The 70,701-nt window shown below is 45.1% G+C and overlaps 4 protein-coding genes across 6 annotated transcripts in view; all 4 read left to right on the forward strand.

The window, feature by feature from the left end:
• Positions 1–1,078: 1,078 nt before the first annotated feature.
• LOC146624833 (Na(+)/citrate cotransporter-like) lies at positions 1,079–33,636 on the forward strand. Of its 2 annotated transcripts, none has more exons than XM_085364759.1 (13): positions 1,079–1,341; positions 8,205–8,333; positions 8,499–8,635; positions 8,733–8,965; positions 9,577–9,744; positions 26,378–26,561; positions 26,648–26,770; positions 26,904–27,116; positions 30,448–30,551; positions 30,633–30,754; positions 31,181–31,342; positions 31,568–31,705; positions 31,796–33,636. In XM_085364759.1, exons 1-13 carry the CDS (start codon positions 1,096–1,098, stop codon positions 31,922–31,924), a joined length of 2,088 nt encoding a protein of 695 aa, XP_085220885.1. In that variant the 5' UTR covers positions 1,079–1,095; the 3' UTR covers positions 31,925–33,636. The 2 variants fall into 2 exon arrangements, with proteins under 2 accessions (XP_085220885.1, XP_085220884.1); XM_085364758.1 differs by lacking the exons at positions 26,378–26,561; positions 26,648–26,770; positions 26,904–27,116; ... (3 more) ...; positions 31,568–31,705; positions 31,796–33,636 and adding exons at positions 12,091–12,274; positions 12,361–12,483; positions 12,608–12,820; ... (3 more) ...; positions 17,272–17,409; positions 17,509–19,348 and having other exon boundaries at positions 1,080–1,341.
• Positions 33,637–40,639: 7,003 nt separating this feature from the next.
• LOC146624834 (Na(+)/citrate cotransporter-like) lies at positions 40,640–47,915 on the forward strand. The gene is made up of 8 exons (XM_085364760.1): positions 40,640–40,849; positions 40,936–41,058; positions 41,183–41,395; positions 44,727–44,830; positions 44,912–45,033; positions 45,460–45,621; positions 45,847–45,984; positions 46,075–47,915. Exons 1-8 carry the CDS (start codon positions 40,698–40,700, stop codon positions 46,201–46,203), a joined length of 1,143 nt encoding a protein of 380 aa, XP_085220886.1. The 5' UTR covers positions 40,640–40,697; the 3' UTR covers positions 46,204–47,915.
• Positions 47,916–61,426: 13,511 nt separating this feature from the next.
• med31 (mediator complex subunit 31) lies at positions 61,427–63,376 on the forward strand. The gene is made up of 4 exons (XM_085364169.1): positions 61,427–61,580; positions 62,391–62,465; positions 62,544–62,640; positions 62,756–63,376. Exons 1-4 carry the CDS (start codon positions 61,571–61,573, stop codon positions 62,970–62,972), a joined length of 399 nt encoding a protein of 132 aa, XP_085220295.1. The 5' UTR covers positions 61,427–61,570; the 3' UTR covers positions 62,973–63,376.
• Positions 63,377–64,610: 1,234 nt separating this feature from the next.
• Positions 64,611–70,701, forward strand: part of LOC146624836 (uncharacterized) — a 9,911-nt gene continuing 3,820 nt past the window's right edge. Inside the window, exons 1-7 of one of the 2 annotated variants that reach the window (XM_085364780.1) lie at positions 64,611–64,778; positions 65,537–65,767; positions 66,043–66,181; positions 67,508–67,653; positions 68,217–68,269; positions 69,674–69,798; positions 70,181–70,288. In XM_085364780.1, the coding sequence (XP_085220906.1) occupies positions 65,565–65,767; positions 66,043–66,181; positions 67,508–67,653; positions 68,217–68,269; positions 69,674–69,798; positions 70,181–70,288 (774 nt within the window). In that variant the 5' untranslated portion in view covers positions 64,611–64,778; positions 65,537–65,564. The remainder of the gene's footprint in view (positions 64,779–65,536; positions 65,768–66,042; positions 66,182–67,507; positions 67,654–68,216; positions 68,270–69,673; positions 69,799–70,180; positions 70,289–70,701) is intronic. The other variant, XM_085364781.1, reaches the window with a different exon arrangement.

Here is a 70,701-nt window from a genome sequence, read left to right on the forward strand (position 1 = left end):
CCTCTTGATCATTTTATTTTCCATCAAACGATGTGACGCCCTTTAGTGCCGAACACGTTGCCCAGTCCATTTCAGTAGAGAGATCCTGCCTGATTTTTCTCCCATTGAGATTTTTTGAGCAGTGTATATTTGCTTGGACTACACCCTACTGTCTATTGGGGGCTCAGTGCCATTTCTCTCAATGCCATTGGATGGGAGCATCAATAGGGCCGGAGTTTGACTGTAAGTACAATTTTAATGTCCTTGTGACATAATCAACAGTCAACGGGACAGAAAGCGTACACTACAGACAGGCAGAGCTAAACATAAAAAGCAACATCCAATGGTGGTTAGAAAGTAGTCCAAAGTCCAACAAGCAGATGTAAGAACATCAAGTCTGGGACAAAGGCTATGTAAGCACACAGGATGTCTGTAGTTTCTCACTCCTCCAGGTCATGGTAGTCTCAAGAGCTTGAACAAAGAAAGCAGACGGACGTCTTTAAGTTTGTGGAGATGTTTCATCTTTAGCCTAAGATGCTTCTTTGGTTCTAAAAAAAGAAAAGGTGGAGAGTCAACTTCTTTGTTTGTGTGTCTCTTGTCTTTGGATCTAGACATTTAAGGGTTCTTTCGTGGTTTGTCTGTGTTTATGTCTCAGTCTGATGTCTTTCCCCCTTAAATCTAATCCTTTTTTCTCATTTAAATCGAATTGGTTATGAAACATTAATGGATAAAAAAAAAATTGATCCTGGACAGTAGGCTACTTTACTTTAACTATATTTTTATTCTTCAACATGTCCTTTGTTTCATTTAAACATTTTAAAAATGTTGAACTTTTATCCAGCTCCGCTTTTCATGTGATCCATCCGAGTGCTGGCACAGTGAGGATGAAGAAGTGCTCGGATGTGTTGACCCCGAGCAGCAAGATAACAGGTGAGACTGACGCAAACGGATCTGATTTCCACTTCAGTGTTTGTTCTGCTGAGAGTTTAGATAAAGTGTGTGTGTGTGTGTGTGTGTGTGTGTGTGTGTGTGTGTGTGTGTGTGTGTGTGTGTGTGTGTGTGTGTGTGCTGTAACACACATAAAGTTAATATTTAGTGTTGTGAAATGCATCACAAATGTGCCAGAGACAGAGTGAGAGAGAAACCCGGGAGCAGCCTGCGAGCAGGACGCAGCTGCGAGGCACCGATTCGGCTTCATTCAGCACTGACTTTTTGTTTTCATCTTCATCTTCATCACCACCATCAGCCATGTCAGTTCTTCCTCTGCGGGTGAAAATGCTGCGGCAGGTCTGGAGGCTGAAGGGCGTCGTGATTCTCGTCTGCAGCCCGTTCCTCCTGCTGCCGCTCGCCGTCAGCACCACGGTGAGACGCTTCACTGACCAGTTTAACCCACCAGTTTACTGAGAGGTGACCAGTTCACTGAGCACTTTAACTAGTTTTCATGAACAATGACTGGTTAAAGTTACCAGTGAACCAATGTACAGGACAAACTCATTTTAACCTGTTAACTGACAAGTAACCAGTTATACTTCCAACTTTACTGAGTACTAGCTGTCCTGAATAACCATCTCACAGAGAAATGCTCGGGTTAGTACTAACTGGTGTAAATAACCAGTTTATGGCACAACAAAGAGTCAGTTTGGCAATGCAGCCTAAAAGTCCCAAACAGATCACCTCCAACCTACCAGTGTAACATAAGTGATCTAAATATCAAATTTGAAGAACGATGATTAAAATAATTTAATTACAAAATTATTATTTTCTGTTTTTTTTATTAAACTGAACACTAACCAGCTCTCCTCCATTCTTGCTACTGCTGTAGCTTCTGCCGACTTTGCTATTTGTGAACTAGTGCAGCATAGTTACAGGTTTAATGAGCACTTATTGGTCTAAATATTACCAAGAACAAACTTTCAACCAATCAGCACTCATCTAAGTAATCTGTTTAAATAATCAGTTTTCTGAAACAGTGACCAGTTCAAGTTATTGATTTACACTCCAGAGAACAAACCTGTTTAATGAAGCTGTTAATGAGAACCTGCCAGTTTAAACTGAGCAGCAACCAGTTTAAATAGCCAGTTTTCTGAGAAATTACCAACTCCAGTTAAGAGTTTACTGAGCAGTTTATTAACTAGTACATCCTAAAAGTTTCAGAGCGTGTTTGAGCAACCAGTTTAGTCTAAAGAGATCAAGTTTCCCGAACAATGACCAGTGAAAGTCACCAGTTTATCAGGACAGAGACGAAACTGGTTACATTCACCTGGTTTTGATCACTAACACATCAATAAGTGCTGTTTACAAGCGTTTGAGCACTAACCAGTATGAATGGCCAGTTTACTGAGACTGTAATGCAGCAGTGAACCAGCCTAACTGATGTCATACCCGTGTGTGTTTAAAATGACCAGTTTTCTGTATGATTAGTTAAAGTTAGCAGTTTAGTGAACACGTGAATAAATACCAACATAAACTCAGAGTGTGAAAGAACCTCTACGATCGGACAATCAGCCTTGTGTCGCTGTTTCATCATCGTTTTCTACTTTATTTTGATCTCAGTTTTACACAAGCATAGGTGTCAAACTCTGGCCCGCGGGCCAAATGTGGCCCGCAGCCTAATTACATTTGGCCCTCGAAGCCACACCAAATTACTATCAGAGCTGGCCTACTGCTATACAGCTAATATATATATTGTTTAGTATTAAGCTTTGCTTGTTCCATATTCAGTTTTCCAGCAAAACGTGTCCATAAGAAAAGATTCATTCTTATATCAGGAGGAAGATTTTGTTTTTCAGTAAATATTAATGTTAGCCCGCGACCTTGTTCCAGTTGTGAATTTTGGCCCACTGTGTATTTGAGTTTGACAGCCCTGCACTAAAGTGCCTTTTACTCTTTACTGGGTTTGATTTAGAAACCAAGGTCAAAATGAAGACACGGGAGGTAGCTAATATTTTGCTCTCCTCAGGTGTATTAGTTAACCTTAGTTAGTTAACCTTTGAACCTTTGTTCTGATTTGCGCTCAGCGTGAGCTGAAAAACAACAAACAGCAGATTTTCTGGAAACGCTGAAGTTTTGTAAAAGTGTTCACAGCAGAGGCGTTCCTAATAATCTGCTCTCAGATAAGAGATCATGAAAGTTTGGAATAACTGCAGCTGTGTGTGTAATAGAAACAGTGTCTTTGTTTTCCTGTCACTGGCCGTTGTGAGCTCGATGCTTCGGTGATGAATAACCTGAGCGCTGCGCTGATGTGCAGCCGCTGCGTGTTTGCACAGCAGCTTCTTTCACAGTTTCTTGTCACTGATTGACAAACAGACTGCAGACGGTCTGAAAGGTCACGGAGACGCTCTCTGAAAACACAGAGTGCATTTCTACAAACCTGAGAAGACTTTGGGGGGTTTATTTAAACTCATTTGAAAATGATTTCACACTGTCGTGTATTTCACACTCCAAACATCTCGTCCACTTTGCAGTTTTTAGGCGTTTTCGTGGATTCCTGGTAGTTTTTCGCAGCAGCTCTTCGTCACTCACACAGCAGTCAGTCCGGCCTTTGCACAGGGCAGCTGGACTGTTGGCAGGTCGAAGGCTGCTTGGTGCCCGATGTGATCAGGACTGATGCAATCAGATTATTAGAGATTAGGCCAACCAACAGCAGGGGAGCTGAGGGAGGTGAGAATAGAGCCAATGAGTTGAATCTGTTTTTCAATAGATTCGACACCACAGTGTCTGCTCCCACCCCCACAACCTCACCTGCAGTCAGCCTGGAATCCAGAGCCACACCACTGTGCCAGCCTCTCTCTTCACATGTTGCCTCCTGTGAGAGTCCTGACACCCCTCCCCCACCCATCACCTTCACTCAATACCAGGTTGAGATGCAAATGAGGAGACTTCACTCAGGCAAGTCTGCTGGACCAGACGGAGTGAGTCCCCTTGTCCTCAAGACCTGTGCCCCCCAGCTGTGTGGAGTCTTTCATAAACTGTTTATGCTGAGTCTGAGTCTGCAGAGGGTCCCGGTGATGTGGAAGACATCATGCCTCGTCCCTGTACCAAAGACGCCACGTCCCAGTGGCCCCCAGGATTACAGGCCCGTGGCACTGACCTCTCACATCATGAAGACCCTGGAAAGGCTCATCCTGGACCAGCTGCGACCCATAGTAAGACCACACCTGGATCCCCTTCAGTTCGCTTATCAGCCTCGTCTCGGAACAGAGGACGCCATCATCTACCTGCTCAATCGTGTCTACACCCATCTGGACCAGCCGGCGAGCACTGTGAGGGTCATGTTTGTTGACTTTTCCAGTGCTTTCAACACCATCAGGCCGACCCTCCTGGGTGATAAGTTAGCAGCGATGCAGGTGGATGCTTCTCTGGTGTCCTGGATTGTTGATTACCTGACAGGAAGACCACAATATGTACGTCTCCCACAGTGTGTGTCTGACAAGGTGATCAGCAACACAGGGGCACCACAGTGGACTGTCCTCTCCCCCTTCCTCTTCACCCTCTACACCACAGACTTCAGCCACTGCACAGAGACCTGCCATCTTCAGAAGTTTTCTGATGACTCTGCGGTGGTTGGATGCATCAGCAGGGATGATGAGACAGAGTACCGGGCTGTGGTCGGGGGGTCAGTGTTGACATTGTGGAGGACTATAAATACCTTGGAGTTCACATTGACAATAAACTGGACTGGGCTAAAAACACCACAGCACTTTACAGGAAGGGCCAGAGTCGTCTCTATTTTTTGAGGCGACTGAGGTCCTTCAACATCTGCCAGAAAATGCTGAGGATTTTCTATGAGTCTGTTGTGGCCAGTGCGATCCTCTATGCTGTTGCATGCTGGGGGAGCAGGCTGAGGGTCGCAGATGCCAACAGACTAAATAAACTGATCCGTAAGGCCAGCAATGTTGTGGGGATGGAGCTGGACTCCCTCAAGGTGGTGTCGGAGAGGCGGATGCTGTCCAAGATAAAGACAATGTTGGATAACACCTCCCACCCACTCCATGACACGCTGGTCAGTCACAGGAGCTCGTTCAGTGAGAGACTGAGATTACCCATGATGCACCACTGAACGACACAGGAAATCTTTCCTGCCTGTGCAACTCATCCACTTAACACACTGTATACTGCAACAGCTACACGTTTCTTTTCCAGCTATTTATTTATGAGTGACTTATGTATGTATGTGTATATATATCTATATATTGTACTATTCTTAGTTAGTGTATTGTCTGTCTTGTCTTAATGTTGGTTTATAATGGCGCACTGTAACAAAAAATAATTTCCCCCAGGGATCAATAAAGTATTCTGATTCTGATGATTCTGATTATAAAATCCCTCCAAAGATTGAATTAAATTGTATTTATATACTGCTAATGTACAACAATGATGTCACCAAACATGATATTATCAGATAAAGAAATATAAAGAAATTACAATATCTGAGAGACATCCTCTATCAGCAGTACGTGGCAAAGGTGAGGAAGAAGAACCCAGTTTTGACAGGAAGAGACGTCCAGCAGAGCCAAGGGGCAGGAGGGGCGGCCGTCTGCAGCTGGAAAGGAGAGAAAAGAGGAGAAAGGCTCAATGCATCATGGGAAGTTCCCAAACAGCTAATAACTGCCAGAGGTTTCTTCCTGTTAAAAGGGAGTTTTTCCTTCCCACTGTTGCCAAAGTGCTTGCTCATAGGGGGTCATATGATTGTTGGGCTGCACCTCCTCAGCACGCCAAAGATCCGGGTCACACGGCACCAAGTTGTTAAAATCTCCCAATTCTTTGAATCTTTGGGCTGAAGGAAGGACAATACTCGGTGTATAAATGCTCAATCAACAATTCTTTATTTCCATACAATTCAACAATCAGAGCATTACAGCGTCCGGACGGGAGAGATGCCTGCAGAGGGTCAACAGCATGTCTCAAAATGGTAGCAACTTTCACAGACTTTTATAGCTAGTAACAGCCCCCCTCCTTGTCCTAAAAGCTGCATCTTCACATGTTTTTCTAATTCTTAGCGAGCCTGGCTCCTGACCTTGCCTCCCTGTCTTTCTGTGTGAAGTAGGAAGGGGGGTAAGGAATGTGGTTTTATCTCTTCTCCCCAGACACCAAGTCCCCTGCTTACAACCTTCTTCATATGATTCAGCAATAAAACATTTCAAGAAAACAGTGTAAGACATTCACAGCCGATCAAGGATACAGAGTAATGCACACTTTATCTAATGAACTACAAAATGATTATGTTTCTTTTATTCAAGAGTATAATAAAGACTAAACTACATACATAGCACACCATCAGAACTAAAGGATAATATATGGCCTACAGCTGTTAACCTAATTTACTACATTGACTACTGGTCATAAAATGGCATATGTTTAACTACTAGTCTCAACACTCTGTATCTATGAAGCGCCTTGAGGCGACTTATGTTGTGATTTGGCGCTATATAAATAAAATTGAATTGAATTGAACAGAATAAATAACGAAGTCACCTGATCACAGGACTAAAACCTTTATGAAAGTTTGGAGGGTGAATGAATGAATCAGTCCTCTGAAATACAACATCTGGATGTAAAGAAATAACATCTGGTGTGGGATGTAAAGCTGCTATTGGGGAAACAAACACAACGAGTTAATGAAAACACAACGAAGGAAATCCTTAACCAGTGACAGCAGGGTCCACGTCTGAGACTTTAGTCACGTTTCCCAGACTTGCTCACAGTGTTATTGCAGGTTTCATTGTCTTTCACTTTGTTTGGACTCAGTGGGTCCTGTCAGCAGACTCCCAGCAGCCTCTGGGGCTCTGCTCATAGAAAGAAATACAATCTTTCCCCTCATCGTCACGCACTCTTCCCCCGTCTCCTCAGAATTACAAGTTTCCACCAGCTCGATGTATGGAGGTGGGTACAGTACTAGTAAATCCTGACACGTGTTGGGTTCAGCACCTTAAGCCCTCTGAGTCCTGATCAACACATCTCCTCTTCTACAACAACAACTTCAACGTGTTTTTACAGTTTTGGGTATCGACAGGCTGGAAAGTGAAAAGAGCGTCACGGTTTAAACCTGACAGCTTAGAGGTGTGTGATCCTGCTCCAAGCCTCAGTTAGACAGAGTTTGGTTAGATTAATAGACTCGAATAGAATAGAATAGAATAGAATAGAATAGAATAGAATAGAATAGAATAGCCCTTTATTGTCATTGCCCATGTAACACAGTTGTGGGTGCTCCACACCAACTGTGCCAGATTAAACAATAAATAGTAAAACAGCAAGAATAAATAAAAAACTGAGAAATACATACAAATATATTTAATATTTAAATGTCATTCAGACACAAAAGCAAGAAGAGAGCCGAAACATTTCTATTTGATAATTAAGCCTTTGATTCATCTGCTGACTCTGTGCAGCAGTGTCAGAAACGACTACAGCAAAACCATAGATACTAATTTCCTGTGCGTTTGTTCCAAAAACAAGCAGAGGCTGGAAGTGAGGTCATGTCACAGCACACACTCTATTTTCCAAAATATTTCAGTGTAAAAAAAATAAAAAATTACTGTATTACAAACCATTCCTACCATTTTGTGGCTAAATGGACCTCAGTAAAGAATAGTAAGGTGCTCTGAGAGGTCCCGTGGGGTAGAAGAGCACGTTTACCTTTTAAGTCTGTGTGTTGGAGAGCCAGCCATCCACCCAGACCTCCTCCCTTGGGGGAGGGGGGTGTAAAGTAAGCTTACATAAATATCATCCTTGCTGAGCTCAACATGTGCAGTGAAACTGGACTGGATGTTTTCTGTTGGCAGCAAAGTGCTGGATGAATTTTCTTTTGTCACAACGAAAGACTCAAAAAATGCGAGTAACATTTTACTAATACACAGAGAAGAAAGCTAATTGCAAAAACGTGGTCTGAGCGCTAGCACGCTACTGCGTAACACGTTACACCTGTGAGATCAGTCACGGTTACACGTGTCCGTTTGAAGCATCTGTCTGAAAGTTTTGTCTGTTTGTTTGTTTGTTTGTTTGTTTGTTTGTTTGTTTGTTTGTTTGTTTGTTTGTTTGTTTAACCATCATTTATTCTGCAGAAGCTTAATAACAGCCACTGGAGCATTAGCGCCCTCTGCTGTATTATACGAACACTACGTTAGTGCATTGAAACACCCATTTGTTCACATCTTGTGGATGTTGTGTTAAAGCTGCAGGTTTCAGGTTACATTTTGACCTGGACGTGTTTTCTGATGTGTGCATAGGAGGCAGCCTGTGCTTATGTCATAGCCCTCATGGCGGTATATTGGTGCACGGAGGTGTTGCCGCTGGCGGTGACAGCGCTGCTGCCAACCATCCTGTTCCCAGTCCTGGGCATCATGGAGTCCAAAGAAGTAAGACCGTGCACATACACATCGTATACTACATCTGGTACTACAACTTTACATGTACATTTATACAAATAATGATACCGAATTATCAAACTGATTTTTTTTTTTGTCCTGCTGCATGCTAACTTTGTATTTCCATTATTTTGTCTCCTCCTTGTTTTTGTCCAGGTGTGTATGCAGTACCTGAAGGACACCAACATGCTGTTTGTCGGGGGCCTGATGGTCGCCGTAGCCGTCGAGCACTGGAACCTCCACAAACGCATCGCGCTCCGGGTGCTGCTGATAGTTGGAGTCCGACCTGCCCTGTGAGTCAGCTGAACCTAATCTGTCCCCACAGGGCTGCAGTGGAAGCCGATCACTTCCCCTGTTTCTCAGGCTTAATCCAATCCCTTCCCCTCACAGGTTGATGCTGGGGTTCATGGGAGTGACGGCCTTCCTGTCCATGTGGATCAGCAACACGGCAACCACCGCCATGATGGTTCCCATCGTCCAGGCCGTCCTGGATCAGCTCCACAGTAACGTAGACCCTGAGCATTCGGCCAAGAGTAAGAACAGGAGTGAGGCACTACCTCAGGAGCATCAGGAGAAAACCATCAGCATCCTTCAAGCTGTTAACCCAAACATGATGGAGATAGGTACGATGTAGGCTTCTGGCATATAGCTACTTTCTAACCACATGGAAGCGATGCCAGAAAAAGCATTCCTCTAAGGTACTGATAAAGTACTAAACGTACTGCATTACAAAGACAGTGGAGCACCTGTCAGGTTGGTCTATCACAGACTACATGCTAGCAGTTTTGTGAGACAGGTTTTAAAGTGGCCTTATTCTGCCTTTCCTTATTTTCTCTCATTTAACAGAACATTGAGGTAGTACAGGTGCTGCCCCTCAGCAGGCTTCCAAAAAGTGAGCTGTTAGAGAGGGTGGCCTTCAAGAGACGCTTATTTCAGACTTACCATAAATTGAGGGGGTGCATGAGTGGTCAGAATAATAACTGTGAATCACGAGGAAACTCTGGTCAAGACCCTGAATACAAAGTACAGAATAGGTCCTCGTTCAGGGAAACAGTCAGGCTGAGTCTGATAAAGTTTGCTTGAATGAAAGCATTAAAGAAAGGAAAGAGGAAGAAAAGTCACTTTGATGTTGATGTGAAAACCCTAAACATGTCGTCACTAACACTGCATGAGACAGCTCAAATATTCCTCTGTAGTCTGACCCCGAGGTATTAACTTATAGGTTTGTTTTCAGGTCTGAATCTATCAACCCAAACTCAAGGCAACTCAGAGAAAACCAGAGACCTACAAGACAACATGTTGCCTGAGCATAAAGTGGTGTCACTGGGTCAGATGGATACAAAGGAGATTGTCAAACCAGCACCACAAGACAAACCTCCATCAGACAGCAGCAGCAGTCCCGGTAAGTCCACAGAGGCAAGGAAACCTGACATCTATGGGAAACAGACAGATGAGCAGATACAGAAATCACCTTGAAGAAAAAGCTGTAATCAAACGTTTTTGTTTCTGAGTTAAGTGAGTCACAACCTTTGGACCAACTGTCCAAATGGCTGAAGTAGCCTGAGGGAGGAATGCTTGTTCTGTCACTGTTAAAGAAAAGAAGGTCATCGAAGGAATCGTAGGGCCTCTCAATATTTGCAACTTCAGAATGTTCCAAACAAAATGCTAAAGTTGTGCCGCTGTACAAAACCGGGGATAGACACCACTTCACAAATTACAGGCCTGTTTCTTTACTACCACAATTCTCCAAAATCCTAGAAAACCTGTTTAATAAACGATTAGACAAATTCTTAGATAAATATAAATTACTCTCTGACAGTCAATATGGATTCAGATCAAAAAGATCAACATCTCTGGCATTAATTGAATCAATTGACGAGATTACAAGTGCTATAGATCAGAAACAGTATGCAGCTGGAGTATCTGTGGATCTCAAGAAAGCATTCGACACAATCAATCATGACATATTAATTAATAAACTGGAATGGTATGGGATCAGGGGGGTTGTACTGCACTGGTGAAAAATTATTTATGTAACAGGAAACTATTTGTGAAGCTGGGTGTCCATTCCTCATCATGCTTGTGGTGTTCCACAAGGCTCTGTACTGGGTCCAAAGTTATTTATTATTTATATAAATGATATTTGTAAGGCATCTGATATATTAAAATTAGTATTATTTGCAGATGACACAAATATTTTCTGTTCTGGGGGGAAAATAAGGAGCTGCTGGATACAATTACATCAGAAATGTGCAAAACTGAAAAATGGTTTAACAGGAACAAACTATCGCTAAATCCATCCATCCATCCATCCATCCATCCATCCATCCATTCGCTACCTCTTATCCTTTTCAGGGTCGCGGGGGGCGCTGGAGCCAATCCCAGCTGTCTCGCTAAATCTAAGTAAAACTAAAATAATCTTATTTGGGAATTCCCTTAGAAAGGCACAAGTGCAGATTCATATAGATCAGGGGTCCCCAATCCCAGTCCACGAGGGCCGGTGTCCCTGTAGGTTTTAGATCTCACCCTGGGTCAACACACCTGAATCACATGATTAGTTCATTACCAGGCCTCTGGAGAACTTCAAGACATGTTTAGAAGGTAATTTATCCATTTAAATCAGCTGTGATGGATCAAGGACACATCTAAAACCTGCAGGGACACCGGCCCTCGTGGACTGGGATTGGGGACCCCTGATATAGATGGTGTGGAACTGAAAGAGTTCTTGAACATAAGTTTCTTGGTGTGATTATAGATGATAAATTAAACTGGAAGTCTCATATAAATCATATACATAACAAAATTTCAAGAAGTGTCTCAATCTTGAGTAAAGTAAAACACATTCTGGACCACAAATCACTCCACATTCTCTATTGTTCCCTGATTGCACCGTATTTGAATTACTGTGCAGAGGTTTGGGGCAATACTTACAAATGTTCGCTATCATCAATCTTTATATTACAAAAAAGGGCCATAAGGATAATCCATAAAACTGGTTACAGAGATCATACAAATCCACTATTCTTAAAATCAAAAATTCTAAAATGCACAGATCTGGTTCATTTTCTCACAGCACACATTATGTATAAAGCAATAAATAACCTGCTTCCTGACAATATTCTAAAAATGTTTTCTAGAAGGGAACGGGGACACAATTTGAGGGGGGAATTAAATTGAAAACATCCTCGTATCCGTACAACATTAAAAAGTTTCTGCATCTCTGTGTGTGGAGTGAAGCTGTGCAACAGACTAAGTAAAGATATGAAGCAAAGTCCGAGCATGGCGCAGTTTAAACAGCGGTTTAAGGATGTTGGTTTTTACAGCGTACAGGGAGGAGGTGGAGATCTGAGCGGCTGTTCTTGTCCAATACTTTCATGTATCATATCTGTAGGTTGTGTATCCTTTGAGGTGTTACTGGGGTTATTGAAAATGTGTATATAAATGTGTATGTATATATGTATATATGTATGGGATTATATGAGCTTATGCTTCTTCCTGCTCCTTTTTGAACATGAAAGTTATTTGTAGTTGTGGTTGCTCGTTTTCCTTTTGTTTTGCTTTGTTTCTATGTTGTTGTACTTTTTCAACATGTTCACAATAAAGATTTAATCAATCTATCTAAATGAGTCCAAATCAGAAATAAAGAGTCAAACATAACGTGGAGAATACATTCAGATAAATGTGAGTGTTCGCTCAGTAGCTGTTGTGGGTAATAGGTTCATTGGTTAACACTGTTAACTGTTTTCAGCGGTCGTGACCGTGGAGAGCAACTTCTGTCAGATGGAGCTGGAGGAGCTGAGTGACGTGGAGGAGGAGACGAGGAGGATGAGTAAAGGCCTCCTACTGTCGGTCTGCTACGCCGCCAGCATCGGAGGCATCGCTACCCTGACAGGAACCGGGCCAAACCTGGTCCTCATCGGACAGATGAACCAGTACGAACTCACAGCAACGGCACCCACATCATGTGACCACGTGTCCTGTGAGGCCTGACTCTCAACTTCCTGTTTCTTCCTCGCAGGCTCTTCCCTCAGAACGGTGACGTGATCAACTTTGCCTCCTGGTTTGCCTTTGCTTTCCCCACCATGGTGCTAACGCTGACCCTGGCCTGGTTCTGGCTGCAGTTCCTCTACGTGGGCTGCAAGTAAGTCATTCACCAAAACACAACCCCAACATTACTGTGACATCTCCCACAGCTCCCACAGCTCCCACAACTCAACTTTACAGTTACAACCATGATTGGGTTTTTTTGCTTTTGTGCACCACAGCCTGAGGAAGACGTGGGGTTGCGGTGCGGTCAAGTCGCAGAAGGAGCGGGCAGCATACCAGGTCATCAGGGACGAGCATTCCCGTCTGGGACCCATGAGCTACGGAGAGTTCAGCGTTCTGGCACTTTTCATCCTCATGGTGGCGCTGTGGTTCACACGAGACCCGCGCTTCATGGACGGCTGGGCGACGCACATGTTCAACTCCAAAGCTGAGTGAGTACCAGCGAAACCTTCATGAGTGCTCGCTGCTGAAGCTGTTTTAGTGTTTTGGGCGGTTCAGAGAGCGGCGCAGACCAAACCCAAATCAGTCACGTCCTCGTGCGTGGCTCCGCCCAGATCTCCACCGCCATCTCAGCCTTTTAATAAAGCAGACTAACTGAGACTCTGAGGGCCCAGCCTCCTCGGCCAACGAGCTGTGACCGGCAGGTCACTGACACCTGCTCATCCAGTGTTACCCGCTCGGCCGGGTCGGCGAGCTCTCGGCTTTAACAGCGCTCAGGGTCGGAGGGTCTGCTGCAAGCTTTCTGCCAGTGTTACTTTAGCAGCAGGAAGCTGTAACCAGGCGACGAACATCACCCAACAGAATAACATCTGAGTTTCACACAGGAGCCGCTCTATTGGTCAGATAGTGTCATTAAAAAAAGACCAGATTACTTCCTTTTTAAATTACGTCCTGTTTTATTTCCAAGGTGTGTTTTTTTTAAAATGCACTTTTCTTGTTCTGGTTCATGTTTTTAGATGAATCTGCCTCTCCACGTTATCGTAACAACTTTCTAAGCTTGTAGTTTATTCATTTGTTTATTGTGTTAAATGAAAATATAAGAATTTGGATTTAAGTCTCATTTTCAAACTGAAAGTAGATCTTTTGTGAAGCACTGGAATGATCCTTTAAAGGGGTGTTTTGAGTTTCTTTGAGCAGAAACTCTGAGGTCCAACTTTCACGTGTTCGTCTCTGTTCCTGCAGTAATGTGAGATGGAAAGAAAGGGCCTGCCTCGGGGCAAACTCCCAGAATAAACAGGACGTGTCCTGGGTACAAATGCTGGACTTTAGTGTCACAGCTGCAGCTTTGACCCGTGTTACACAAATGCAGGAGGCATGAACTGAGCTCACCTCCACACCGCACATCGGGCCTAGTTAGTCTGATTTTTCTTTCAATTAAATGTTATTATCTCAGCTTTTATTATTCAACCCTTTCAGCAGCATTTGCATGATTAGTTTTTGTGAATTAAATTTTAGTGTATCAGCTGGTGATACTGGACTCACTGGTTTCCAAATTAGGTTAACCATGTATTTAATCCATTAGATTATATTAATAGTTAGAAGCTTTTCCGTGTAGTCGGTTCTTTGCCCGCAGCTGCGACTCTCTGACGCCTGCACAGTGTTCGTGTTGTTGCACTTTGCAGAGTTTCTGCGTTTGAGAAAACGTCCAGAACAAAATCACAGAAACAAGCAGCAGCCTGAGGGTTGTCACGTTTATTTGCTTCGCTTCTGCAGTATCAGAAATCATATATGTCTGACTGTATGTGAGTATAGCACAAGCTCATAAATAAGGAAGCAGAGTCTGTCTGTCTGACTCATACAGGAAGATTTTTAATCTGTAAATGTATGTTTTGTAACTCTGAGACGTTAAAGTTGACTTTAAACCCCGACCAGCACCACCACAGCTAAACACACATGCGTATTTAACCATGTGGGAAATTGGCAACACATGACATGACTTTCCTGTTCATTCATAAACTCCCGGTGGGGTCACATGACCAGCGAGAGTAGCGCAGACGTCACGCATCGACCTGTTTGTTTCTGTCGTGTTGTTGTTAAGGCCGAGACGGGAAATAAAAAAATCCTCAGTTTCTGAGAAAAATGTGAGATTTAACACGTAAACAGAAACATTTAGAATATTCAAAAACATCAATAATCAGTTTAACTGAGAAATACAACAGCTTTGGGGGGTTTTTCTTGTCACTGAATTCACAGTTTAGTCCCATCAGAGCGTTTTTCTCTTTGGAGCATGAATGTGGAGACAAAGTCTTGAAGAAGCTTCCAGAAACCGTGAGCTCGTGTTCAGAGCTTTCATCATAAAACACGTTAAAATGAAGAAACAGCTGGATGGCAGATGTTTGCCCTCTGTGGACTGAAGCTTTAGGGTTTTGTTGGAAAGCTTTTTCAGACTTTTTCCGATTTTTCTCCGAGCGGTCGCAGTTCTGGATGTTACTGAGCATCAGTTTGCAGGTTGCTGATGAAGCGAAGGAGCATTAGCCTTCAACTTTTCAGCAAAGATGAAAAATATCAATATGCTCCCAAAGAAACCTGCGAGTCAGCAGGTCTGTGTCCACCGATGAAGGCTGCAGGAAAAGCTCATAATTATTTTTATTATTGTCATTATTTCTTAGACATGAGGACTTTTTAACTCCCTCTTCCGTCTTAAGTGAAAGCCCTTCAGCTGTCATTGACTCTGTTCACCTCCCGTCTAATATCGACCGCTGAGTTCGTGAGAAGGAGTTTCACCACAGCCGGAGGTTTGGTATTTGCACACACTCAGTGACCATGCAACCACTGGGTTTATGTTTCTACATCCACCTCCTGTGAGCTTTGTACTTTTTGACCTTTTAGGGGTTTCAGTTATTTGAAATACTGATTTGGAGACAGGAAGCAGGCCGTGCCCTGTGCCTGGTAACATCTGTGTGGAAGCAGTCAGCTGCAGGCAGACTCTGAGATCTGAATGTCTTGTTTTCACTGAAGGAAAATTCCTTTGTTGCTGCACAGTCATTGATGACGTAGTTCACTGTAGATATTTATTATAGTTATAGTTACTGAAAATAGTTGCTGCTCATGTTATTGTCAGGCTGTGACATCAGCTGAGGGCGACTGCACGTCGACTGTAAACCTGTGTAATCAGGAAACATTTCAAAATCCTCTGTTTGCACAAACCAAAGGTCCAAGGTAACCAAAACTAGACCCCTCCCCCTTCAACACCAGGTCAGGTGATTTGGCTCCTGTGTCTGACCCAGACCTGAGTTCAAAGTATTGGTTATTGTTTATAAGTCATTAAATGACCTGGACCCTGAACACACAGCTGGGATGTTTCATGAATACAACCCTGGGATCAGGCATTCACCTGCTATGCTGTCACATCTTCTCCTCGGCAGATTTTAAACAGAAGCTGAACAGTGTTCCTCTTTCAAAGCCCCGTGACCGACTGTAGTGTTTAGAAGGTGCTAGAACCTGTTGCTTCAGTCGCAGGAAGCAGCAGGAGGCTCCGAGTTTTGTTATTCCTGTTACAGAGAATCTTATTTGCACTTTGACCGTGACATCGCGTAATGAGTCAGTGAATAAGCATAACCATTTTGCAAAAGCTACCATGGTGATCTTGCCAGATTACAGCACAGCCATTAGAGTCCCAGATGTTCGACTCAACATAACTCTTTAAGGCTTTAATCTTCCCGAACCACCTGTGGTCTTTGGAAGTGACAGTATCTAGTTTGTTGTTTGATGCTGAGTGGATGAAAGTAGATCCTGCATTGAGCTCTCTCTCTGTGTCTGCAGGTTCGTCACAGATGCAACCGTTGCCTTGTTTGTTGCTGTTTTGTTGTTTGTTCTTCCCTCCGAGCCGCCGCGATACCTCTGCTTCTGGAGGCGCTCCGACACAGGTACCACAAACACACAACATGTGGATGGGACACAAAGGCAATTTATGTTCGTGATTTAAATTGTTCGTTTGATCCAATTAGAGTCTCAGGTCTCTCGAGGCCCCGCCCCTTCTCTGCTCACCTGGCAGGTGACTCAGAAGAAGATGCCCTGGAATATTGTCCTGCTGCTGGGAGGCGGCTTTGCTTTGGCCAAAGGCAGTGAGGTAAAACCTTTGAAGAGTAAACAAGGACCAATAAGACAAATCGCTCCACCAAGTGCACCACAAGGCTTTTTTACTACATCAGCCTTGATTTATAGTTGCTGACACTTCAAAGACATTTACAGATTCCGGCCTTCTGTTACATTCTTTTATGCAGCCTTAGTTTGTATATTTTTAGAAGGAATAAACTAAAAGTACATTTTGAATAGCCAAGAGAACAACACAACTAAGACTTTGTGAGTAAATGAAAATGACGCTTCTGCTCTGTATGGGCACAGTGCAGATGGTTTGATGAGATTAAGTAAATCTTATATATATTTTGGAAAAGTGAAGACACCAGATGGAGTTTTCATTCAAAGTAAAGACCACAGAGAAACCTTTGCTTTCAGACTCAGACTGAAGTCCGGCTTTTTCTTGTTGGTTTTTCAGGAGTCGGGTTTGTCGCGTTGGCTCGGTGATCAGATGACGCCGCTCCACTCAATCCCTCCATGGGCCATCGCCATCATCCTCTGCCTGCTCGTTGCCACCTTCACTGAATGTGCAAGCAACGTTGCAACAGCAACTCTCTTCCTGCCCATCCTGGCTTCCATGGTACCAAAAACACAGCCAGCACAGACTATATTTGTTATTTGCAGATGTTCCTACAGATGTTTCATATCATAAGGTGACAGAGAACAGAAGGAGCTTCACCCTTGAACCACTGACAGACTTTTATTATGATACATCTAAACAGGAAGTGTTGAAATGTAACAGGAAAAAAGCCATTGAAGCCAGTTTATGGGTAAAGTTGATGACTCTGTTGTTTTCCCAACCCAGTCCCAGTCCATCAGCTTGAACCCTCTGTACGTGATGATCCCCTGCACCCTCAGCGCCTCCTTCGCCTTCATGCTGCCAGTGGCCACTCCACCCAATGCCATTGTGTTTTCCTCCGGTTTCCTCAAAGTGTCCGACATGGTGAGTTCTTCATTTCTTCCAGTTGGAAAGAAATAATCATTCTGATTCATTATGTCATCATAGCCCCCCCCCCCCCCCCCCCCACTGTGCCCCCTACAGGCAAAAACAGGGGTGGTGATGAATATCATCGGCATCGGCTGCATTAGTCTGGCCATCAACAGCTGGGGTCGGGTCATGTTTTCTCTGGACACTTTCCCCTCGTGGGCCAACGTCACTGCACCCGTATAGGAGCAACATCCTCCCACATCTTTATTTATGCACATAAAGACCTTTTCAGATTTGATCTTTCAGCTCCAGCATCTGGCATTTCCCAGCCAGGAGTTTGTTTTTTATATTCGTGTTACACCCACAAGAAACATCATCTCGATTTTGTTGTTTGTGTCATTGTGCGTGTACACGTTCTAGTAAACTGTCTACAAAGTAGTAATAATGGCAATTAATGGACTTCCACACACAAGCAATGTAGTCGACGTTACCTTTGGTGGATTGAAAAACTAGATCTACCTTTATATGTTTGTACAGATGGTGTAAGAGAAATACACACAAACTGAGGTCACAGTATTCGTTCTTAGTGTCTTTAAAGCAATCTTAGGGCCAGACAACAGTGACAATAAGTCCCCAAGTTTTAAATAGATTCTCAAAATGTTTTCTGAGCTGGACTGTGGACTCTAACTACAAACATTTACATTCCTGTTGACCCTTTAATTTAAAAAAAGAACTCTTCAGTGATAATAATAATAATGGATTGCATTTATATAGCGCTTTTCGAGAACCTCAAAGCGCTTTACAATTCCACTATTCATTCACTCTCACATTCACACACTGGTGGAGGCAGCTACAGTTGTAGCCACAGCTGCCCTGGGCAGACTGACAGAAGCGAGGCTGCCATATCGCGCCATCTGGCCAACACCAGTAGGCAAGTAGGGTAAAGTGTCTTGCCCAAGGACACAACGACCCGGACAGAGAGCCCAGGGATCGAACCGGCGACCTTCCGGTTACAGATGCGATTCCCAACCCCCTGACCCACGGTCGCCCTAGCCACGATCTGTCAGTGCGCCCCAGGGCGGCTGTGGCTACAATGTAGCTGCCATCACCAGTGTGTGAATGTGTGTGACTGGGTGGATGACTGGATGTGTAAAGCGCTTTGGGGGCCTTGGGGACTAGTAAAGTGCTATACAAATACAGGCCATTTTTACCATTTTACCATATTGATGAAAATTTAACAGCTGAAAGAAACCTGAATTTCAACAAAAAAAAATCACCGGCTTTTAATTTGAAACATCTGCAGAAACCTGACTGTCAGTGGTGTAATATTATTTTGTTTAAAGGCAGTGAAACAGAAGAAGCTGTGAAGAATGAGAGGATGAAAGCACAGTGTGAGGAATGCGAGGAAACCACGGAAACATGGAAGAAGTTTAACAGAGGGTGAAAACAGGATGATTATAAAACACTTAGTGTTGTCTGTAAGAACCATGTCATTTAAAATTGTTCTTTTTGTTTGAAGTCCTGATATTTATTTGCTCATCATAAATGTGTGAAACTGCTTGTTAGCAGGCTGCCACCGGGCTCTGTTCCAGGTCTGCAGTTTATGTTAATGAGACTGATTCTTCTGCAGATGATGCTGTATTAAAACTTTCTTCCAGATTGCTGGTCTTTTATTTTCTTTGTGATTATTTCACTGTTGGAGGACTGACTCTAGCACAGCTGCAGCAGAACTGTACTGACTGGGAAAATTCCCAGTGAAGAAACTATTTTCCCTGTGAACTGGAATTATTTGAGCATAATTACTAAATATGTTTCGCATTTTTAAGGTTCATATTTAAACATAATAACACCATTTTTATGCGAGCTGATGAGTGTTCTGTACATACATGACGTTTCAGAGTTTTGTACCATCTTGTTGACAGTTTTATTTCATATTAATAAAAATTGATCTTTAAATGCAGCTTTTGTAAATTCTGCTGTTTTTTTTTTTAAACAAAAATCTTCCAAAATGAACTAAAGTTAGAACAGAAACAAACAGAAGCTTGGACTTGATGTCCAAAACGTCTGTTTTATATTAAAGTGATATCAGCTGAAGTTTAACTGATGCCAGTGTAGCTGTTGCTGTTCTGAGAGTCTATTGTGCAAGTGGTGTGATATGCCCATGTAGAAAGGACGGCACTGCAACGCTGGACTTGCCCTTACTCTGGGCTCCCTCTTTATTCTGGCAACTGGTACAAAGAAAACAGCACACAGTCTTCATTAACAATCTGCAAAGCAACTGCAACATTCAGTTCACCAGCTTGGGAGTTTTTTTCCTTTTTCCTTTTCCAAACATAACACTTAACAAATGACTAAGATATATTTATACAACACAACATCAACAAAATCTTTCTTTTAAAAGTTCTAGCTGAAACCAAACTTGTGATCGTATAGTAGCAATATTATTTATTTATTTTTCTCCTTTTTCCTAACCAACAACAACAATAACATATAAAAACAGCTTTTCTATTATAAAACAATCATCATTGTTCATCATTTTTTTTCCTATACAACAGCATCGATTAAAACTTATACTTAACAGCGCCTACCTGGTACAAAGAAAACAGCACACAGTCTTCATTAACAATCTGCAAAGCAACTGCAACATTCAGTTCTGTTAAAAAGAATTAGAACAATCACAATCTCATAGAGAAGCATTAGAGCTGAGTGCAAGTCAAAAAGCACCCGACTAGCTAACGAGTATTAGCTTAGCATGCTAACTAAAAATGCTACTCGTGAATAAAGTTACTACCCATGCATCAAAATGCCTGTAACTTTCGGGATACATGCTAGTACTGCTTACAATCAAAATACATGTTGACAATTACCACTATGAGGGTGTTTTCATTAATACAATTACAAAATTGACAACAGTATCGCTCACTAGCACCTACCACCAGCTTGGGAGTTTTTTTCCTTTGCTGAGGCATGCGCTGTGCAGCAATTTGGAACCTTAACAGTTGCAGTTGCTGTGTTTGTCCACCAGGTGGCTCCAACTATTCACAAAGCACATCAATTTTGAGGAAATTCATTAAGCTATTTTCTAACTCTGTTACATCCACCCCCGCAGAATTTCACTCAAAATTAAAGATGCACAACCCACAGCATCCACCAAAATCAACAAAACAAAAGAGAAACCCAAAAGAAAACAGACCCGACATGGTTATATAGACACACCAACTCAAAAAGTATCCCCAAAAGGATGAAGCAGAGTGAGCGGCGCCAACTCACTACCAGCTCCTGGATGCAGGATGCCGTCTACACCCAGAATGGAACAAAGAATACACCAAACTGGAAACCACAATGTAGAAAATAAAAAAAACTTACTGAAAAGCCTGACGTAATGACTTAGAGACTTTGCCAATCATCTGACTTGCATCATTAACAACCTCTTGAGTGGACATTACATGGAGCAACCGATTGACTGGTTTGACAATGCGTCCAAAACGAGATCTGACTGGTTGTACATCGCCAGGACCAGAGTGGGTGGAAGGCGTGAGTTGTCTGTTCCCTCCCTGAGTGATAGTCGAGGGGGCCGATAAGCAGTCTCGTTCAGAGGTCACTGAACCGGCTTGATGGTGCAAATCACTCACACTCTCAGGCTCATCAGCCATGCTCAAAACATGACCAGAGGGCTCAGCGCCCTCACAGCTGTCCGAACGTGCAGCCGACAATTTGTCAACCCATTGCCGAGTTCTGTTCACAGAATCCCCACTCTCTGAGAAAGACAGCAATCCCGTCGCATCCATGGCATCGCCAGATCCAGCTTCAGAAGAAGACTGAAAGGTGCGATCTGCGTGACTGTCCACGTCCACAGGCAAGAAGTTAACAAGCATCAACAGGTTACGGTGCACAACCCTCTCCTGTCCAGTGATAGGATTCTTGATCACATATGTGTGAGTAGCAGGTTTCACACCAACGACAGTGTATATGGTGGACTCCCACCTGTCTGCTGTTTTTCGCTTCCCTCTCTCACGTCTGTTGGAAACCAGGACTCTATCACCCGTAGCGATCAAGTTCCCCTTCACACGGCGGTTATAGAGCTCAGCCTGACGTCTCTGTTCTTTGTCAACATGTCCTTGAGCAATAGCCATTGCCTCTTGAAGATCCTTTGTCAGGGACACCACGTAGCTATCATAACAACCGATTTCAGGATCTTTCAGTATGTTTTTGAACAGCACATCAACTGGAAGACGGGGGACCCTACCAAACATGAGATAGAAAGGAGCGTAACCTGTTGTCTCATGCACAGTACAGTTATACATGAATGTCAGGGTCTGGAGGCGCCGGGGCCAGTCGTGTTTCGCATCAGGAGGGAGGGCACGAATCATGTTGCCCAGTGTCCTGTTAAAACGTTCCACACTACCGTTGCCCATTGGATGGTACGGCATCGTCCGAGACTTCTTCACACCAGCAACCCTGAGCAATTCGGCAACCAGCTGACTTTCGAATGATGCGCCCTGGTCAGAATGGACCCTCTCTGGGAATCCATAAATGCAGAAATACTTGTCCCAGAGTTGCTTCGCAACCTGTTTAGCAGACTGATCTCGGCAAGGGAAGGCCTGGGCCATCCTAGTAAAATGGTCTGTCACTACCAGCACATCAACAGGTTTCTTGTTAGAATCCTCCGCAGTCCAAAAATCAATGCACACAATTTCCAAAGGTGCAGATGTCTTGATACTCTCCAGGGGTGCCCTCCCCTCAGGATCAGCTGCCTTACCAATGACACACCGCTGGCATTGTCGCACATAATCCTTCACATCTCTGTCAATGTGCGGCCAAAAGAACCTCTGGCGGGCCAGACACAAGCTCCTAAACTGCCCCTGGTGGCCAGCATTGTCATGTGTGTCCTGGAGGACCTCGGGTTTAAGGGCATCAGGAACAACAAATTGGTATCTCTTCTTCTTGGAGACCTGATCCCTAGATACTCTGTAAAGGACACCATTACACATCGTCAGTTTGTCCCAGTGTTTAAGGTACCTAATGACCATGGCACACTCACTGGATCTTTCCCTCCGGGAAGGTCGACGGCCACGTTCCACAAAGTACAGCACTCTGGAGAGGACAGGATCCCTCAACTGCCCCTCACGAAGCTCACCCTCAGAGAACACAGGTTGAGCATCCGTTGCAGGGAGAAGTAGCTGTGGAAGCTGTTGGAGGATGTCAACAGCACGCGTTCTGGCACCCGACTCCCAAAGGGTATGTGTCTCAAAGATGGCAGAGACCTCTTCTTTAGTCAAGGACTGGTTCTTAGCATGCACCGACACATTAGGCTCCTCCTCGACCTGGCCATCGAAGAGATGTCGACTGGAGTTCGACTGTCGAAATGCCTCCTGTACTGAGCCAACAGAGATGGGAAGAGCTTCTCCAACTAGGTTGCTATAGGGACAGCAGAGCAACCTCTCTCCGACAGCCAACTTCACAAACGGTCGACGGCTTAGTGCATCTGCGACAATGTTCTTAGAACCAGGGACATATTTGATATCAAACTCGTAAGATGCCAGCTTCGCCACCCACCGCTGCTCACAGGCGTCCAGATGAGGTTTAGTCATAATGTGTGTAAGTGGATTATTATCAGTCCACACCGTGAAGGCATGTCCCTTGAGCCAGTGGCTGAACTTGTCACACACAGACCATTTCAACGCAAGGAATTCAAGGCGATGAGCAGGGTAATTACGCTGGGCACGGGAAAGGGATTTACTGGCAAATGCAACTGGTCTAGCCACAAAATCACCTTCCTGAACTTGTGAAAGAACTGCTCCCAGCCCATCCAAGGAGGCGTCGGTGGACAAGACAAAAGGGCGAGCAAAGTCAGGATGGGCCAAAACTACTGAGGACACCAAAGCAGCCTTCAGATCCTCAAATGACTGTTGATGATCATGTGTCCAGTCAGTAGGTGTCAGCTTCCGAGATTGCATAGCACGGCTCACACGTGCCCGCCCCTTGCGCTTCTGCTTCTGGCCAGACAGAAGGTCAAAGAGGGGCCTTGCCAAGGCAGAGCAATTGGGCACAAAATGCTGGTAATAGTTCACCATCCCCAGAAATGATCTGACACGGGACTGTGACGGGGTGATCCCATCAGGCTCCATTAGGTCCGCAATGGTCATATTGCTGACAGCCTCGACCTTAGCAGGATCTGTGGACACACCAGACTCATTAATGATGTGCCCGAGGAATTTCATCGTCCTCCTGAGAAGCCAGCACTTCTTTGGGGCCAATTTCAGGTTGTGTTGGCGAAGTCGGCTGAAAACCATTTCCAATCTCTCCAAAGCCAACTGCTCAGATGGTGCAAAGACCAACAGGTCATCAAGGTAGCACAGCAGGCTGAGGAAATTTTGATCGCCAAAAATGCAGGTCATCATTCTCATGAAGCTGGCTGGGCTGTTGCACAAACCCTGAGGGAGGCGGTTATACTCGTACAAACCCATGGGTGTTGTGAATGCAGAGTATTTGCGATCCTCCTCATGTAGCGGCATGTTATAGAAGCCAGAAGTCAAGTCCATCGTGCTAAAAAACGCATTGCCACCAAGGGCTGCCAAGCAATCAGCTTGATGTGGCAGGGGATGAGCGTCCTTTAGCGTCCGCCTGTTGAGCCATCGAAAATCGGTGCACACTCGCAAGTCGCCATTTCTCTTCCACACAAGGACAAGAGGTGAGGCAAACTCGCTAGTAGACTTCCTGATTATGTCTCTCTCCTCCATCTCGTTAAGAACCTGGCGGAGCTTGTGGTATTCGGCAGGAGGCACACGCCTGTAGGGGAGACGAAATGGCCTGTCATCTGTCAGTCGAATCCTGTGTACAAAGCCCTTAGCCTCACCACAGTCCAGATGATGGCGGGAAAAGACATCTTGATAATTGACCACAAGGTCAGCCAACTTTTCTTGCCAGTCCGATGACACATCACAGGATTTCAGGTCCAGGTCACCCAGGCCAACACGGTCCAGCCTCCCCTGTACAGTACCAACATCCACTGTGGGTACAGATGTCCCAGTGGGCTCTGTACGAGTAGACTGTTGACTGAGCTCTGGAACCTCCATATCCTCCAATGCAAGGCAGGTGTAGACATCAGCAAGCTTGGCATTCCTCCGCAGAATAACAGGGTTGTCTGTGACATTAAGGAGCTTGAGTGGGACCCACCTGTCTCCCCAGAGAGGAGTCACCACTCTAGCGACCATGATGCCCCTGGGTGCAGAGCGAGAGGTGGTTGGCTCAGTAACTACAGTAGAGCCGGGAGATATCTTAACATCTTTCGGAAGTTTCCCCCATACAAGAAACTCACTGTTACCTGGCAGGGTGACAGCCCTGTTGCACCTGACTGTGCCCACTTTGTCTGGTATCTCAGTACCAGACCAGCGTTCCAGGCCAGCAAGCAGAGAGAGGAACTGTTCAAGTTCCTGATGCCCTGAACGCGACATCGAAACTGCCTCCCAGTAGCTTGCATCTTTCTTGAACTGACGGATTAAATGTCCTATGACATTCGAGCCAACTATTAAGTCATCTTGTTGATTCTCAACAACAAAGGTTGGAACCAAGATACGACACCCATACACTTCCATGTCAAGCTCCACCACTGATTTAGGCTTCACTCGTACACCACCACAGCCAACAAAAACAACAGTGGGCGCCCCCTGATTTCTCAAATCAATAGCACCAGCAGCAGCAAGCCTCTGCAGCGCTACTTCACTCAAAGAACAGGCCATTGAACCACTATCCAACATAGCACCAAGGGATGACTTGCCTCCGATTGTAACAGGAGTGTAGAACAGGCTGTCACTGCTGCTGATTCTCTGTGTGTCCTGAAAAATAACTCTCTCAGACTTGTCTAAGTCCTTTACATTGTCATACAGTTCTGCTGCATCATGTCTGTGGGAGTGTTCTTCATGACCTGTACAGCCTCCCTCAAAGCACAGGTCGTCTAGTTTCCCTGGGCATTGTCACCCGTAGAGGCCCCATTGGCACACGAGCGACGTGTGTGACCGGGCTGAAAGCATGTGAAACAGAGTCGGGCAAAGCGGCAATGGGACTGTGTAGTGTGGTCCTCCTTATTACAGACCTGACAGCTCCTGCCATTGAACAAAGGGGCCCGATTCTGTACTCGTCTGCCACCCTGCCGTGAGGGGGAATGTCCATCCCCAGCCTTCGCTTTATTCAACAGCTCCCTGAGCATCGACATCATCTCACCAAGCACAGCATTGTCGCTGGGCTGCTGACTGTGGGGGAACTGCTGCTCAGGAGCAGGGAGGGCAGACTGCTTCTGGTAATGCAGGGGAATAGTCTGGCATCTATTCTGAGTTGAGGTCGTCGGATTCCGTTCCCCATCCTGTGACAATAGAGGAGGAACAGTGGGACAGCTTGGAGCAAGAAACATCTGCTGCGTCTGGGACAAGAGAGGAGAGGGTGAGACAGAGGGTCCTACCCCAGGTGACGGGGGTGACGTAGGAAGCGCGTCAACACCAGAAGACTTCCTGTCATCGTTATTCAAGAGCTCAACACGCGTGTCATCACGAATTAGCGCTGCTGCATGGGCCTCAACCACGCGCACTCTCACAGAAGACACCCTCTCGCGCCGATACTCATCTATCCTCTCCTGAATCTCCTTGCACGTCCACTCATGTATCTGTTTGTACTTAAACACAGATGCGAGCTCAGGATCTGGGCAGTGTTTCACAAACATTTTAGCGATCTCACCACCAATGTCCTCCATTCGCCTGCCTTGACGCTTCAAACCTTCCTCAGCCATATCTTTTGTTTTGCTTTGTTTCTATGTTGTTGTACTTTTTCAACATGTTCACAATAAAGATTTAATCAATCTATCTAAATGAGTCCAAATCAGAAATAAAGAGTCAAACATAACGTGGAGAATACATTCAGATAAATGTGAGTGTTCGCTCAGTAGCTGTTGTGGGTAATAGGTTCATTGGTTAACACTGTTAACTGTTTTCAGTGGTCGTGACCGTGGAGAGCAACTTCTGTCAGATGGAGCTGGAGGAGCTGAGTGACGTGGAGGAGGAGACGAGGAGGATGAGTAAAGGCCTCCTACTGTCGGTCTGCTACGCCGCCAGCATCGGAGGCATCGCTACCCTGACAGGAACCGGGCCAAACCTGGTCCTCATCGGACAGATGAACCAGTACGAACTCACAGCAACGGCACCCACATCATGTGACCACGTGTCCTGTGAGGCCTGACTCTCAACTTCCTGTTTCTTCCTCGCAGGCTCTTCCCTCAGAATGGTGACGTGATCAACTTTGCCTCCTGGTTTGCCTTTGCTTTCCCCACCATGGTGCTAACGCTGACCCTGGCCTGGTTCTGGCTGCAGTTCCTCTACGTGGGCTGCAAGTAAGTCATTCACCAAAACACAACCCCAACATTACTGCGACATCTCCCACAGCTCCCACAGCTCCCACAGCTCCCACAACTCAACTTTACAGTTACAACCATGATTGGGTTTTTTTGCTTTTGTGCACCACAGCCTGAGGAAGACGTGGGGTTGCGGTGCGGTCAAGTCGCAGAAGGAGCGGGCAGCATACCAGGTCATCAGGGACGAGCATTCCCGTCTGGGACCCATGAGCTACGGAGAGTTCAGCGTTCTGGCACTTTTCATCCTCATGGTGGCGCTGTGGTTCACACGAGACCCGCGCTTCATGGACTGCTGGGCGACGCACATGTTCAACTCCAAAGCTGAGTGAGTACCAGCGAAACCTTCATGAGTGCTCGCTGCTGAAGCTGTTTTAGTGTTTTGGGCGGTTCAGAGAGCGGCGCAGACCAAACCCAAATCAGTCACGTCCTCGTGCGTGGCTCCGCCCAGATCTCCACCGCCATCTCAGCCTTTTAATAAAGCAGACTAACTGAGACTCTGAGGGCCCAGCCTCCTCGGCCAACGAGCTGTGACCGGCAGGTCACTGACACCTGCTCATCCAGTGTTACCCGCTCGGCCGGGTCGGCGAGCTCTCGGCTTTAACAGCGCTCAGGGTCGGAGGGTCTGCTGCAAGCTTTCTGCCAGTGTTACTTTAGCAGCAGGAAGCTGTAACCAGGCGACGAACATCACCCAACAGAATAACATCTGAGTTTCACACAGGAGCCGCTCTATTGGTCAGATAGTGTCATTAAAAAAAGACCAGATTACTTCCTTTTTAAATTACGTCCTGTTTTATTTCCAAGGTGTGTTTTTTTTTAAATGCACTTTTCTTGTTCTGGTTCATGTTTTTAGATGAATCTGCCTCTCCACGTTATCGTAACAACTTTCTAAGCTTGTAGTTTATTCATTTGTTTATTGTGTTAAATGAAAATATAAGAATTTGGATTTAAGTCTCATTTTCAAACTGAAAGTAGATCTTTTGTGAAGCACTGGAATGATCCTTTAAAGGGGTGTTTTGAGTTTTTTTGAGCAGAAACTCTGAGGTCCAACTTTCACGTGTTCGTCTCTGTTCCTGCAGTAATGTGAGATGGAAAGAAAGGGCCTGCCTCGGGGCAAACTCCCAGAATAAACAGGACGTGTCCTGGGTACAAATGCTGGACTTTAGTGTCACAGCTGCAGCTTTGACCCGTGTTACACAAATGCAGGAGGCATGAACTGAGCTCACCTCCACACCGCACATCGGGCCTAGTTAGTCTGATTTTTCTTTCAATTAAATGTTATTATCTCAGCTTTTATTATTCAACCCTTTCAGCAGCATTTGCATGATTAGTTTTTGTGAATTAAATTTTAGTGTATCAGCTGGTGATACTGGACTCACTGGTTTCCAAATTAGGTTAACCATGTATTTAATCCATTAGATTATATTAATAGTTAGAAGCTTTTCCGTGTAGTCGGTTCTTTGCCTGCAGCTGCGACTCTCTGACGCCTGCACAGTGTTCGTGTTGTTGCACTTTGCAGAGTTTCTGCGTTTGAGAAAACGTCCAGAACAAAATCACAGAAACAAGCAGCAGCCTGAGGGTTGTCACGTTTATTTGCTTCGCTTCTGCAGTATCAGAAATCATATATGTCTGACTGTATGTGAGTATAGCACAAGCTCATAAATAAGGAAGCAGAGTCTGTCTGTCTGACTCATACAGGAAGATTTTTAATCTGTAAATGTATGTTTTGTAACTCTGAGACGTTAAAGTTGACTTTAAACCCCGACCAGCACCACCACAGCTAAACACACATGCGTATTTAACCATGTGGGAAATTGGCAACACATGACATGACTTTCCTGTTCATTCATAAACTCCCGGTGGGGTCACATGACCAGCGAGAGTAGCGCAGACGTCACGCATCGACCTGTTTGTTTCTGTCGTGTTGTTGTTAAGGCCGAGACGGGAAATAAAAAAATCCTCAGTTTCTGAGAAAAATGTGAGATTTAACACGTAAACAGAAACATTTAGAATATTCAAAAACATCAATAATCAGTTTAACTGAGAAATACAACAGCTTTGGGGGGTTTTTCTTGTCACTGAATTCACAGTTTAGTCCCATCAGAGCGTTTTTCTCTTTGGAGCATGAATGTGGAGACAAAGTCTTGAAGAAGCTTCCAGAAACCGTGAGCTCGTGTTCAGAGCTTTCATCATAAAACACGTTAAAATGAAGAAACAGCTGGATGGCAGATGTTTGCCCTCTGTGGACTGAAGCTTTAGGGTTTTGTTGGAAAGCTTTTTCAGACTTTTTCCGATTTTTCTCCGAGCGGTCGCAGTTCTGGATGTTACTGAGCATCAGTTTGCAGGTTGCTGATGAAGCGAAGGAGCATTAGCCTTCAACTTTTCAGCAAAGATGAAAAATATCAATATGCTCCCAAAGAAACCTGCGAGTCAGCAGGTCTGTGTCCACCGATGAAGGCTGCAGGAAAAGCTCATAATTATTTTTATTATTGTCATTATTTCTTAGACATGAGGACTTTTTAACTCCCTCTTCCGTCTTAAGTGAAAGCCCTTCAGCTGTCATTGACTCTGTTCACCTCCCGTCTAATATCGACCGCTGAGTTCGTGAGAAGGAGTTTCACCACAGCCGGAGGTTTGGTATTTGCACACACTCAGTGACCATGCAACCACTGGGTTTATGTTTCTACATCCACCTCCTGTGAGCTTTGTACTTTTTGACCTTTTAGGGGTTTCAGTTATTTGAAATACTGATTTGGAGACAGGAAGCAGGCCGTGCCCTGTGCCTGGTAACATCTGTGTGGAAGCAGTCAGCTGCAGGCAGACTCTGAGATCTGAATGTCTTGTTTTCACTGAAGGAAAATTCCTTTGTTGCTGCACAGTCATTGATGACGTAGTTCACTGTAGATATTTATTATAGTTATAGTTACTGAAAATAGTTGCTGCTCATGTTATTGTCAGGCTGTGACATCAGCTGAGGGCGACTGCACGTCGACTGTAAACCTGTGTAATCAGGAAACATTTCAAAATCCTCTGTTTGCACAAACCAAAGGTCCAAGGTAACCAAAACTAGACCCCTCCCCCTTCAACACCAGGTCAGGTGATTTGGCTCCTGTGTCTGACCCAGACCTGAGTTCAAAGTATTGGTTATTGTTTATAAGTCATTAAATGACCTGGACCCTGAACACACAGCTGGGATGTTTCATGAATACAACCCTGGGATCAGGCATTCACCTGCTATGCTGTCACATCTTCTCCTCGGCAGATTTTAAACAGAAGCTGAACAGTGTTCCTCTTTCAAAGCCCCGTGACCGACTGTAGTGTTTAGAAGGTGCTAGAACCTGTTGCTTCAGTCGCAGGAAGCAGCAGGAGGCTCCGAGTTTTGTTATTCCTGTTACAGAGAATCTTATTTGCACTTTGACCGTGACATCGCGTAATGAGTCAGTGAATAAGCATAACCATTTTGCAAAAGCTACCATGGTGATCTTGCCAGATTACAGCACAGCCATTAGAGTCCCAGATGTTCGACTCAACATAACTCTTTAAGGCTTTAATCTTCCCGAACCACCTGTGGTCTTTGGAAGTGACAGTATCTAGTTTGTTGTTTGATGCTGAGTGGATGAAAGTAGATCCTGCATTGAGCTCTCTCTCTGTGTCTGCAGGTTCGTCACAGATGCAACCGTTGCCTTGTTTGTTGCTGTTTTGTTGTTTGTTCTTCCCTCCGAGCCGCCGCGATACCTCTGCTTCTGGAGGCGCTCCGACACAGGTACCACAAACACACAACATGTGGATGGGACACAAAGGCAATTTATGTTCGTGATTTAAATTGTTCGTTTGATCCAATTAGAGTCTCAGGTCTCTCGAGGCCCCGCCCCTTCTCTGCTCACCTGGCAGGTGACTCAGAAGAAGATGCCCTGGAATATTGTCCTGCTGCTGGGAGGCGGCTTTGCTTTGGCCAAAGGCAGTGAGGTAAAACCTTTGAAGAGTAAACAAGGACCAATAAGACAAATCGCTCCACCAAGTGCACCACAAGGCTTTTTTACTACATCAGCCTTGATTTATAGTTGCTGACACTTCAAAGACATTTACAGATTCCGGCCTTCTGTTACATTCTTTTATGCAGCCTTAGTTTGTATATTTTTAGAAGGAATAAACTAAAAGTACATTTTGAATAGCCAAGAGAACAACACAACTAAGACTTTGTGAGTAAATGAAAATGACGCTTCTGCTCTGTATGGGCACAGTGCAGATGGTTTGATGAGATTAAGTAAATCTTATATATATTTTGGAAAAGTGAAGACACCAGATGGAGTTTTCATTCAAAGTAAAGACCACAGAGAAACCTTTGCTTTCAGACTCAGACTGAAGTCCGGCTTTTTCTTGTTGGTTTTTCAGGAGTCGGGTTTGTCGCGTTGGCTCGGTGATCAGATGACGCCGCTCCACTCAATCCCTCCATGGGCCATCGCCATCATCCTCTGCCTGCTCGTTGCCACCTTCACTGAATGTGCAAGCAACGTTGCAACAGCAACTCTCTTCCTGCCCATCCTGGCTTCCATGGTACCAAAAACACAGCCAGCACAGACTATATTTGTTATTTGCAGATGTTCCTACAGATGTTTCATATCATAAGGTGACAGAGAACAGAAGGAGCTTCACCCTTGAACCACTGACAGACTTTTATTATGATACATCTAAACAGGAAGTGTTGAAATGTAACAGGAAAAAAGCCATTGAAGCCAGTTTATGGGTAAAGTTGATGACTCTGTTGTTTTCCCAACCCAGTCCCAGTCCATCAGCTTGAACCCTCTGTACGTGATGATCCCCTGCACCCTCAGCGCCTCCTTCGCCTTCATGCTGCCAGTGGCCACTCCACCCAATGCCATTGTGTTTTCCTCCGGTTTCCTCAAAGTGTCCGACATGGTGAGTTCTTCATTTCTTCCAGTTGGAAAGAAATAATCATTCTGATTCATTATGTCATCATAGCCCCCCCCCCCACTGTGCCCCCTACAGGCAAAAACAGGGGTGGTGATGAATATCATCGGCATCGGCTGCATTAGTCTGGCCATCAACAGCTGGGGTCGGGTCATGTTTTCTCTGGACACTTTCCCCTCGTGGGCCAACGTCACTGCACCCGTATAGGAGCAACATCCTCCCACATCTTTATTTATGCACATAAAGACCTTTTCAGATTTGATCTTTCAGCTCCAGCATCTGGCATTTCCCAGCCAGGAGTTTGTTTTTTATATTCGTGTTACACCCACAAGAAACATCATCTCGATTTTGTTGTTTGTGTCATTGTGCGTGTACACGTTCTAGTAAACTGTCTACAAAGTAGTAATAATGGCAATTAATGGACTTCCACACACAAGCAATGTAGTCGACGTTACCTTTGGTGGATTGAAAAACTAGATCTACCTTTATATGTTTGTACAGATGGTGTAAGAGAAATACACACAAACTGAGGTCACAGTATTCGTTCTTAGTGTCTTTAAAGCAATCTTAGGGCCAGACAACAGTGACAATAAGTCCCCAAGTTTTAAATAGATTCTCAAAATGTTTTCTGAGCTGGACTGTGGACTCTAACTACAAACATTTACATTCCTGTTGACCCTTTAATTTAAAAAAAGAACTCTTCAGTGATAATAATAATAATGGATTGCATTTATATAGCGCTTTTCGAGAACCTCAAAGCGCTTTACAATTCCACTATTCATTCACTCTCACATTCACACACTGGTGGAGGCAGCTACAGTTGTAGCCACAGCTGCCCTGGGCAGACTGACAGAAGCGAGGCTGCCATATCGCGCCATCTGGCCAACACCAGTAGGCAAGTAGGGTAAAGTGTCTTGCCCAAGGACACAACGACCCGGACAGAGAGCCCAGGGATCGAACCGGCGACCTTCCGGTTACAGATGCGATTCCCAACCCCCTGACCCACGGTCGCCCTAGCCACGATCTGTCAGTGCGCCCCAGGGCGGCTGTGGCTACAATGTAGCTGCCATCACCAGTGTGTGAATGTGTGTGACTGGGTGGATGACTGGATGTGTAAAGCGCTTTGGGGGCCTTGGGGACTAGTAAAGTGCTATACAAATACAGGCCATTTTTACCATTTTACCATATTGATGAAAATTTAACAGCTGAAAGAAACCTGAATTTCAACAAAAAAAAATCACCGGCTTTTAATTTGAAACATCTGCAGAAACCTGACTGTCAGTGGTGTAATATTATTTTGTTTAAAGGCAGTGAAACAGAAGAAGCTGTGAAGAATGAGAGGATGAAAGCACAGTGTGAGGAATGCGAGGAAACCACGGAAACATGGAAGAAGTTTAACAGAGGGTGAAAACAGGATGATTATAAAACACTTAGTGTTGTCTGTAAGAACCATGTCATTTAAAATTGTTCTTTTTGTTTGAAGTCCTGATATTTATTTGCTCATCATAAATGTGTGAAACTGCTTGTTAGCAGGCGTGCCACCGGGCTCTGTTCCAGGTCTGCAGTTTATGTTAATGAGACTGATTCTTCTGCAGATGATGCTGTATTAAAACTTTCTTCCAGATTGCTGGTCTTTTATTTTCTTTGTGATTATTTCACTGTTGGAGGACTGACTCTAGCACAGCTGCAGCAGAACTGTACTGACTGGGAAAATTCCCAGTGAAGAAACTATTTTCCCTGTGAACTGGAATTATTTGAGCATAATTACTAAATATGTTTCGCATTTTTAAGGTTCATATTTAAACATAATAACACCATTTTTATGCGAGCTGATGAGTGTTCTGTACATACATGACGTTTCAGAGTTTTGTACCATCTTGTTGACAGTTTTATTTCATATTAATAAAAATTGATCTTTAAATGCAGCTTTTGTAAATTCTGCTGTTTTTTTTTTTAAACAAAAATCTTCCAAAATGAACTAAAGTTAGAACAGAAACAAACAGAAGCTTGGACTTGATGTCCAAAACGTCTGTTTTATATTGAAGTGATATCAGCTGAAGTTTAACTGATGCCAGTGTAGCTGTTGCTGTTCTGAGAGTCTATTGTGCAAGTGGTGTGATATGCCCATGTAGAAAGGACGGCACTGCAACGCTGGACTTGCCCTTACTCTGGGCTCCCTCTTTATTCTGGCAACTGGTACAAAGAAAACAGCACACAGTCTTCATTAACAATCTGCAAAGCAACTGCAACATTCAGTTCACCAGCTTGGGAGTTTTTTTCCTTTTTCCTTTTCCAAACATAACACTTAACAAATGACTAAGATATATTTATACAACACAACATCAACAAAATCTTTCTTTTAAAAGTTCTAGCTGAAACCAAACTTGTGATCGTATAGTAGCAATATTATTTATTTATTTTTCTCCTTTTTCCTAACCAACAACAACAATAACATATAAAAACAGCTTTTCTATTATAAAACAATCATCATTGTTCATCATTTTTTTTCCTATACAACAGCATCAATTAAAACTTATACTTAACAGCGCCTACCTGGTACAAAGAAAACAGCACACAGTCTTCATTAACAATCTGCAAAGCAACTGCAACATTCAGTTCTGTTAAAAAGAATTAGAACAATCACAATCTCATAGAGAAGCATTAGAGCTGAGTGCAAGTCAAAAAGCACCCGACTAGCTAACGAGTATTAGCTTAGCATGCTAACTAAAAATGCTACTCGTGAATAAAGTTACTACCCATGCATCAAAATGCCTGTAACTTTCGGGATACATGCTAGTACTGCTTACAATCAAAATACATGTTGACAATTACCACTATGAGGGTGTTTTCATTAATACAATTACAAAATTGACAACAGTATCGCTCACTAGCACCTACCACCAGCTTGGGAGTTTTTTTCCTTTGCTGAGGCATGCGCTGTGCAGCAATTTGGAACCTTAACAGTTGCAGTTGCTGTGTTTGTCCACCAGGTGGCTCCAACTATTCACAAAGCACATCAATTTTGAGGAAATTCATTAAGCTATTTTCTAACTCTGTTACATCCACCCCCGCAGAATTTCACTCAAAATTAAAGATGCACAACCCACAGCATCCACCAAAATCAACAAAACAAAAGAGAAACCCAAAAGAAAACAGACCCGACATGGTTATATAGACACACCAACTCAAAAAGTATCCCCAAAAGGATGAAGCAGAGTGAGCGGCGCCAACTCACTACCAGCTCCTGGATGCAGGATGCCGTCTACACCCAGAATGGAACAAAGAATACACCAAACTGGAAACCACAATGTAGAAAATAAAAAAAACTTACTGAAAAGCCTGACGTAATGACTTAGAGACTTTGCCAATCATCTGACTTGCATCATTAACAACCTCTTGAGTGGACATTACATGGAGCAACCGATTGACTGGTTTGACAATGCGTCCAAAACGAGATCTGACTGGTTGTACATCGCCAGGACCAGAGTGGGTGGAAGGCGTGAGTTGTCTGTTCCCTCCCTGAGTGATAGTCGAGGGGGCCGATAAGCAGTCTCGTTCAGAGGTCACTGAACCGGCTTGATGGTGCAAATCACTCACACTCTCAGGCTCATCAGCCATGCTCAAAACATGACCAGAGGGCTCAGCGCCCTCACAGCTGTCTGAACGTGCAGCCGACAATTTGTCAACCCATTGCCGAGTTCTGTTCACAGAATCCCCACTCTCTGAGAAAGACAGCAATCCCGTCGCATCCATGGCATCGCCAGATCCAGCTTCAGAAGAAGACTGAAAGGTGCGATCTGCGTGACTGTCCACGTCCACAGGCAAGAAGTTAACAAGCATCAACAGGTTACGGTGCACAACCCTCTCCTGTCCAGTGATAGGATTCTTGATCACATATGTGTGAGTAGCAGGTTTCACACCAACGACAGTGTATATGGTGGACTCCCACCTGTCTGCTGTTTTTCGCTTCCCTCTCTCACGTCTGTTGGAAACCAGGACTCTATCACCCGTAGCGATCAAGTTCCCCTTCACACGGCGGTTATAGAGCTCAGCCTGACGTCTCTGTTCTTTGTCAACATGTCCTTGAGCAATAGCCATTGCCTCTTGAAGATCCTTTGTCAGGGACACCACGTAGCTATCATAACAACCGATTTCAGGATCTTTCAGTATGTTTTTGAACAGCACATCAACTGGAAGACGGGGGACCCTACCAAACATGAGATAGAAAGGAGCGTAACCTGTTGTCTCATGCACAGTACAGTTATACATGAATGTCAGGGTCTGGAGGCGCCGGGGCCAGTCGTGTTTCGCATCAGGAGGGAGGGCACGAATCATGTTGCCCAGTGTCCTGTTAAAACGTTCCACACTACCGTTGCCCATTGGATGGTACGGCATCGTCCGAGACTTCTTCACACCAGCAACCCTGAGCAATTCGGCAACCAGCTGACTTTCGAATGATGCGCCCTGGTCAGAATGGACCCTCTCTGGGAATCCATAAATGCAGAAATACTTGTCCCAGAGTTGCTTCGCAACCTGTTTAGCAGACTGATCTCGGCAAGGGAAGGCCTGGGCCATCCTAGTAAAATGGTCTGTCACTACCAGCACATCAACAGGTTTCTTGTTAGAATCCTCCGCAGTCCAAAAATCAATGCACACAATTTCCAAAGGTGCAGATGTCTTGATACTCTCCAGGGGTGCCCTCCCCTCAGGATCAGCTGCCTTACCAATGACACACCGCTGGCATTGTCGCACATAATCCTTCACATCTCTGTCAATGTGCGGCCAAAAGAACCTCTGGCGGGCCAGACACAAGCTCCTAAACTGCCCCTGGTGGCCAGCATTGTCATGTGTGTCCTGGAGGACCTCGGGTTTAAGGGCATCAGGAACAACAAATTGGTATCTCTTCTTCTTGGAGACCTGATCCCTAGATACTCTGTAAAGGACACCATTACACATCGTCAGTTTGTCCCAGTGTTTAAGGTACCTAATGACCATGGCACACTCACTGGATCTTTCCCTCCGGGAAGGTCGACGGCCACGTTCCACAAAGTACAGCACTCTGGAGAGGACAGGATCCCTCAACTGCCCCTCACGAAGCTCACCCTCAGAGAACACAGGTTGAGCATCCGTTGCAGGGAGAAGTAGCTGTGGAAGCTGTTGGAGGATGTCAACAGCACGCGTTCTGGCACCCGACTCCCAAAGGGTATGTGTCTCAAAGATGGCAGAGACCTCTTCTTTAGTCAAGGACTGGTTCTTAGCATGCACCGACACATTAGGCTCCTCCTCGACCTGGCCATCGAAGAGATGTCGACTGGAGTTCGACTGTCGAAATGCCTCCTGTACTGAGCCAACAGAGATGGGAAGAGCTTCTCCAACTAGGTTGCTATAGGGACAGCAGAGCAACCTCTCTCCGACAGCCAACTTCACAAACGGTCGACGGCTTAGTGCATCTGCGACAATGTTCTTAGAACCAGGGACATATTTGATATCAAACTCGTAAGATGCCAGCTTCGCCACCCACCGCTGCTCACAGGCGTCCAGATGAGGTTTAGTCATAATGTGTGTAAGTGGATTATTATCAGTCCACACCGTGAAGGCATGTCCCTTGAGCCAGTGGCTGAACTTGTCACACACAGACCATTTCAACGCAAGGAATTCAAGGCGATGAGCAGGGTAATTACGCTGGGCACGGGAAAGGGATTTACTGGCAAATGCAACTGGTCTAGCCACAAAATCACCTTCCTGAACTTGTGAAAGAACTGCTCCCAGCCCATCCAAGGAGGCGTCGGTGGACAAGACAAAAGGGCGAGCAAAGTCAGGATGGGCCAAAACTACTGAGGACACCAAAGCAGCCTTCAGATCCTCAAATGACTGTTGATGATCATGTGTCCAGTCAGTAGGTGTCAGCTTCCGAGATTGCATAGCACGGCTCACACGTGCCCGCCCCTTGCGCTTCTGCTTCTGGCCAGACAGAAGGTCAAAGAGGGGCCTTGCCAAGGCAGAGCAATTGGGCACAAAATGCTGGTAATAGTTCACCATCCCCAGAAATGATCTGACACGGGACTGTGACGGGGTGATCCCATCAGGCTCCATTAGGTCCGCAATGGTCATATTGCTGACAGCCTCGACCTTAGCAGGATCTGTGGACACACCAGACTCATTAATGATGTGCCCGAGGAATTTCATCGTCCTCCTGAGAAGCCAGCACTTCTTTGGGGCCAATTTCAGGTTGTGTTGGCGAAGTCGGCTGAAAACCATTTCCAATCTCTCCAAAGCCAACTGCTCAGATGGTGCAAAGACCAACAGGTCATCAAGGTAGCACAGCAGGCTGAGGAAATTTTGATCGCCAAAAATGCAGGTCATCATTCTCATGAAGCTGGCTGGGCTGTTGCACAAACCCTGAGGGAGGCGGTTATACTCGTACAAACCCATGGGTGTTGTGAATGCAGAGTATTTGCGATCCTCCTCATGTAGCGGCATGTTATAGAAGCCAGAAGTCAAGTCCATCGTGCTAAAAAACGCATTGCCACCAAGGGCTGCCAAGCAATCAGCTTGATGTGGCAGGGGATGAGCGTCCTTTAGCGTCCGCCTGTTGAGCCATCGAAAATCGGTGCACACTCGCAAGTCGCCATTTCTCTTCCACACAAGGACAAGAGGTGAGGCAAACTCGCTAGTAGACTTCCTGATTATGTCTCTCTCCTCCATCTCGTTAAGAACCTGGCGGAGCTTGTGGTATTCGGCAGGAGGCACACGCCTGTAGGGGAGACGAAATGGCCTGTCATCTGTCAGTCGAATCCTGTGTACAAAGCCCTTAGCCTCACCACAGTCCAGATGATGGCGGGAAAAGACATCTTGATAATTGACCACAAGGTCAGCCAACTTTTCTTGCCAGTCCGATGACACATCACAGGATTTCAGGTCCAGGTCACCCAGGCCAACACGGTCCAGCCTCCCCTGTACAGTACCAACATCCACTGTGGGTACAGATGTCCCAGTGGGCTCTGTACGAGTAGACTGTTGACTGAGCTCTGGAACCTCCATATCCTCCAATGCAAGGCAGGTGTAGACATCAGCAAGCTTGGCATTCCTCCGCAGAATAACAGGGTTGTCTGTGACATTAAGGAGCTTGAGTGGGACCCACCTGTCTCCCCAGAGAGGAGTCACCACTCTAGCGACCATGATGCCCCTGGGTGCAGAGCGAGAGGTGGTTGGCTCAGTAACTACAGTAGAGCCGGGAGATATCTTAACATCTTTCGGAAGTTTCCCCCATACAAGAAACTCACTGTTACCTGGCAGGGTGACAGCCCTGTTGCACCTGACTGTGCCCACTTTGTCTGGTATCTCAGTACCAGACCAGCGTTCCAGGCCAGCAAGCAGAGAGAGGAACTGTTCAAGTTCCTGATGCCCTGAACGCGACATCGAAACTGCCTCCCAGTAGCTTGCATCTTTCTTGAACTGACGGATTAAATGTCCTATGACATTCGAGCCAACTATTAAGTCATCTTGTTGATTCTCAACAACAAAGGTTGGAACCAAGATACGACACCCATACACTTCCATGTCAAGCTCCACCACTGATTTAGGCTTCACTCGTACACCACCACAGCCAACAAAAACAACAGTGGGCGCCCCCTGATTTCTCAAATCAATAGCACCAGCAGCAGCAAGCCTCTGCAGCGCTACTTCACTCAAAGAACAGGCCATTGAACCACTATCCAACATAGCACCAAGGGATGACTTGCCTCCGATTGTAACAGGAGTGTAGAACAGGCTGTCACTGCTGCTGATTCTCTGTGTGTCCTGAAAAATAACTCTCTCAGACTTGTCTAAGTCCTTTACATTGTCATACAGTTCTGCTGCATCATGTCTGTGGGAGTGTTCTTCATGACCTGTACAGCCTCCCTCAAAGCACAGGTCGTCTAGTTTCCCTGGGCATTGTCACCCGTAGAGGCCCCATTGGCACACGAGCGACGTGTGTGACCGGGCTGAAAGCATGTGAAACAGAGTCGGGCAAAGCGGCAATGGGACTGTGTAGTGTGGTCCTCCTTATTACAGACCTGACAGCTCCTGCCATTGAACAAAGGGGCCCGATTCTGTACTCGTCTGCCACCCTGCCGTGAGGGGGAATGTCCATCCCCAGCCTTCGCTTTATTCAACAGCTCCCTGAGCATCGACATCATCTCACCAAGCACAGCATTGTCGCTGGGCTGCTGACTGTGGGGGAACTGCTGCTCAGGAGCAGGGAGGGCAGACTGCTTCTGGTAATGCAGGGGAATAGTCTGGCATCTATTCTGAGTTGAGGTCGTCGGATTCCGTTCCCCATCCTGTGACAATAGAGGAGGAACAGTGGGACAGCTTGGAGCAAGAAACATCTGCTGCGTCTGGGACAAGAGAGGAGAGGGTGAGACAGAGGGTCCTACCCCAGGTGACGGGGGTGACGTAGGAAGCGCGTCAACACCAGAAGACTTCCTGTCATCGTTATTCAAGAGCTCAACACGCGTGTCATCACGAATTAGCGCTGCTGCATGGGCCTCAACCACGCGCACTCTCACAGAAGACACCCTCTCGCGCCGATACTCATCTATCCTCTCCTGAATCTCCTTGCACGTCCACTCATGTATCTGTTTGTACTTAAACACAGATGCGAGCTCAGGATCTGGGCAGTGTTTCACAAACATTTTAGCGATCTCACCACCAATGTCCTCCATTCGCCTGCCTTGACGCTTCAAACCTTCCTCAGCCATATCTTTTGTTTTGCTTTGTTTCTATGTTGTTGTACTTTTTCAACATGTTCACAATAAAGATTTAATCAATCTATCTAAATGAGTCCAAATCAGAAATAAAGAGTCAAACATAACGTGGAGAATACATTCAGATAAATGTGAGTGTTCGCTCAGTAGCTGTTGTGGGTAATAGGTTCATTGGTTAACACTGTTAACTGTTTTCAGTGGTCGTGACCGTGGAGAGCAACTTCTGTCAGATGGAGCTGGAGGAGCTGAGTGACGTGGAGGAGGAGACGAGGAGGATGAGTAAAGGCCTCCTACTGTCGGTCTGCTACGCCGCCAGCATCGGAGGCATCGCTACCCTGACAGGAACCGGGCCAAACCTGGTCCTCATCGGACAGATGAACCAGTACGAACTCACAGCAACGGCACCCACATCATGTGACCACGTGTCCTGTGAGGCCTGACTCTCAACTTCCTGTTTCTTCCTCGCAGGCTCTTCCCTCAGAACGGTGACGTGATCAACTTTGCCTCCTGGTTTGCCTTTGCTTTCCCCACCATGGTGCTAACGCTGACCCTGGCCTGGTTCTGGCTGCAGTTCCTCTACGTGGGCTGCAAGTAAGTCATTCACCAAAACACAACCCCAACATTACTGTGACATCTCCCACAGCTCCCACAGCTCCCACAACTCAACTTTACAGTTACAACCATGATTGGGTTTTTTTGCTTTTGTGCACCACAGCCTGAGGAAGACGTGGGGTTGCGGTGCGGTCAAGTCGCAGAAGGAGCGGGCAGCATACCAGGTCATCAGGGACGAGCATTCCCGTCTGGGACCCATGAGCTACGGAGAGTTCAGCGTTCTGGCACTTTTCATCCTCATGGTGGCGCTGTGGTTCACACGAGACCCGCGCTTCATGGACGGCTGGGCGACGCACATGTTCAACTCCAAAGCTGAGTGAGTACCAGCGAAACCTTCATGAGTGCTCGCTGCTGAAGCTGTTTTAGTGTTTTGGGCGGTTCAGAGAGCGGCGCAGACCAAACCCAAATCAGTCACGTCCTCGTGCGTGGCTCCGCCCAGATCTCCACCGCCATCTCAGCCTTTTAATAAAGCAGACTAACTGAGACTCTGAGGGCCCAGCCTCCTCGGCCAACGAGCTGTGACCGGCAGGTCACTGACACCTGCTCATCCAGTGTTACCCGCTCGGCCGGGTCGGCGAGCTCTCGGCTTTAACAGCGCTCAGGGTCGGAGGGTCTGCTGCAAGCTTTCTGCCAGTGTTACTTTAGCAGCAGGAAGCTGTAACCAGGCGACGAACATCACCCAACAGAATAACATCTGAGTTTCACACAGGAGCCGCTCTATTGGTCAGATAGTGTCATTAAAAAAAGACCAGATTACTTCCTTTTTAAATTACGTCCTGTTTTATTTCCAAGGTGTGTTTTTTTTAAAATGCACTTTTCTTGTTCTGGTTCATGTTTTTAGATGAATCTGCCTCTCCACGTTATCGTAACAACTTTCTAAGCTTGTAGTTTATTCATTTGTTTATTGTGTTAAATGAAAATATAAGAATTTGGATTTAAGTCTCATTTTCAAACTGAAAGTAGATCTTTTGTGAAGCACTGGAATGATCCTTTAAAGGGGTGTTTTGAGTTTTTTTGAGCAGAAACTCTGAGGTCCAACTTTCACGTGTTCGTCTCTGTTCCTGCAGTAATGTGAGATGGAAAGAAAGGGCCTGCCTCGGGGCAAACTCCCAGAATAAACAGGACGTGTCCTGGGTACAAATGCTGGACTTTAGTGTCACAGCTGCAGCTTTGACCCGTGTTACACAAATGCAGGAGGCATGAACTGAGCTCACCTCCACACCGCACATCGGGCCTAGTTAGTCTGATTTTTCTTTCAATTAAATGTTATTATCTCAGCTTTTATTATTCAACCCTTTCAGCAGCATTTGCATGATTAGTTTTTGTGAATTAAATTTTAGTGTATCAGCTGGTGATACTGGACTCACTGGTTTCCAAATTAGGTTAACCATGTATTTAATCCATTAGATTATATTAATAGTTAGAAGCTTTTCCGTGTAGTCGGTTCTTTGCCTGCAGCTGCGACTCTCTGACGCCTGCACAGTGTTCGTGTTGTTGCACTTTGCAGAGTTTCTGCGTTTGAGAAAACGTCCAGAACAAAATCACAGAAACAAGCAGCAGCCTGAGGGTTGTCACGTTTATTTGCTTCGCTTCTGCAGTATCAGAAATCATATATGTCTGACTGTATGTGAGTATAGCACAAGCTCATAAATAAGGAAGCAGAGTCTGTCTGTCTGACTCATACAGGAAGATTTTTAATCTGTAAATGTATGTTTTGTAACTCTGAGACGTTAAAGTTGACTTTAAACCCCGACCAGCACCACCACAGCTAAACACACATGCGTATTTAACCATGTGGGAAATTGGCAACACATGACATGACTTTCCTGTTCATTCATAAACTCCCGGTGGGGTCACATGACCAGCGAGAGTAGCGCAGACGTCACGCATCGACCTGTTTGTTTCTGTCGTGTTGTTGTTAAGGCCGAGACGGGAAATAAAAAAATCCTCAGTTTCTGAGAAAAATGTGAGATTTAACACGTAAACAGAAACATTTAGAATATTCAAAAACATCAATAATCAGTTTAACTGAGAAATACAACAGCTTTGGGGGGTTTTTCTTGTCACTGAATTCACAGTTTAGTCCCATCAGAGCGTTTTTCTCTTTGGAGCATGAATGTGGAGACAAAGTCTTGAAGAAGCTTCCAGAAACCGTGAGCTCGTGTTCAGAGCTTTCATCATAAAACACGTTAAAATGAAGAAACAGCTGGATGGCAGATGTTTGCCCTCTGTGGACTGAAGCTTTAGGGTTTTGTTGGAAAGCTTTTTCAGACTTTTTCCGATTTTTCTCCGAGCGGTCGCAGTTCTGGATGTTACTGAGCATCAGTTTGCAGGTTGCTGATGAAGCGAAGGAGCATTAGCCTTCAACTTTTCAGCAAAGATGAAAAATATCAATATGCTCCCAAAGAAACCTGCGAGTCAGCAGGTCTGTGTCCACCGATGAAGGCTGCAGGAAAAGCTCATAATTATTTTTATTATTGTCATTATTTCTTAGACATGAGGACTTTTTAACTCCCTCTTCCGTCTTAAGTGAAAGCCCTTCAGCTGTCATTGACTCTGTTCACCTCCCGTCTAATATTGACCGCTGAGTTCGTGAGAAGGAGTTTCACCACAGCCGGAGGTTTGGTATTTGCACACACTCAGTGACCATGCAACCACTGGGTTTATGTTTCTACATCCACCTCCTGTGAGCTTTGTACTTTTTGACCTTTTAGGGGTTTCAGTTATTTGAAATACTGATTTGGAGACAGGAAGCAGGCCGTGCCCTGTGCCTGGTAACATCTGTGTGGAAGCAGTCAGCTGCAGGCAGACTCTGAGATCTGAATGTCTTGTTTTCACTGAAGGAAAATTCCTTTGTTGCTGCACAGTCATTGATGACGTAGTTCACTGTAGATATTTATTATAGTTATAGTTACTGAAAATAGTTGCTGCTCATGTTATTGTCAGGCTGTGACATCAGCTGAGGGCGACTGCACGTCGACTGTAAACCTGTGTAATCAGGAAACATTTCAAAATCCTCTGTTTGCACAAACCAAAGGTCCAAGGTAACCAAAACTAGACCCCTCCCCCTTCAACACCAGGTCAGGTGATTTGGCTCCTGTGTCTGACCCAGACCTGAGTTCAAAGTATTGGTTATTGTTTATAAGTCATTAAATGACCTGGACCCTGAACACACAGCTGGGATGTTTCATGAATACAACCCTGGGATCAGGCATTCACCTGCTATGCTGTCACATCTTCTCCTCGGCAGATTTTAAACAGAAGCTGAACAGTGTTCCTCTTTCAAAGCCCCGTGACCGACTGTAGTGTTTAGAAGGTGCTAGAACCTGTTGCTTCAGTCGCAGGAAGCAGCAGGAGGCTCCGAGTTTTGTTATTCCTGTTACAGAGAATCTTATTTGCACTTTGACCGTGACATCGCGTAATGAGTCAGTGAATAAGCATAACCATTTTGCAAAAGCTACCATGGTGATCTTGCCAGATTACAGCACAGCCATTAGAGTCCCAGATGTTCGACTCAACATAACTCTTTAAGGCTTTAATCTTCCCGAACCACCTGTGGTCTTTGGAAGTGACAGTATCTAGTTTGTTGTTTGATGCTGAGTGGATGAAAGTAGATCCTGCATTGAGCTCTCTCTCTGTGTCTGCAGGTTCGTCACAGATGCAACCGTTGCCTTGTTTGTTGCTGTTTTGTTGTTTGTTCTTCCCTCCGAGCCGCCGCGATACCTCTGCTTCTGGAGGCGCTCCGACACAGGTACCACAAACACACAACATGTGGATGGGACACAAAGGCAATTTATGTTCGTGATTTAAATTGTTCGTTTGATCCAATTAGAGTCTCAGGTCTCTCGAGGCCCCGCCCCTTCTCTGCTCACCTGGCAGGTGACTCAGAAGAAGATGCCCTGGAATATTGTCCTGCTGCTGGGAGGCGGCTTTGCTTTGGCCAAAGGCAGTGAGGTAAAACCTTTGAAGAGTAAACAAGGACCAATAAGACAAATCGCTCCACCAAGTGCACCACAAGGCTTTTTTACTACATCAGCCTTGATTTATAGTTGCTGACACTTCAAAGACATTTACAGATTCCGGCCTTCTGTTACATTCTTTTATGCAGCCTTAGTTTGTATATTTTTAGAAGGAATAAACTAAAAGTACATTTTGAATAGCCAAGAGAACAACACAACTAAGACTTTGTGAGTAAATGAAAATGACGCTTCTGCTCTGTATGGGCACAGTGCAGATGGTTTGATGAGATTAAGTAAATCTTATATATATTTTGGAAAAGTGAAGACACCAGATGGAGTTTTCATTCAAAGTAAAGACCACAGAGAAACCTTTGCTTTCAGACTCAGACTGAAGTCCGGCTTTTTCTTGTTGGTTTTTCAGGAGTCGGGTTTGTCGCGTTGGCTCGGTGATCAGATGACGCCGCTCCACTCAATCCCTCCATGGGCCATCGCCATCATCCTCTGCCTGCTCGTTGCCACCTTCACTGAATGTGCAAGCAACGTTGCAACAGCAACTCTCTTCCTGCCCATCCTGGCTTCCATGGTACCAAAAACACAGCCAGCACAGACTATATTTGTTATTTGCAGATGTTCCTACAGATGTTTCATATCATAAGGTGACAGAGAACAGAAGGAGCTTCACCCTTGAACCACTGACAGACTTTTATTATGATACATCTAAACAGGAAGTGTTGAAATGTAACAGGAAAAAAGCCATTGAAGCCAGTTTATGGGTAAAGTTGATGACTCTGTTGTTTTCCCAACCCAGTCCCAGTCCATCAGCTTGAACCCTCTGTACGTGATGATCCCCTGCACCCTCAGCGCCTCCTTCGCCTTCATGCTGCCAGTGGCCACTCCACCCAATGCCATTGTGTTTTCCTCCGGTTTCCTCAAAGTGTCCGACATGGTGAGTTCTTCATTTCTTCCAGTTGGAAAGAAATAATCATTCTGATTCATTATGTCATCATAGCCCCCCCCCCCACTGTGCCCCCTACAGGCAAAAACAGGGGTGGTGATGAATATCATCGGCATCGGCTGCATTAGTCTGGCCATCAACAGCTGGGGTCGGGTCATGTTTTCTCTGGACACTTTCCCCTCGTGGGCCAACGTCACTGCACCCGTATAGGAGCAACATCCTCCCACATCTTTATTTATGCACATAAAGACCTTTTCAGATTTGATCTTTCAGCTCCAGCATCTGGCATTTCCCAGCCAGGAGTTTGTTTTTTATATTCGTGTTACACCCACAAGAAACATCATCTCGATTTTGTTGTTTGTGTCATTGTGCGTGTACACGTTCTAGTAAACTGTCTACAAAGTAGTAATAATGGCAATTAATGGACTTCCACACACAAGCAATGTAGTCGACGTTACCTTTGGTGGATTGAAAAACTAGATCTACCTTTATATGTTTGTACAGATGGTGTAAGAGAAATACACACAAACTGAGGTCACAGTATTCGTTCTTAGTGTCTTTAAAGCAATCTTAGGGCCAGACAACAGTGACAATAAGTCCCCAAGTTTTAAATAGATTCTCAAAATGTTTTCTGAGCTGGACTGTGGACTCTAACTACAAACATTTACATTCCTGTTGACCCTTTAATTTAAAAAAAGAACTCTTCAGTGATAATAATAATAATGGATTGCATTTATATAGCGCTTTTCGAGAACCTCAAAGCGCTTTACAATTCCACTATTCATTCACTCTCACATTCACACACTGGTGGAGGCAGCTACAGTTGTAGCCACAGCTGCCCTGGGCAGACTGACAGAAGCGAGGCTGCCATATCGCGCCATCTGGCCAACACCAGTAGGCAAGTAGGGTAAAGTGTCTTGCCCAAGGACACAACGACCCGGACAGAGAGCCCAGGGATCGAACCGGCGACCTTCCGGTTACAGATGCGATTCCCAACCCCCTGACCCACGGTCGCCCTAGCCACGATCTGTCAGTGCGCCCCAGGGCGGCTGTGGCTACAATGTAGCTGCCATCACCAGTGTGTGAATGTGTGTGACTGGGTGGATGACTGGATGTGTAAAGCGCTTTGGGGGCCTTGGGGACTAGTAAAGTGCTATACAAATACAGGCCATTTTTACCATTTTACCATATTGATGAAAATTTAACAGCTGAAAGAAACCTGAATTTCAACAAAAAAAAATCACCGGCTTTTAATTTGAAACATCTGCAGAAACCTGACTGTCAGTGGTGTAATATTATTTTGTTTAAAGGCAGTGAAACAGAAGAAGCTGTGAAGAATGAGAGGATGAAAGCACAGTGTGAGGAATGCGAGGAAACCACGGAAACATGGAAGAAGTTTAACAGAGGGTGAAAACAGGATGATTATAAAACACTTAGTGTTGTCTGTAAGAACCATGTCATTTAAAATTGTTCTTTTTGTTTGAAGTCCTGATATTTATTTGCTCATCATAAATGTGTGAAACTGCTTGTTAGCAGGCGTGCCACCGGGCTCTGTTCCAGGTCTGCAGTTTATGTTAATGAGACTGATTCTTCTGCAGATGATGCTGTATTAAAACTTTCTTCCAGATTGCTGGTCTTTTATTTTCTTTGTGATTATTTCACTGTTGGAGGACTGACTCTAGCACAGCTGCAGCAGAACTGTACTGACTGGGAAAATTCCCAGTGAAGAAACTATTTTCCCTGTGAACTGGAATTATTTGAGCATAATTACTAAATATGTTTCGCATTTTTAAGGTTCATATTTAAACATAATAACACCATTTTTATGCGAGCTGATGAGTGTTCTGTACATACATGACGTTTCAGAGTTTTGTACCATCTTGTTGACAGTTTTATTTCATATTAATAAAAATTGATCTTTAAATGCAGCTTTTGTAAATTCTGCTGTTTTTTTTTTTAAACAAAAATCTTCCAAAATGAACTAAAGTTAGAACAGAAACAAACAGAAGCTTGGACTTGATGTCCAAAACGTCTGTTTTATATTGAAGTGATATCAGCTGAAGTTTAACTGATGCCAGTGTAGCTGTTGCTGTTCTGAGAGTCTATTGTGCAAGTGGTGTGATATGCCCATGTAGAAAGGACGGCACTGCAACGCTGGACTTGCCCTTACTCTGGGCTCCCTCTTTATTCTGGCAACTGGTACAAAGAAAACAGCACACAGTCTTCATTAACAATCTGCAAAGCAACTGCAACATTCAGTTCACCAGCTTGGGAGTTTTTTTCCTTTTTCCTTTTCCAAACATAACACTTAACAAATGACTAAGATATATTTATACAACACAACATCAACAAAATCTTTCTTTTAAAAGTTCTAGCTGAAACCAAACTTGTGATCGTATAGTAGCAATATTATTTATTTATTTTTCTCCTTTTTCCTAACCAACAACAACAATAACATATAAAAACAGCTTTTCTATTATAAAACAATCATCATTGTTCATCATTTTTTTTCCTATACAACAGCATCAATTAAAACTTATACTTAACAGCGCCTACCTGGTACAAAGAAAACAGCACACAGTCTTCATTAACAATCTGCAAAGCAACTGCAACATTCAGTTCTGTTAAAAAGAATTAGAACAATCACAATCTCATAGAGAAGCATTAGAGCTGAGTGCAAGTCAAAAAGCACCCGACTAGCTAACGAGTATTAGCTTAGCATGCTAACTAAAAATGCTACTCGTGAATAAAGTTACTACCCATGCATCAAAATGCCTGTAACTTTCGGGATACATGCTAGTACTGCTTACAATCAAAATACATGTTGACAATTACCACTATGAGGGTGTTTTCATTAATACAATTACAAAATTGACAACAGTATCGCTCACTAGCACCTACCACCAGCTTGGGAGTTTTTTTCCTTTGCTGAGGCATGCGCTGTGCAGCAATTTGGAACCTTAACAGTTGCAGTTGCTGTGTTTGTCCACCAGGTGGCTCCAACTATTCACAAAGCACATCAATTTTGAGGAAATTCATTAAGCTATTTTCTAACTCTGTTACATCCACCCCCGCAGAATTTCACTCAAAATTAAAGATGCACAACCCACAGCATCCACCAAAATCAACAAAACAAAAGAGAAACCCAAAAGAAAACAGACCCGACATGGTTATATAGACACACCAACTCAAAAAGTATCCCCAAAAGGATGAAGCAGAGTGAGCGGCGCCAACTCACTACCAGCTCCTGGATGCAGGATGCCGTCTACACCCAGAATGGAACAAAGAATACACCAAACTGGAAACCACAATGTAGAAAATAAAAAAAACTTACTGAAAAGCCTGACGTAATGACTTAGAGACTTTGCCAATCATCTGACTTGCATCATTAACAACCTCTTGAGTGGACATTACATGGAGCAACCGATTGACTGGTTTGACAATGCGTCCAAAACGAGATCTGACTGGTTGTACATCGCCAGGACCAGAGTGGGTGGAAGGCGTGAGTTGTCTGTTCCCTCCCTGAGTGATAGTCGAGGGGGCCGATAAGCAGTCTCGTTCAGAGGTCACTGAACCGGCTTGATGGTGCAAATCACTCACACTCTCAGGCTCATCAGCCATGCTCAAAACATGACCAGAGGGCTCAGCGCCCTCACAGCTGTCCGAACGTGCAGCCGACAATTTGTCAACCCATTGCCGAGTTCTGTTCACAGAATCCCCACTCTCTGAGAAAGACAGCAATCCCGTCGCATCCATGGCATCGCCAGATCCAGCTTCAGAAGAAGACTGAAAGGTGCGATCTGCGTGACTGTCCACGTCCACAGGCAAGAAGTTAACAAGCATCAACAGGTTACGGTGCACAACCCTCTCCTGTCCAGTGATAGGATTCTTGATCACATATGTGTGAGTAGCAGGTTTCACACCAACGACAGTGTATATGGTGGACTCCCACCTGTCTGCTGTTTTTCGCTTCCCTCTCTCACGTCTGTTGGAAACCAGGACTCTATCACCCGTAGCGATCAAGTTCCCCTTCACACGGCGGTTATAGAGCTCAGCCTGACGTCTCTGTTCTTTGTCAACATGTCCTTGAGCAATAGCCATTGCCTCTTGAAGATCCTTTGTCAGGGACACCACGTAGCTATCATAACAACCGATTTCAGGATCTTTCAGTATGTTTTTGAACAGCACATCAACTGGAAGACGGGGGACCCTACCAAACATGAGATAGAAAGGAGCGTAACCTGTTGTCTCATGCACAGTACAGTTATACATGAATGTCAGGGTCTGGAGGCGCCGGGGCCAGTCGTGTTTCGCATCAGGAGGGAGGGCACGAATCATGTTGCCCAGTGTCCTGTTAAAACGTTCCACACTACCGTTGCCCATTGGATGGTACGGCATCGTCCGAGACTTCTTCACACCAGCAACCCTGAGCAATTCGGCAACCAGCTGACTTTCGAATGATGCGCCCTGGTCAGAATGGACCCTCTCTGGGAATCCATAAATGCAGAAATACTTGTCCCAGAGTTGCTTCGCAACCTGTTTAGCAGACTGATCTCGGCAAGGGAAGGCCTGGGCCATCCTAGTAAAATGGTCTGTCACTACCAGCACATCAACAGGTTTCTTGTTAGAATCCTCCGCAGTCCAAAAATCAATGCACACAATTTCCAAAGGTGCAGATGTCTTGATACTCTCCAGGGGTGCCCTCCCCTCAGGATCAGCTGCCTTACCAATGACACACCGCTGGCATTGTCGCACATAATCCTTCACATCTCTGTCAATGTGCGGCCAAAAGAACCTCTGGCGGGCCAGACACAAGCTCCTAAACTGCCCCTGGTGGCCAGCATTGTCATGTGTGTCCTGGAGGACCTCGGGTTTAAGGGCATCAGGAACAACAAATTGGTATCTCTTCTTCTTGGAGACCTGATCCCTAGATACTCTGTAAAGGACACCATTACACATCGTCAGTTTGTCCCAGTGTTTAAGGTACCTAATGACCATGGCACACTCACTGGATCTTTCCCTCCGGGAAGGTCGACGGCCACGTTCCACAAAGTACAGCACTCTGGAGAGGACAGGATCCCTCAACTGCCCCTCACGAAGCTCACCCTCAGAGAACACAGGTTGAGCATCCGTTGCAGGGAGAAGTAGCTGTGGAAGCTGTTGGAGGATGTCAACAGCACGCGTTCTGGCACCCGACTCCCAAAGGGTATGTGTCTCAAAGATGGCAGAGACCTCTTCTTTAGTCAAGGACTGGTTCTTAGCATGCACCGACACATTAGGCTCCTCCTCGACCTGGCCATCGAAGAGATGTCGACTGGAGTTCGACTGTCGAAATGCCTCCTGTACTGAGCCAACAGAGATGGGAAGAGCTTCTCCAACTAGGTTGCTATAGGGACAGCAGAGCAACCTCTCTCCGACAGCCAACTTCACAAACGGTCGACGGCTTAGTGCATCTGCGACAATGTTCTTAGAACCAGGGACATATTTGATATCAAACTCGTAAGATGCCAGCTTCGCCACCCACCGCTGCTCACAGGCGTCCAGATGAGGTTTAGTCATAATGTGTGTAAGTGGATTATTATCAGTCCACACCGTGAAGGCATGTCCCTTGAGCCAGTGGCTGAACTTGTCACACACAGACCATTTCAACGCAAGGAATTCAAGGCGATGAGCAGGGTAATTACGCTGGGCACGGGAAAGGGATTTACTGGCAAATGCAACTGGTCTAGCCACAAAATCACCTTCCTGAACTTGTGAAAGAACTGCTCCCAGCCCATCCAAGGAGGCGTCGGTGGACAAGACAAAAGGGCGAGCAAAGTCAGGATGGGCCAAAACTACTGAGGACACCAAAGCAGCCTTCAGATCCTCAAATGACTGTTGATGATCATGTGTCCAGTCAGTAGGTGTCAGCTTCCGAGATTGCATAGCACGGCTCACACGTGCCCGCCCCTTGCGCTTCTGCTTCTGGCCAGACAGAAGGTCAAAGAGGGGCCTTGCCAAGGCAGAGCAATTGGGCACAAAATGCTGGTAATAGTTCACCATCCCCAGAAATGATCTGACACGGGACTGTGACGGGGTGATCCCATCAGGCTCCATTAGGTCCGCAATGGTCATATTGCTGACAGCCTCGACCTTAGCAGGATCTGTGGACACACCAGACTCATTAATGATGTGCCCGAGGAATTTCATCGTCCTCCTGAGAAGCCAGCACTTCTTTGGGGCCAATTTCAGGTTGTGTTGGCGAAGTCGGCTGAAAACCATTTCCAATCTCTCCAAAGCCAACTGCTCAGATGGTGCAAAGACCAACAGGTCATCAAGGTAGCACAGCAGGCTGAGGAAATTTTGATCGCCAAAAATGCAGGTCATCATTCTCATGAAGCTGGCTGGGCTGTTGCACAAACCCTGAGGGAGGCGGTTATACTCGTACAAACCCATGGGTGTTGTGAATGCAGAGTATTTGCGATCCTCCTCATGTAGCGGCATGTTATAGAAGCCAGAAGTCAAGTCCATCGTGCTAAAAAACGCATTGCCACCAAGGGCTGCCAAGCAATCAGCTTGATGTGGCAGGGGATGAGCGTCCTTTAGCGTCCGCCTGTTGAGCCATCGAAAATCGGTGCACACTCGCAAGTCGCCATTTCTCTTCCACACAAGGACAAGAGGTGAGGCAAACTCGCTAGTAGACTTCCTGATTATGTCTCTCTCCTCCATCTCGTTAAGAACCTGGCGGAGCTTGTGGTATTCGGCAGGAGGCACACGCCTGTAGGGGAGACGAAATGGCCTGTCATCTGTCAGTCGAATCCTGTGTACAAAGCCCTTAGCCTCACCACAGTCCAGATGATGGCGGGAAAAGACATCTTGATAATTGACCACAAGGTCAGCCAACTTTTCTTGCCAGTCCGATGACACATCACAGGATTTCAGGTCCAGGTCACCCAGGCCAACACGGTCCAGCCTCCCCTGTACAGTACCAACATCCACTGTGGGTACAGATGTCCCAGTGGGCTCTGTACGAGTAGACTGTTGACTGAGCTCTGGAACCTCCATATCCTCCAATGCAAGGCAGGTGTAGACATCAGCAAGCTTGGCATTCCTCCGCAGAATAACAGGGTTGTCTGTGACATTAAGGAGCTTGAGTGGGACCCACCTGTCTCCCCAGAGAGGAGTCACCACTCTAGCGACCATGATGCCCCTGGGTGCAGAGCGAGAGGTGGTTGGCTCAGTAACTACAGTAGAGCCGGGAGATATCTTAACATCTTTCGGAAGTTTCCCCCATACAAGAAACTCACTGTTACCTGGCAGGGTGACAGCCCTGTTGCACCTGACTGTGCCCACTTTGTCTGGTATCTCAGTACCAGACCAGCGTTCCAGGCCAGCAAGCAGAGAGAGGAACTGTTCAAGTTCCTGATGCCCTGAACGCGACATCGAAACTGCCTCCCAGTAGCTTGCATCTTTCTTGAACTGACGGATTAAATGTCCTATGACATTCGAGCCAACTATTAAGTCATCTTGTTGATTCTCAACAACAAAGGTTGGAACCAAGATACGACACCCATACACTTCCATGTCAAGCTCCACCACTGATTTAGGCTTCACTCGTACACCACCACAGCCAACAAAAACAACAGTGGGCGCCCCCTGATTTCTCAAATCAATAGCACCAGCAGCAGCAAGCCTCTGCAGCGCTACTTCACTCAAAGAACAGGCCATTGAACCACTATCCAACATAGCACCAAGGGATGACTTGCCTCCAATTGTAACAGGAGTGTAGAACAGGCTGTCACTGCTGCTGATTCTCTGTGTGTCCTGAAAAATAACTCTCTCAGACTTGTCTAAGTCCTTTACATTGTCATACAGTTCTGCTGCATCATGTCTGTGGGAGTGTTCTTCATGACCTGTACAGCCTCCCTCAAAGCACAGGTCGTCTAGTTTCCCTGGGCATTGTCACCCGTAGAGGCCCCATTGGCACACGAGCGACGTGTGTGACCGGGCTGAAAGCATGTGAAACAGAGTCGGGCAAAGCGGCAATGGGACTGTGTAGTGTGGTCCTCCTTATTACAGACCTGACAGCTCCTGCCATTGAACAAAGGGGCCCGATTCTGTACTCGTCTGCCACCCTGCCGTGAGGGGGAATGTCCATCCCCAGCCTTCGCTTTATTCAACAGCTCCCTGAGCATCGACATCATCTCACCAAGCACAGCATTGTCGCTGGGCTGCTGACTGTGGGGGAACTGCTGCTCAGGAGCAGGGAGGGCAGACTGCTTCTGGTAATGCAGGGGAATAGTCTGGCATCTATTCTGAGTTGAGGTCGTCGGATTCCGTTCCCCATCCTGTGACAATAGAGGAGGAACAGTGGGACAGCTTGGAGCAAGAAACATCTGCTGCGTCTGGGACAAGAGAGGAGAGGGTGAGACAGAGGGTCCTACCCCAGGTGACGGGGGTGACGTAGGAAGCGCGTCAACACCAGAAGACTTCCTGTCATCGTTATTCAAGAGCTCAACACGCGTGTCATCACGAATTAGCGCTGCTGCATGGGCCTCAACCACGCGCACTCTCACAGAAGACACCCTCTCGCGCCGATACTCATCTATCCTCTCCTGAATCTCCTTGCACGTCCACTCATGTATCTGTTTGTACTTAAACACAGATGCGAGCTCAGGATCTGGGCAGTGTTTCACAAACATTTTAGCGATCTCACCACCAATGTCCTCCATTCGCCTGCCTTGACGCTTCAAACCTTCCTCAGCCATATCAGCAGCCTTGTTGAGGCGTATCCAGTAATCAACAGGATTCTCCCTGTGAGAAGGCAGAGTTGAGTAGAAGTCCTGCAGGGGTAGGCAAGAGGAAGTGCTGCTGAAGTACCTTATCAGCATGTTGAATATGACATCAGGGGCGCAGGAAGTAATAAGCGCAGGATCACTTCTCAAGCCTATCTTAACTACATCCCTGGCCTTCCCCATTAGCCTCCCCATCACCTCCTCTGTCTGCAACGACACATCAAGACTCTGCTTCCTGATGTATGATTTCATCAACTCAACCCATTCAGTCACTGTGTACTTGTCTGTACCATCACCCCTGAAAATGACAGGTTCCCTGTCGGATTTTACAATAACACTGAATTGAGTGTTTTCACTAGGTGTATTCGTATCGCCACCCGAATGTGAAGTCTGGTTATGTGAGTGAGCATTATTTCGGTCGACATCACCAACAGCTCCACTAGACATAAGTCTGGCCGCAATAGATTCACCTATCTGTGAACCAAGTTGAAAGATCATGTCACTAAACTGGTTTAATGTGTCATTCCCATCACCGGGAGTGGAGTGACGTGCTTCGCCCCGCACAAATTGCCCCACGGGAGAATTATCCGGATCTAAATCCGACCCAAAGGCTCCAACCCTCCCAGGCAACACAGGTGAAGCTCCCTCATCCCTCCCAACTGACCCATGTGACAGTAAATGAGCACGTGCTGCACCTCTACCCCGCCCAACAGAGGAGAGAACATTTTCACATATATCACTCAGCTGGAATTTGCTTGCCATATTAGCATATAAACAGAAAAAAAAGGAAAAGCAAGAAAAACAAACCAAAACAAAACGTAGACAATAACAAATATTCAGAGTTGCAGGTGTCAGCACAAGCAGTCCGGAGAGAGTCCCATCAAATCAAAGAACAAACAGTCCAGTACCTCAACGTAATTCACAGTCCAAGACGAGCAAAGGATGAATCTTTAAGCACAATACACTGCAACCTGGGTTGGAGATCTGCATCAAGTTGATCTCAAATCACAGAGTCACGGCACCAATGTAGCTGTTGCTGTTCTGAGAGTCTATTGTGCAAGTGGTGTGATATGCCCATGTAGAAAGGACGGCACTGCAACGCTGGACTTGCCCTTACTCTGGGCTCCCTCTTTATTCTGGCAACTGGTACAAAGAAAACAGCACACAGTCTTCATTAACAATCTGCAAAGCAACTGCAACATTCAGTTCACCAGCTTGGGAGTTTTTTTCCTTTTTCCTTTTCCAAACATAACACTTAACAAATGACTAAGATATATTTATACAACACAACATCAACAAAATCTTTCTTTTAAAAGTTCTAGCTGAAACCAAACTTGTGATCGTATAGTAGCAATATTATTTATTTATTTTTCTCCTTTTTCCTAACCAACAACAACAATAACATATAAAAACAGCTTTTCTATTATAAAACAATCATCATTGTTCATCATTTTTTTTCCTATACAACAGCATCAATTAAAACTTATACTTAACAGCGCCTACCTGGTACAAAGAAAACAGCACACAGTCTTCATTAACAATCTGCAAAGCAACTGCAACATTCAGTTCTGTTAAAAAGAATTAGAACAATCACAATCTCATAGAGAAGCATTAGAGCTGAGTGCAAGTCAAAAAGCACCCGACTAGCTAACGAGTATTAGCTTAGCATGCTAACTAAAAATGCTACTCGTGAATAAAGTTACTACCCATGCATCAAAATGCCTGTAACTTTCGGGATACATGCTAGTACTGCTTACAATCAAAATACATGTTGACAATTACCACTATGAGGGTGTTTTCATTAATACAATTACAAAATTGACAACAGTATCGCTCACTAGCACCTACCACCAGCTTGGGAGTTTTTTTCCTTTGCTGAGGCATGCGCTGTGCAGCAATTTGGAACCTTAACAGTTGCAGTTGCTGTGTTTGTCCACCAGGTGGCTCCAACTATTCACAAAGCACATCAATTTTGAGGAAATTCATTAAGCTATTTTCTAACTCTGTTACACCAGGCTGTATGGAGGACCACAAGAGCCACGCGCATCGAAATAAAAAGTTCTGTGCTTAATTAATGAATTGTAGAATAAAATCTGTATTTGTAAATTCATTTTTGAATTCCAATTTAATAAACTGCATTTCAACTCCAGAGAATACCACCTGGTTCAACAATCTTTTCATCTGATAATTGGGAAAACCGTTTTCTTCTGAGAGATGCTGCTAGAGCTGAAATTGAGCCCAAAGAAACAACAAAGTTCAGTTCCTCTGGATTTTCCATGGAAAATTGTTTTTTCACTCATCCAGGTGACTTCTCCGGTGTCAGGGATGAGTGATGAATGTATCTCCTCACCAGTGTTGGGAAGGTTACTTTTAAAATGTATTCCATTACAGATTACAGAATACATGCCCCAAAATGTATTCTGTAACGTATTCCGTTACGTTACTCAATGAGAGTAACGTATTCTGAATACTTTGGATTACTTAATATATTATCATGCTTTTTACAACTACGTGAATGTACTATTGCTGTGTGATTTATTACTATTACTGAAGGTCCGCGACTCCGAACTGTAGTAAAGGGACCTCTGACTAATACGGCGGGGTCCCTGTCGGCTCGTAGCCGAAAAATAGCTTTACTTTGTTGTGTGGGTCAACTTTGCTAGCAGAGACAGAGAGAGGCGTTGAAAGGCTGCTCCAACGGAACTTATTGTTTTCGGAGGAAAACACGAACACGGTGTACAGTCGAGTCTTAATAGCTTACTTACAACTGGGCTCGTCAGGCACTCGTCTTGGCTGAAGTGGTTATTATTATATTTACATGCTTCCAGCTCCCGTTTTTCCTCGATGACAGCTCGTACCTTTCCACTCCCCTTTTTCTCCCTCCTCGCGCTCACAGACACATAACGTGTATGGCAGTGCATTCTCCCTGCAGCACGGACTACACTGCCCATGATGCTACATTCTTTAGAGCTATGCTTGTAGCATTCTGCCTGTTAGCTTAGCACAACAACAACAACAACAACGAAAAGGCCTCTCTCACCCAGGAAACACACAGTCACAGAGAGAGAGAGAGCGTCGCCCTGTAACCATGGCAACCGTAACGCTGCCGCCTGGAACAACAGAACGTAGCTGTCAAACAAAACCCAAACAGTCCTGACCCCAGGGGCGGAGCGTGGGGGTGGCTTACGGGGCTTAAGCCCGGGTTGTTTTGTCAGAAGCCCGGGGTATTTTGGAGTGTAATTTTTTCATAGTTAGATGCCTGGCTGACAACTGTATAAAACAAAAAGTACACACAATATTCGAAGCACATAGTGCACACTGTGGGAATTTACGACTGTGCGTGAATCCCCCCCTGATATTGGTATGATCCAAGCTCAGGCACTAAGCGACTGAGCGAGGGGGCGGGGGGAGCTGCTGCCCGTGAGTGCGCTGTTGGAGAAACAGAGCCAGCCATACTAAGGAGAGCTTAAGTTTGAGCAGGTACCAAAGCAAATCATTCGTACTGTACAAATAATGTAAATATGACGGTGCATCACGAAAGATTGATATGAAACTGATCACTTGACCAATATTATTTTACTTGCTCTTCAAGTGAATCAACAAATGGCGAAATGAAAAGCCGAACAAATGCTATTTTTTAGAGAGTCTTAGCTTACGTGTGTTTATTTCATATTCTCAGTTCATATACCCTCCCGACTAAATCGGTTTCAGTTATGTACTGAAATATAAGAATGGACATTAGAGGCTTCTTTCAAAGAAAAAACTCAGGTAAATGTTATTTTATATATTATGCTTTGTATGTTGTTCAGTATATTTCTATGCAAAACAAGAGGGGTTTCAGTACACAGCAGGATATTCACATTTATAACCAGATATTTACACTTTAGGGAGAAAACATAAAACATTTTTACTGTACAACATCAATTTAGAGTAAACTTTTGTTTTAGATAAATATTGAAATATATTTTGAATGAGTTAAATGTCAGAATAAAGAGAGACAGAGCTGTCTATTTTTTATCACTTTCATTAAATGTAGGAGTACATGTACACTAAGTTTATTGTTAATTAATAAGAAAACTCCAGAGGATTCCATTCTGAGCTGAAGAAGCTTCTGATAGGTTAGTAGAGTCCATGTGAGTAAATTGGTGGCACAGCTGTGGATGCATATAAGGCAAAACACAGAGCCTGTTTCTGTGACATGGGAACATCAAGAGATGTCAACAAAACAGCAGGAACAGAACTGTGGAGCTCCATAAGTGTGGCTCAGTTTGAATACAATTTGGTGCCATTTGCAATTAAAAAACACAGACAGTTTCTCTCTTTACTCTTAAAGTTAACAAATATGTTTTTATATTTATCTAAAAAAATAAACATTTAGTCTGATTTGATGTTACAATTAAAAAAGTGTTTGTGTTTTGATCTGAAGAGTGTGTAAATATCTGGTTTCAACTGTATATTTGATGATTGTCAGCACAAAGAGGGAACAAGAGCAGGTGAGACACACATGTTAGTCAAATGGTTGCTTACTAAAAGTATCACCGTATCATAGGTCCTCATGTATCTCGTACCTCGTGTTTCTTTTTAGGTTTGCTATTTTTCAAATTCTATATTTATTAAGTTATGCAGGCTTGTTTGCACAACAAGGCTAAATAATTATATAAACTTTTCTCAATCTAAATATTGTACTTTGGTAGAATTAAATAAATAAGTGTAGTGCAGGTCTATGATGATTTTTAGTGCTGCTATCATCTAGTTCTGATTGTGGTTCTGTCTTGGTTAAGTCCTCAGTAGTCCTGCTTTTGAACTGTTGTAGTCCTGTTTTAATTCTGGATCAGTTCTGGGTCTGGTTGAATCGGGGTTTAGTCCTCGTGTCTTGATACAGCCCGACTTTGTTCTGTCTTGCTGCTCAATTAAAAAACTAGTTTAAGGTGTCCTGCATGTGTGATATATATTTCCCTATATGAAGTCATTCTTTTTTGAACAAAACTCAAAACAGAGCCAATTAATCTTTCAGTCATTTCTACACCCCCCCCCCTCAAAAAAAAAAAAAATCCCACATGCATACCACCCTTTAGGGCTAAGCCCCGGGTGTTTCAAATGTCTGGCTCCTCCTCTGCCTGACCCGCGACAAAATGAAACAGGAAAGTACCGCAGTGTAATCCATTTATTTCAACAAAGTAACTGTATTCTGAATACCACCTTTTTAAACGGTAACTGTAACGGAATACAGTTACTCATATTTTGTATTTTAAATACGTAACGGCGGTACATGTATTCCGTTACTCCCCAACACTGCTCCCACTGGAAACCATTGTGTCCAGTTAAAGTCAATCGACTTTTGTAAAGGAGAGTTGTTAGATGCTGTGCTCATGAGGACAATGGTTTTTAACTTGCAGCACAACACAAAGCTGCCGTACTGGATCAACGATCAAAACACTTAATTGAGCAGAATTAGGTCAAAATGTAATATCCTCATATGATGACACATCACACATGACCAGCATTGTTCTAAGAATGCAAACTTTCTTATTGGACGTTTCCACAGCTGCCAGAAAGGGACAGATTTCTGGCTGCTCTTAACGAGTGCTCGTTGCTCTCGTTTTCTTTGGAATTCCTGCACAGAGGATATAACACCCATGATAAGCACTGAGGTGCGTCCTTGTCAGCAATCAGCCATCCTCAGCTTCCAGGTTAGGAAAAGTGGAACCAGAAGATATTCAAATGCATCTCTCCACAGCTGCCGATGAATTCTACAAAAAACAAAGTTTGTTAAAAACATTTGCAGGTGAATCACCACTGATTTATCACTGACATCCATTTACTCAAAGATTACTGACAAGTGGACAACTAGAATATATAGTTTATAATTTCAACAATGTACTGTAAAAAATGGAACTTTATATGACAAACGTGGTGCTTGTGGAATTTTTAACAAGGACCCTACAAAACTTTACAGTACTCATGCTGCCAAACTTCTGACAGCTAGGTGTGCAGTTCCTGCTTTAAATGCATTCACTGTTAAGATTAAGGAATCTAAGTGATAAGAGGCCAGAAGTGTTTGAACTCGCTTATGAACCTAAATCACTGAGGCCGTCTCTCCTGCATGAAGTCCAGGTGCTGGTTTTCCAGTGTGTGCGTCTGATGCCCCAAAGCTGCCTCAGAGCTGTAACACCATCAATGGCTGCAGTATGGAACAGATGTGGGTGTGTCCTCATCTCCCAGAGTCCAAACCGTCATCAAACAGCCCTACAGACACAAAAACTGTCCCTGTGTGTTGGCCCTGCGACAGACTGGCGACCTGTCCAGGGTGTACCCCGCCTCTCGCCCTATGACAGCTGGGATAGGCTCCAGCGCCCCCCGCGACCCTGAAAAGGAGAAGCGGAAGCGAATGGATGGATGGATTAATTAAATATGTCAATAATTATTAAATGTGCCAATAATTATTGAATTAAATGAGTTGTAAATATTTATTTAATTAATTATTTAATGGTGTATTTATTAATTCATTATGTCAGTCCTGGCGTTCCATATCTGTGGGAGTCTGAAGGCGCTTATCTTTTGCCTGCTGTTGCCTCCCTCTTGAGGCCAAACAACGAACAGCAGGCAGCGTAAAGCGACGTGGATGTCGCGAAGGCGGAAGTTTAACGTTTTACGTTTTAGTCTGCACACGTTTGATGGCGGCGATTAAACCCGAAAAGGGCAAAACCCGGCTTTCTGTTCTTATTTGTGCTTCTTAAGTTTTTATACAGTTTATCTGACATTTAAGTCCTTCATCTACATACTGCTGCCTTCAGGCTGTAGCCATGGAAACAGGTTTGTAGCAGATTGTTTGGTCAATGCTAATCTGCTAGGCTAATATTTCCTGTAAGACAAAACGCCATAAATAAATCCGTAAGTTTTACTTTGTTGGCTTTAAAAGCGTGTCTGTGAGCAGCTGATGGTATTTACATGTGCTCCGTCTTGTTTTTCTACTTTGACTACGAAGCATTCCGCAAACAGACAAAGCGGCGTTAAATTGAATGGAGTCTGGCGGCGCTGGGATTACGAGTTTTATTTAAGGGAGTTAAAGGGAGTAAAGGTTCTGGTTGTTTTTAAATGTAATTGAATGTGTTGTTAAAGACGTTGGTACACTCATGATTAGCTTTAAGTCAGGCTGCAGAGTGTCGGCCTTTTCTGTCCTGATCACAACGTCCCAAGAAATTATTCCGATTGACAACAAACCTGATTTATCAGCTAACGTAAGTGTGTTTGAAGATGACCTGGCATGGACGCTGAAGACTGTACTCCGAGACTCGCTCTTTAATTCGGCTCTCAATAATTCATCCTTATATTAAATTTAATTTCCGAGCTGCCTGTTTAAAGTTTTCAGGTTGAATTAAAACAATGTGCCTCTAAATTGCTTTTTTTCTAATGGAGTCTGGTATAGAAACATGCGTTCTCGTGGGTGTGTTACGTTGGCGTGTGTGTAGTGTGGATTGAATCCTTCGAGATATTATTGAGGTTTAGATTTAATGTAATTAAATAATAGAAGTTAAAAGCATGTGCTCCTGATGATCTCAGGATAATCTGTGCTGTGGGTTTGAATGTCGTGTTGCTGATTAACTCGTGTGCTTCCCGGTGCAGACGAGCAGGCCAGGAACCGTTTCCAGTTGGAGCTCGAGTTCGTCCAGTGTTTGGCGAATCCCAACTACCTGAACTGTGAGTGACTCTGTGATCAGAAACTCGCAGCTTCACATTTGCCAGAGTTTAACGTAGGTTTTGTGTGTTTGTTTCCAGTTCTGGCTCAGAGAGGCATCCTGAGGGACAGATCCTTCATCAACTACCTGAAGTACCTGCTGTACTGGAAGGAGCCTGAGTATGCCAAGTTCCTCAAGTACGGCGACGTGTTTGATCCTCAGTTTAGATGATTTTCTCTTTGAGGATAAAGTTGTGATGTTTGTAAACCCTTCTGTCAGCTGACCTCTGCTCTGTGACTCCGCCCCCTGCAGGTACCCCCACTGCCTGCACATGCTGGAGCTGCTGCAGTACGAGCACTTCAGGAAGGAGCTGGTGAACGCTCAGTGCGCCAAGTTCATCGACGAGCAGCAGCTGCTGCACTGGCAGCACTACTCACGAAAACGCATGCGGCTGCAGCAGGCGCTCGCTGAGCAAACGCAGGCGCAGCCACAGACGGCCCCGCCGCACGGCAATGCTGCCGCAAAATGACGACGGAGTTGGAGTGCTGCTGGGATACCGAGGTTATTTCTCCATTCACGTGAACATTAAAGACCGTGGGGGAGGAACTGAGGTGGGAGCTGATCAGCTGATGGGAAGCATCAAGCTTTCAAGCTAAAATTTCTCCTGGATTTATGGATGTAACTATTTCCTGGAACTTGTCAGTCCTATGGTCTCAGCAGGAACAGACTGAAAACAAAAAGGCAGCAGAGGTTTTCATTTAAAGTCCTGCTGCTCAGCTGCAGAGTGAGCTCCTGCCTGATGGGGGCGTGCTTTTATCTGCGGCGATCACCTGAGTGTGACTGAAGTGTTCCGGGAGAGGGGAGTGGCTCGGCCTGTTTTCATCCTTTGTTCTAATAAAATGTTTGAAATGTGAAGAGTTTGTTTCTGTTTGCGTGTTGATTAAACCAATAAAGTTATGCAGGCTTTCTTTGAGTTAGTCTGCTCAATAACAACAATGACCTACCTCCTTTTCCTAACCACTTTTCTTTGACCTGAAATATCCTGACGTGAGGGAAAGAGGAGGTGCTCTGATGCAGGTCACATGAACAAGATCTCACTTCATCACAAAGTTTCCCTCCATCGTCACTTCTACAGCAGAGCATTAAACAGTGATTCAGTGAGGGTAAATGGTAAATGGCCTGTATTTATATAGCACTTTACTAGTCCCTAAGGACCCCAAAGCGCTTTACATATCCAGTCATCCACCCATTCACACACTGGTGATGGCAGCTACATTGTAGCCACAGCCACCCTGGGGCGCACTGACAGAGGCGAGGCTGCCGAACACTGGCGCCACCGGGCCCTCTGACCACCACCAGGTGGTCATGATGTGCATTTAAAGAGGAAACTCAATATTTCTTTTCTATTTTTAGATCCCGTTAGATTTAGATCCCGAAAACAGATCCGATGGAAAAGAGCAGAGCAACAAGACAAAGCATCCCTGGCTGCAGAGCCTTGAGCACAAACACAGACAGAGAGCCCTCCTGGACCCTCTGTTTATTGACTGAGGGTGCGTTGTTACCTGCTGCTCTCACCTGTAAGAGTGTAAGCGCGTGTTTATGACAGGACATCTAAAGCAGCGGGAACCAAAACGGATGAAGGACCGAGGACTGAACGTGCAGTGAGGAGTGCAAACACCATTCTCAGAGGTCAGCTGGCTGATACCGCTAACAAACATTTTATTATAAAATTAACTTCAAAAGAAACCCGGACATGTAGTTTAAGTCATTTTTGTTAAATACTGACACGATAAGCAGCCGTAATAGGATGGTTAATACACTAAAACCTAAACTATCATCGAACTATTTTTTCAAAATAATAAAGTCCGTTTATCTAAAAACAGGAAGCGTTGATCGGAGGACTGTTCAGCTAAAATAAATACACAAATAGTTCGATAGATAAATAAAATAATACCAGCAATAAAATGTAACAGAGGAAACAAAATCATAATAATACATCTGAGTAAAGTAAATCCACTCAGGAAACTAAATGAAGCTAAAATGTATTGAAAATAGAATAAAATAAAATATTATTTTTGCCGTTTTCTGGCGCTAAACGTCCTTATCTGCTTTTATTGTGAAGGACTCCGGAAGTTTTTTGATTACGTTAGCGGAAGACACGGGACCGTTTTCTCCGTAACACCAGGGCCGTTGTGCGGTAACCGAGCGGTGTTGAGACGTGAGTCGTGCCTCGGTACCTGGATGGACGCCCAGCGGTTCAGTTAGCTAACGTTTAAGCGATGTTTTCGCTGATTTCCGCGGACACCGGGACGGGAAACGGTTGAGCGGGACGACGGTAACTCCTTGTTTCTTCATCATCACTGATTAATCGGGGTGTTTTGTTTAAAAGTGCCGACTTTAATGTAGCAACGGAGCGATCTGCACTGACAGGTAGACTTAAAAAGTTTGTGGCCGCCTGGTGTGGGCATGCGCAGTTTGCAATATGGGGTTGAATAAACGTGATTTATGAAACTGTGGCTGAGTTAGCTTGTTAGCATTCTGATAAGGGAGTTGTTCATATTTGCTCATCTGTGAAGTGTGGAGGAGCGGAGCTAATGGCTCGGACTGTAAAGTGGCAGCCTGCAGGTCCAAGTCCAGGCTGGGTTAAACTGTAAATTAGAGTCACAGCGTCACCTGTGACCTTTAGACTCACATACCTTTTATTCTTTGACTCTAACAGGGTTCAAAATAATCAGAGCTTCAGTTCCGCTAGTTTCAACTCCTGCCTCTTTATACCAGTTTTCTTCTGATTGGCTGCCCCTCATAAACAGAACATTTAATCAGCAGGTGGGCGGGGCTTCTTCTGGAGCGCAAAGCCAAAACCAGCAAAATGATCATTTTGATGCTCGGAAATATTTCACATTAATCAGTTATCACCTAGTTATCCGTCTGTGTGCTGTGTTTGATGTGAGCACGTAGCACTGGAACATAGATTTACAACAGGAAATGAGGTGGAGCAGATCAGCACGTACTGTATTCATACAGCATGCACACTCATGTTTACTCACTGTGATAACCAGACCTCATCTCGAGCGTTTGTGTCTCCGTGCTCAGTTCAGGTGGAGTCACCAGCACAGACCTGATGTTGCAGCGGGTGGCGGTGGTCGGTGCCGGAGCAGCCGGACTCTGCGCGGCCAGGCACATCCTGTCCCGTTCAGGCCGCTTCGCTCCTCCGGTGGTGTTCGAGCTCTCTGAAAACGTAGGCGGCACCTGGTGTTACGACGAACGTGTTGGAAAGCTTGATAACGGGCTGCCGGTGCACAGCAGCATGTACAGAGACCTCAGGTAGGCTCACCTGTCTGCACACCATCGATGGGCTCGCTGCGAGGGCCGGCTCCACGTTTCACTAGAGCAGCTTTGCATAATTTATGTTGTAAAGTCATCCTTAACGCTTCAGTCCTGACTCGACTAAAGCCTAAAGTCACAGTTGTTTCTGGTCCTTTCCTGTGGGCTCGTTCTCTCTGCAGTCTCCTACATTGACATGAACATGAGAGAAAGGCTGAGCTGCAGTGAAGTTTCCTTTCTGTGCTCGCAGTTAATGTTTTCTGATATTCGGACAGGACCAACCTGCCCAAGGAGGTGATGATGTTCCCGGACTTCCCCTTTGAACCCCAGCTTAGCAGCTTCCTGCCCCATCAGGAGGTCCAGAGGTACCTGGAGAGGTACTGCCAGAGCCACGGCATCCGGCCTCACATCCGGGTGAGTCGCCCGGGATTCTTCTGAGTCAGATTTAAGCTGCTGGCTCTCATAACACAGTCTGTGATGTCATGTAGTGAAGGGTGCAGGTGGCTGCTTTGTGATACGTGTAGACTTTACGATTCAGTTAAAATCTTTATCGATGGCAGCATTTTGTATTTAATGCCCTTCGAGTGCAGAAAGGAAAATATCGACTCAGTAATGTTTTATTCCTTTCTTTGTTTTATTGTAGAGTCTTTACAGTATAAAGCGCCTGGAGGCAGCTGTTGTTTTAAATAACATTGATTGGATTGAAAATTGAAAAATGTCTGCATCTGTAAAAAGTAAGAGTGTGGAGTTTGTGGGAAAGACCACAGCCGTGACCATGGAGATGTTAACTCCGAGCCACAGTCTGAAGCGAGGCTCCAACCAGCTCGACTGCTTCTTGTATTTAACCAAGAGAGTAAAATCTGGTTCAACAGAGACCTGATCAGGATCACAGACGCACTCTGCAGTAGAAGATCTGAGGTTTCAAGTTTCCCAGCTGGATAAAAGCAGCTTTCGTTCGTTTGAACTTTCTGTTTTAACTCCTGGTACCAGAAACACGAGCGACAATCCCTACAGCTGTTCATAGGCAGTAAAGATAATCAAGGCGATTACCCAGCATGCTTTGTACATGAAAATGTACCAGCGGTGTTGCTTCCTCAGGCTTAATGAAAGCTGTTCATAAAGCCTGGTGTGACACACCGAACTCAAACTCAAAACAAAGTTTTCATTTCCTTTTTCTTTATTCATCATCTCATTTATCTTCCCTCTGCAGGCACACGCTGTATTAAATAAACCATAAAACCCAAATAAAGATCCAGCAGTTACACAAACACTACGTCACAGCACTAAACACAAAGTCCATCCATCCAATAGTAGTCCTGACCTGGTTAATGTTACGTGGCTGGTTATTTTTCAGAATCCCTGAAAGAAACAAGTGTGATTGTGGTTTGTTGTCCTGAGTTTTTTTAGTTCTGGTTTATGAAGCCGTGACAGTGATCTGATTGGCTGTAACAGGGTGTTAAACATAAGGAAACATCGCTGCATCCAGGAACAGCCTGATGCTTCGTCACTGATGGAGTTTCTAATATGACTAAACTGCTCTCTAGTATAAAGCCAACACCTGAGTACCTGCCACCGGTGTGGACCCCAGGCTCATCAGAGACTTGGAGACGACTTCAGCTCCGTCAATAAAAATCTGCTCGCCTTGAATTTTCTAAGAGATCTGATTTGTCTCAAATATGATACAATACAAAAGTAAACCTCCCGCGGCGCCACTTTCCTCACTGTGACTCTTTTTGTCAGTTCAACACTGTCGTGGAAAGCGTGAAGCCCGTCAATGTGACGACAGAGGGCGAGGTGGAGGAGAGGACGGCGTGGGAAGTGACATCATCTGATTCTTCAGGTCATCAGAAAACTGAGACGTTTGACTCTGTCTTCGTCTGCTCGGGGTGAGATCACACACTGCGTTCTGTCTAATGACCAGCAGGGGGCGATGGCAAATAAAAGTAATAGTGCAGAAACATATGAATCTGGTTCTGTGACCAACACTTCGCCCATGAGTTGATGGTCTCAGACGTAGTTTAAAGTTTCATTAAATCAAAGGTTAAACTACAGCATCTCATTGGCTAATGAGCCGTAACACCTGGTCAGCGTGTGGCTGCGATTCAACATATTTGCATTCACTAATTATTCCAGAGTGGAACTTTAATACGATGTCTTTTTTTAAAAGTCTTTAAATGTTGACATTTACAAATAAAAGTGTGAATCTTGTGAAGTCTAAGATTTTGTGTTTTGGAGAAAGAAAAAGATTTTATCCAAAAGCAGAAAGTTACAAAGTGTGTATTAAAGCTCTTAATTTGAAGGTGAGCATTTTATTTTGAAATGACTCTGTAGGCTTTACTTCAGAATAAAAGCCTCTGCCCCCTGCTGCCACTTGAGGGTGCCAAAGCTCTGAGTTCACCTGCTTCAGCGGCTCTTATTATTTTGACTCTTATTCTCGTCTGTTTTAAAGGCACTACTCAGACCCTCACATCCCACTCATACCAGGCATCGAGAACTTTAAAGGTAAAACAAACATTTATGCCTTCATAACAAAAACAAAGCTTTTACAACATGCAAGTATTTTAATGAAAAGTTCCTGATATGATAGAAATTAGTTTTTCTGAGGAGATTGAATGAATGCAGTGAACTGCTGATGACTTCATCAGGTTTATTCTTGTGTTTAAGCCTCAGTAACATCTGTAAACACTCAGTCGTGATTAGCATTAATCTGTGTCAGTTTAGTAAATCGAGGTTCGCTGGTGCTAGATTGGATCAGCGGAAGGACTGCGCTCAGAGCTCAGTCCTCTCCTTTCTGTCTGCTGCACACTGAAGGTGTGGACAGTTTTGCGAGTTCACAGCAGATCGTGACACTTCAAACTGAGCCGCATCGGTGTGAGCTTCAGGAATGTTCGTGTGGCTGGTTAGACACACCAGCATTGTTCTCATTTTGTGCTGAATCCCCACAAAGCGTACCTCCGGGTGTGTTCAGACACCTCCGGGAAACCTTCGTGTTTCAGTCAGTTGGTAAAATCAGAGGTTTCAGAGGCTTCTGGACACCAAAGAAGTTTGAATGAAAGCTCAACAGGCAGCTCAGCCAAGTCAGTCAGAGAGACTTTATTTATCTCCAAGGGGCAATTAAGACAGACACCCTGCCGACCGTATATACAATGCACAAACATCACATTGGGGAGACCGGTCAGGCTAGGTAGCTCTGGCCGGTCGACCCCACGAGCAGCCACCCGCACCGAAACCATGGAAAATGCACAACATGAGGAAAGACGAGGAGAAGAAAAAAACTCCTCCCAGACTGAGCTCCAACAGGGAGATCAGTTTGAGAACAGAAAAAAACACCTCAACACACGAATCAGCACATCTCACAACATAAAGACATAAGCTTCGAAGGCGTTTGGAGGGGGTGGAGGTGAGTGTAGGTCTGCATCAGTGTACATGCGTGCGTGTTCCATGTTCAGCGGAGAGAAAGTGTCCCTTCACCCGGTTATGCAAAAGTCAGCAATCTTCGGTCGGCGCCGGTGACCTTGAATGAGGAGTCACAGCAGCTGTTTTGTTATCTAACGGAGAGTTGTGTTACTCCCGTCAGCTTTTGCCTTGAGCATCCAGCTGGCGCCAGGGGGGCCGCATCAGATGAAGATGGTAGTTGTTGTGGTTAGTGCGAACAAACTGCCTCCAGTTTTACAGCTGGTCTAACGTCCATCACTGGTCACCAGGTCTCTTAATTCTCGTTGTTCTTCTCCATACTGCGTTCAATAAACACAGTCTTGAGTATTCACAGCCCTGCCCATCGTCTATCATGTCGGCCAGCCTTGTGGGACAACTTTTACCCCGCCTACTCTGGAACAGCTGTCACCGCTGCACAGAGCATCCCTCCCAGTGATCCATTCTAGAACCAGTGTGCCTCTCTGTGTGCAGGGAAAGTGCTCCACAGTCACTCGTATCGATTCGCGGAGCCGTTTGCGGGTCAGTCGGTGGTCGTTCTGGGAGCCAAAGCATCAGGTCTGGATATTTCCCTCGAGTTGGCCAATGTGGGTGCCCAGGTAACAACTAACATCTGCATGCAGATGTATTATTTTTATTATTATTATTATCATCTTTATTTCTTGCATATTTTAGTTGACCTACCAGAATGCCTGACGAGCTGGGCACCAGTGGGTTCCTCCTCTGATGGGAGGAAGGTGCCAGGTGATAGACAGAGGGTGCATGTTCCTACATTTGTATTAACTGTTTGACAAAGCCACAGGGAGCCTCTGGTTAGAGAGCAGGAGGAAGAGGAGCGAGAGCAAAGACGTATAATTGTGTCTTTAAAGAAGTTAACAGCAGGTTACGCTGCATAACTGCAGCCTGGGACGAGCAGCGAGTGCAGAAAGCGTGTGACGGAGCTTTAGACTCACGGCGTGTTTTTCTTTCTTCATCTCACAGGTGACTCTGAGTCACCGCCGCCCTCGGATCACCTTCCCTCTGCCTGATGGGATTCAACAGTCCAGCTCAGTAGAGGCCGTCGAGGACGACGGCAGAATTCGCTTCCAGGTGACTGACCTCAACTGTATTAATCCTCCACTGCAGGAAGTCTACCTGATACAGTGGCTTGTGAAAGTATTCGGCCCCCCAGTTCAGTCAGATTAGCGTTTGTGAACAGCAGTTTTCAGATCTTGCCACAGATTCTGGATTGGATTTAGATCTGGACTTTGACTGGGCCAGTCTAACACATGGATATGTTTTGTTTTAAACCATCCCATTGTTGCTCTGGCTTCATGTTTAGGGTCGTTGTCCTGCTGGAAGCTGAAGCTCCGCCCCAGTCTCAAGTCTTTTGCAGACTCCAAGAGGTTTTCTTCCAAGGTTGCCCTGTATTTGGCTCCATCCATCTTCCCATCAACTCTGACCAGCTTCCCTGTCCCTGCTGAAGAGAAGCCCCCCCAGAGCATGATGCTGCCACCACCATA

The sequence above is a fragment of the Diplotaxodon limnothrissa genome, linkage group LG10 (genome assembly GCF_057381915.1).
Source record: "Diplotaxodon limnothrissa isolate DT_005_m linkage group LG10, D_limnothrissa_male_GT1.1, whole genome shotgun sequence".
In the NCBI taxonomy this organism is placed as follows: Eukaryota; Metazoa; Chordata; class Actinopteri; order Cichliformes; family Cichlidae; genus Diplotaxodon; species Diplotaxodon limnothrissa.

Bases quoted from the DNA above. Each gene is read 5' to 3' on its own strand.
- LOC146624833 (XM_085364759.1), top strand. From the start codon at position 1,096: ATGTGCCAGAGACAGAGTGAGAGAGAAACCCGGGAGCAGCCTGCGAGC. The intron at 30,552-30,632 runs GTACCACAAACA...TGATCCAATTAG, and splicing joins CTGGAGGCGCTCCGACACAG to AGTCTCAGGTCTCTCGAGGC. The intron at 31,343-31,567 runs GTACCAAAAACA...TTCCCAACCCAG, and splicing joins TGCCCATCCTGGCTTCCATG to TCCCAGTCCATCAGCTTGAA.
- LOC146624834 (XM_085364760.1), top strand. From the start codon at position 40,698: ATGGAGCTGGAGGAGCTGAGTGACGTGGAGGAGGAGACGAGGAGGATG. The intron at 45,034-45,459 runs GTAAAACCTTTG...TTGGTTTTTCAG, and splicing joins CTTTGGCCAAAGGCAGTGAG to GAGTCGGGTTTGTCGCGTTG. The intron at 45,622-45,846 runs GTACCAAAAACA...TTCCCAACCCAG, and splicing joins TGCCCATCCTGGCTTCCATG to TCCCAGTCCATCAGCTTGAA.
- med31 (XM_085364169.1), top strand. The intron at 62,466-62,543 runs GTGAGTGACTCT...GTTTGTTTCCAG, and splicing joins GAATCCCAACTACCTGAACT to TTCTGGCTCAGAGAGGCATC. The intron at 62,641-62,755 runs GTACGGCGACGT...CGCCCCCTGCAG, and splicing joins GAGTATGCCAAGTTCCTCAA to GTACCCCCACTGCCTGCACA.